This window comes from Ranitomeya variabilis, chromosome 4 (genome assembly GCF_051348905.1).
Source record: "Ranitomeya variabilis isolate aRanVar5 chromosome 4, aRanVar5.hap1, whole genome shotgun sequence".
Classification (NCBI taxonomy): domain Eukaryota; kingdom Metazoa; phylum Chordata; class Amphibia; order Anura; family Dendrobatidae; genus Ranitomeya; species Ranitomeya variabilis.
In genome coordinates, this window is record NC_135235.1 from 705,711,418 (window position 1) to 705,783,506 (window position 72,089).

General features: G+C 45.8%; 1 protein-coding gene across 1 annotated transcript; it reads right to left on the reverse strand.

Annotated features, from left to right (window-relative positions):
- Nucleotides 1–6,082: 6,082 nt before the first annotated feature.
- On the reverse strand, nucleotides 6,083–52,561 carry LOC143766511 (uncharacterized). Its single transcript, XM_077254255.1, has 7 exons — nucleotides 52,340–52,561; nucleotides 50,682–50,831; nucleotides 50,373–50,552; nucleotides 50,167–50,290; nucleotides 49,986–50,083; nucleotides 33,117–33,207; nucleotides 6,083–11,662 (listed from the first exon to the last, which is right to left on the reverse strand). Exons 2-7 carry the CDS (start codon nucleotides 50,757–50,759, stop codon nucleotides 10,221–10,223), a joined length of 2,013 nt encoding a protein of 670 aa, XP_077110370.1. The 5' UTR covers nucleotides 50,760–50,831; nucleotides 52,340–52,561; the 3' UTR covers nucleotides 6,083–10,220.
- Nucleotides 52,562–72,089: the final 19,528 nt, after the last annotated feature.

Sequence of the window (72,089 nt, forward strand, 5' to 3'; positions counted from 1 at the left end):
AGTGACCCGGCTCACCAAATCGGACCCAGAGTGACCCGGGCCACCAAATCGGACCCAGAGTGGCCTCAACCCTGAGGGGCTACAACTACCAAACCAGCGCCTGAGGGGCATCCAAGTGTGAAAGTCTTGCAGGGGCAGCCCGGGCACCATTCCAAAGCACTATCTGTAGTTCCTTCAGGAAATACCCATCTAGTTATATTTATTATTGTTCATATATTATAGCCTATATACACTTATATATCAATATATGTTGGTGTTTCTTGTTATATATTTGTAATATAAAAGGGGTTCGGGGCTTTATTATTTAAGTAGATTGGTTTGCTGATGTGACGTGTATAAGTGCATTTTTTGTGAGCGTCTTCCTATGCCCTATTTTCTGCCCTTATCTCCAATGGCCGCTCCGGTGTTGTGCGCTTGGTCTGCCTTCCCTGCACGTTTGCCTGGTCACATGCTTCGCCTCTGACATTGCGGATGGTGCGACAGCGCCCTCTGGTGACGTCACCGCGAGGCCGGTGACATGGCTGCGTTGTCTGTGGCGGTGAATCAAGCGCCGTATTAAGCACACGTGGGTGAGAATAACGCTATTGGTTATATTTAATTATGTGGATGTATATTTATCCGGCTATTGCCCTCATTTTCCGTCACTCCCTGACAAAGCAATGTGTGAAACGCGCGTTGGAGTGTGGGGTAGCAGCAGCACCACGTGGGAAATGAATCCTGGTCAGTATATGGGTGTTTGTATTATGGCTTAGTAACTCCCCTATTGGAAATCATTGTATATAATTTACACTTATGCATTTATTATGGTTTGGTAAACCCTCTATTGGGAATTATTGTATGTAATTCACACCTATGCACTTTATATGATATATTTTAGGGCTATATGCACCTTATTATTTATGTACTTTATATTATACTACCTAGATTCGATTATATACCTGTAGCACCTTATTACTTATTATACATGTAAATTATGGGTATGAAATATGTGTTTCCCTATTCATGGTTAGTTGGATATATATAACACCGTATGCTATATTGGTAACTGTATTGGATTACGGGTGCTGTTCTGCTCCCTTTGTGTTTTAGACTTCTTGTATGTATTTTTAATTGTGTTTGATTAGATTGGTGTCTTCGATAAATCTATTTATATTTGGAATATAACATGATTGTGGATGTGATTATTTTGGTTTTATGTATTTTTTCAAGTGTTTTTTTTTGGTATAAGATTTTGTTGTCTGCTTGAATTTAACTTCAATTACATACATGATAGGTTCTTTTTGTACTCCTATAAATTTTGTGCCCTGCTTACGCGGGGCCTGGTTAGCGGTGCGGTCCTTGCGGGCCTGGGCTTTAACCTGTAGATCTCGCTTGTCAAAGGCTCTGCACTGGGCCTAGTGTTTTTCCTCCTTCTCCTCCCATTCGCGGGCTAGCTGGGACTGGTAGTCCTCCCAACTTAGAACCTCTACAGTCTCTCCCTTCTGTTTGGTGGTCCCGGGGAACCCCATAAGGTCAGGGCCTGGGTTAACCCATCGGTACACAGTTCGCTCTGCCTATAACTCACCTGGCAGGGTGGTGGGCGCAATGGGGGCCTTCATAAATTGCTCCATTCCCGTGTCCTGGTCCCATGGCGCGAGGTGTTGGAGCCGGATGGTACCGTGGGGAGGTGGCACCGCTACAGGGCCTATCATCAGTCCCTCGGTCACCGGGGCAGGGTCAGCGTCCTAATCTGCGACAGCGGTGTCTTCGGTGCCGGTCGGTTCCACTGGCGGCGGCGTCTGCAGCGGTGCTGGCAGCGGCTCTGGAAGTGATGCAGGGAGCAGTGTTGGAGGTGGTGCTGGTGGATCCTCCGCAGGCGTCGTCCGGCATGGGGCCTTGGTGCTTAGCCGCAGCTGCAGGAGCTGGTCGATTAGCTCCTCCACGCCGGCCTTCAGGAAGTCAGGGCCAACGGGTGACGCTTGGCTACGGTGTCCCTCCAGGTGGCTGGGGGAGTCCTCGGCCTCTACCCGACGGTCTGATTCCGGACGACTGGCCATGACGTCTTCCACGTGGCTGGCTCCTTCCTTGTCCTTTTCCCACTCCCTTCTCTGGGGGCGGTTTCTTTTTCTTTGTCTCCACCTGCCATTGAGGATCAGGAGGCGGATCTCTGCTGCTGACGGACACGTCCTCAAGGTACAGAGAAATTTGGACTGGACGGCCATTATTTTTGGCACTCAGTCAGTTCACGCCCAAGATGGCACGCCCTTCTTCTCCTGTGCTCCTCGTGGCACTGTAATGGCGGCGGTTTTGGCGGCAAATGGCAATACACAGTCTTTTAGCACAAAACAGTTCAAGCACAATTCTGGCACAGTTCTTAGGCGCACATGACCCGATTTTCAGGCTTAAGTAGATCCTGTTTGTGACGCCAAAAGGATTGGAGCACCCCAAGTAGCGCAGTGCGGTACTTGGTACCGGGTCCTTCGGTTCTCAAGGGGGATGTCACAGTGGCTGACCCGGTCCGTGGCCCTAGGGACGTCCGTGTATAATGGGAAAAAGGTCTTTAAAATGGAAGTGTTCGTGATGCCACCTGTGGTATTCAGTCAGGGTGACCGACGCTGCTTTAAGGGGTCCGCTGGGGTGATGTTATGGCAGCTAGATGGTATACCTTCCCACAGGTGAAGTGTATCCCCAGGGCTTCCCAGTGTTTAGATGGTGGATGGTGAAAGGCGCAGTGAAGAATGAGGACACAAGGTTGCAGTCTCTTTACCTTTTTACTGCTTGCATGCTTGATGATGGTACTACTTGACTGTGTGCAATGACAGGTGCTGGGTTGGAGGCATCTTCGCAGGCACCATGGACAGGGGATTGGCTTTAACGCGCAACAGCAGAAGAAGCAGTGGTGTCACCAGCAGACACTGTTCCTGGACGATGGGGTTCGGCCCACAAAGTCGGGTGCTTTGCTGCCATGTGCCGAATCATGCTGGTGGTGGTCAGGCTGGTAGTTTTGCTACCCCTGCTTATGCCGGCATTGCAGGTGGTGTAAATAACATTTTTGGGGTTATTAGCAGAGTCTTTAAAAAAACAACCAGACTCGAGAAGATCTAACAGTTGGACTGGCAACTTCCATCGTGTTGGTGTTATGGGGAACGGTTGCCTGCCTTCTGTTTGCGGCCACTACACTGCTTCTTCTTGCCTGTTGTGGTGCTATGCTTCCCTCCCCCTGTGCGCTGCTGTCCTCACTTTGCATATCCTCTTGCCAGGTTGGATCAGTTACTAGATCATCCACCACCTCATCAACTACCACACCCTGGTCCTCCTCTTGACTTTTTGGAAATTGTGTCTCATCATCTTCCACCTCTTGTGACACGTTCTCACCGTCACCTTCACGTGACCGTGGCTGCTCAAATATTTGACCATCGCTACATCCGATCTCATCTTGCCCCGCTTCAAGTGGACTGGGCGAAAGGCCCAAATCTATAAATGGAAAAGCGAACAGCTCTTTGGAGTGTCCAAGTGTATGATCAGTTGTCTCCGGGCACTTGGCATGGTGGGAAGGACGATCAGGGTGAGGAATATGCAGTCCAGACTCACGGCTACTCAGACTTGACCGTTTGGAAGACAGGGTGGTGGCAAAGTGACTGGAAGCATTATCTGCTATCCAACCAACAACATTTTGACGCTGCTCTGGGTTCAATAGTGTTGTGCTGCTGCGGTCCCCTAGTAATTGTGACAGGAAGGTCAAGAGAGAAGATGAGGGTGTTTGTTTTTCACCTTGCCCACGGCCTCTGCATGCACCATCACCATCACGTCTAATTCCCTGTCCCTTGGCACGTGCCTTGCCCATTTTAAATGGACTGCAATATTTTATACGTTAACTACAAATGCCAGACTTTGGAGCAAACTTATATGTGATCCGTGTGCAGGAAAAACACAGTTTAAAATATCTGGGCTGTAAGTAACACAGTTTTTTAAGCAAACTGGTGTCAATAACTAGGTTAAGACACAAAAAAAATTCAATGGAGGCTTGACATACCACAATTTTTAGCACAATGATAGGCGATCCATGTGGTGGACAAAACACAGTGTAAAATATTTCCCCTGTAGTTTAATTTATTTTATTAAACTGGTGTCAAGAACTTGTATAAGCCACTCCCAAAAAATTTTACACTACCACAAAAATGGCAGAATTTTATGCGCACTCAGATGTGATCGGTGTGACGGCTAGACCCCTGTTTAAAATAGCTGGATTCTAACGCTGTATTATGGAAAGGATCTGGCTGTGTTCTCCAGTTCAAACAAGCAAATTGAGAAAAAAAATAAAGGTGTGCTCTGGATTGCTTTTGAATATAATAATCAGGATTAAGATGCAAAAAACAAATTACTCCTGGCTACTGATACCTAAGGCTATGTATATACGGTCAATATCTGTAATAGGCAGCAGCAGACAGTAATGGAATGGACCATTTTGCTGTATGCAATAAAGTATGCCACATAGACCGCCTGCCTACCCATCACTTACATCTATATACCCTGTAATTAGTCCTTTGAAGGACTGACCACCACCAGCATGTTCAGGCACATGGCAGCAAAGCACGCAACTTTGTGGGCCAAACCCCAGGGTCCAGGCACAGTGTCTGACGGTGACACCACTGCTTCTTCCGCTGCTGTGCGTGGAAGCCAATCCCCTGTCCATGGTGCCTGCAATGATGCCTCACAACTAGCACCATCATCAAGCACGTCCTTGTCTCAGTGCAGCATTCAGTTGAACATACCCCAGTCCTTAGAACGCAAGCGTAAATACGCAGCCAACACCCCACAGGCAACAGTACTAAGTTCACACAGTTCTCATCTGCTTGTGCTCAAAATGTTGCCTTTTAGGCTCATGGAAACAGAAGCTTTCCGCAACCTTATGGCAGTGTCCATCCCAAGGTACTCAGTCCCCAGCCACCACTATTTCTCCCGGTGTGCCATCCCAGCATTACACAAGCACGTCTTCCACAACATTAGCCGTGACCTCAACAATGCTGTTAATTGAAAAGTCCACATAACCACGGACACATGAACAAGTGCTTGTGGGCAGGGACGGTACATCTCGCACACTGGGTTAACATAGCGGAAGCCGGGACCCAGTTGGACATTGGGATGGAACACATCCTCACGACGCCAAGGATTGTGGGCCCTACGTCAATCAGGGTTGCCCCCACAGTTTACAGCTCCTGCAACTCTTCCTCTTCAGCCTCCATCTCTGAAATGACCACATCAGTCACAAGCTAGAAGCACTGTAGCTCTGCCTTGGCAAAGTAGCAACAGGCTGTGCTGAAGCTAATATGCTTAGGTGATAAACCGCACAATGCTTAAGAGTTGTGGACTGCTCTGAAAGACCAGGCAGATGTGGTGGAAACCTCTGAACCTACAGCCAGGCATGGTCGTGTGTGACAATGGCCAGAACCTGGTGGCGGCTCTGAGGCGAGCTCTCACACATACCATGCCTGGCCCATGTGCTTAACCTCATTGTTCAACGCTTTCTGAAAAGCTACCCGGAGCTGCTTTATCTGCTTGTGAAAATAGGCCTCCTGTGTGCCCTTGCCATGCTTCAGGAGTGTTTGCAGCTTCAGGAGTGTTTGCAGCTTCCGGATCACCGACTGGTGTGTGATGTCCCACCTCGGAACTCTACACTGCATATGTTGGAAAGGATTTGTGAGCAGAAGAGGGCAGTTGTTGACTACCAGCATCAACAAGGCCGTCGGTATTCAGTTCAGACTCCACACATAAGACCTCAGGAGTGGACATGGATGTCAGACATATGTACAATCCTAAAAAACTTTGATGAGTCCACCAAGATGGTGAGCGGCGATGACGCCACAATTAGCGTCACCATCAAGCTTCTCTTTCTGGAAATCTCTCTACTCACAATGAAAGAGGATGCATTGCAGGTGGAGCACGATGAGATGGAGCAAGGAACGATACATGGTGATTACACACAGCCCAGCATCATGTCATCCCAATGTGGACGAATGACGAAGAGGAAGAACAGGAGCTACTTTCATGAGCTATAGCCAGTACTACAAGCACAACTGTCAGACAGCCTGTTCAGCGTGGATGGCCTGAGGACAGGAAGGAGGAGACCATGGTCAGTTATCCTCTTGGTGAGGACACGGAAGTCTTGCCTGTTAGCAGTCTGGCACGCATGGCTGACTTTATGTTGAGCTGCCTTTCCCATGTCCCTCGTATTCTCAAAATTTTGGGTGGGACATTACTGGTTAGTGACACTTCTAGACCCTCGCTACAAGGAGAATTTTCAATCTCTTCTTCCAGAGGCAGACAGATGTACTAAAATGGTGCAGTACCAGAAGGCTCTTGTTGCGGATTTATTTAAAAAAATCCCATCTGAAAACGCTGGCAGCAGAGGTCACAGTCCATTGGACAACCAAGGAATACAGGTGAGAGACACAACTTCAATCCAGCAGAGGCAGGGGAACACTGGGAGTTTTCTCAGATCCTCCAATCGCACTGGCCCTGAGGCACAGAGTACTCTCACAAGGAGTGCAAAGTTATGGAAGATGCTGAGGGAGTACTTTGCTGACCGTACCAACATCCTCCGTGATTCCTCTGTGCCTTTTAATTATTGGGTATCTAAGCTGGACACGTGGCATGAACTGGCTCTCTACGCCTTGGAAGTCGTGGCCTGCCCTGATGGTAGCGATTTGTCAGAGCAAATTTTTTAGTGCCACTGGTGGAATTATAATTGATAAGCGCATTCGCCTGTCAACTGAAAATGCTGACAGGCTGACTCTTATATAAATGATCAAGGGCTGGATTGGGCCAGACTTCTCTACACCACCGAATGATAACAGGGAATCAACTTCAAATCCAGTGTCATTTTTTGGGGAGGTCTATTTCCATGCACCTCTTCATACCCACATATGGGTTTACGCTTCCTGATTTTGCCTATTTGCTGTTATCCTGCTCCTTCCCCTCATCCTCTCATCAGCCACCACCACTAGATCACCATGGTGACCGTGATGCAACAGCCACATTATTATGTTAAAGGGTGTTTATGATGACTGTACAAACATTTTTTACACAGTATGTTGATGTGTACCCCCAGGGGAAAATATTTGTCAGCCCATACACTTAGTGTATGGGAATTCCAAGTATAGGAGACCAGCGCTCCTTTAAATTGGGAAAATAATTTTTAGGAGGCTATCCTCCACGTCTCTTCAGACACCAACACTAGATCACCAGTGTGAATGTGTTCCGTGATGCAACGGCCAAATTATTTTTTTTCAAGGGTGTTTATGATGACCGTACAAAAAATGTTTACACAGCATGTTGATGTGTACCCCCCCAGGGGAAAATGTTTGTCAGCCCATACACTTACTGCATGGGCATTACAAGTATAGGAGACCTGCTCCTTTAAACTGGGAAAACATTTTTCAAAAGCCATAGTCCACATTTATTCCAAGGGGGATTGGGGTGCATGCAAATTTGGAACTGGCCTTGCATTCACTTCATGGGCAAACTTTATGGGAGTACCAAATGCATAATAATTGGAAATTTGTTTTCATGTGGCCATTCAAAACATCGGTTCAATAGCTTATTGGGGTGCGTGTAACTTTGGGGCAGGGCAGGCATTGCATTCAATGCTTAAGCAAACAGTATGGGAGTACCAAATGAATAATGGAAACTTTGGTTGCATGTGGTCATCCATTACGTCTATTCAATGGGTTGTGTCCAAATTTTGGGCAGCCCTGACATTCCCGGAATAACAGTATAAGGGACCCACTGTTTAATAATGGGAACAACAAGCATAGCCAGCTGATGGATTTCTAAGAATAGTGAGGGCCAACTGCTGACCCTATAAAAATAGACTTTGTGACTTCCAGAGTCCCTCCTTCATAAATGAAACAGGATGTGTCTGATGATGTGTCACACACCACATCGCCAATTAAGGTTGTAAAATGTTAAAATTACATTTCCCAGTGAATGCATTTGTTTTGTTTGAAAGCAATGCTAAAGTTGAAAAACGCATCAGAAACGCTACGTGTGAACATAGCCCAAGTGGTGGAGGAACATTTTTGTTTTGGGTTATTTTGTCTTACATACTAATCAAAAGGATGTTCCTTAACAAATTTCCCAGGAAAATCCATTTTGGTTTCCTTATTGTATGTTTTACTGTGCGCCTGTAAAAGTGGTGTAAGACTCTGACAACATTGTTCACAGCTGTGACCTGGAGTCAAAAATGCTTCCAGGGGTATTCCCCATGATGTTCCCTTGTCATTTAAGCACTGTTCTCATCCATTTAAGACGTTTTTAGACCTCAAAAGACCCCCGGGGGGGGGGGGGGGGGGTGTCGTGGCAAGAATGCTCGGTTTTCCCATAGACTTACATTGGGGACATTGCTCGGGTCGAGCAACCAAGCATTCCAATTTGCTTGACCCGAGCAACGAGCACCCAAGCATTGTAGTGCTCACCCAGCACTAATATAGACGTGATGACGCTCCGCAGCCAGCCAATCACTGTAATGCCACAACCAACATGGTGCAGCATTACAGTGCGTGGCAGACAATACCTGCATGGTGATTAGCGCTCTTTAGAGTGTTAACCATGCAGGGTGGGGAAGAGAGCTCATGCCCAACAAACCCGGAAATGCTCGGCACTCGCCGAGTATCACGAGCACTGCGATGCTTGGGCGAGTACTGAGGATGCTCATTCAGCACTAATTATATAGTCAATACAGAGTGAATTATCTCAAGTGTTTATTTATGTTAATGTTGATGATTATGACTTACAGCCAATAAAAACCCAAAAGTCATTATCTCAGTAAATTAGAATACTTTATAACACCAGCTTGAAAAATGATTTTAAAATCCAAAATGTTGGCCTACAAAAATTGATATTCAGGAAATGTACTCAATACCCGGTTGAGGCTCCTTTTGCATCAATTACTGCATCAATGTGGACTGGCATGGAGGCGATCAGCCTGTTGCACTGCTGAGGTGTTATGGAAGCCCAGGTTGATTTGCAGCCTTCAGCTCGTCTGCATTATTGGGTCTGGTGTCTCATCTTACTCTTGACAATACCCCATAGATTCTCTATGGGGTTAAGCTCAGGTTGAGTTTGCTGGCAAATCAAGCACAGTGATAATGTTTTTAAACCAGGTATTCGTACTTGTGGCAGTGTGGATAGGTGCCATGTCCTGCTGGAGAATTAAATTTCCATCTCCAAAAAGCTTGTCGGCAGAGGGAAGCATGAAGAGCTCTAAAATGTCCTGGTAGATGGCTGTGCTGACTGTGGTCCTGATAAAACACAGTGGACATACAGGAGCAGATGACATAGCTCCCCAAACCATCACCGATTGTGGAAACTTCACACTAGACCTCAAACAGCTTGGATTGTGGCCTCTACACTCTTCTTCAGACTCTGAGACCTCAATTTCCAAATGAAATGCAAAATTTACTTTCATCTGAAAACAACACCTTGGACCACTTAGCTTCTGTCCAGTTCTTTTTCTCCTTGGCCCAGGTTAGACGCTTCTGACGTAGTCTATTGGTCATGAGTGGCTTCTTACAAGGAATGCGACACTTGTTGTCCATGTCCATGATACGTCTGTGTGTGGTGGTTCTTGAAGCAATGACTATAGCAACAGTCCACTCCTTGTGAATCTCCCCCAAATTTTTGAATGGCCTTTTCTTAACAATACTTTCAAGGCTGAGGTTATCCTGGTTGCTTCTAGCACATTTTTTCCTTCCACTTAACCTTCCATTAATATGCTTGGATACAGCACTCTGAACAGCCAGCTTCTTTAGTAATGACCTTTTGTGGCTTACCATCCTTCTGGAGTGTGTCAATGACTGCCTTCTAGACATCTGTCCAGTCAGCAATCTTCCTCATGATTGTGGAGCCTACTGAAACAGACTAGGGGACCTTTTTTAAATGCTTAGGAAGCCATTGCAGGTGTTTTTATTCTAATTTACTGACATAATGACTTTTGGGTTTTCATTGGCTGTAGGATATAGTCATCAACAGAAATAAACAAGAGATATATCACTCTAATGGCTCTATATAATACATTTTGCATTGAAGAACTGAAATAAATTAACTTTTTGATGATATTCTAATTTAGTGAGAAGCACTTGTATATGACTATGTAAAAACAACTAAGAACATAAAGCTTCTACCCTGTGTGAATTCTTTGGTGGCTAAAAATAGATGGTTTCTTCACAAAACATTTTTCCACATTATGAACATGAAAATGGCTTCTCCCCTATGTGGGTTTTCTGGTGGCTAACAAGATTCGCTTTGTGGGTAAAACATTTCCCACATTCTGAACAGGAAAAATGCTTCTTCCCTGTGTAAGATCTATGATGTCTGACAAGAGCTGATTTATGTAGAAAACATTTCCCACATTCTGAACAGGAAAAAGGCTTCTCTCCTGTGTGAGTTCTTTGGTGGCTAACAAGATGAGCTTTCCTGTTAAAACATTTATCACATTCTGAACATGAATAAGGTTTCTCCCCTGTGTGGATTTTCTGGTGGCTAACAAGATTCGTTTTGCGTTTAAAACATTTCCCACATTCTGAACAGGAAAAAGGCTTCTCCCCTGTGTGGGTTTTCTGGTGGTTAACAAGATTCGCCTTTTGGTTAAAACATTTCCCACATTCTGAACAGGAAAAAGGCTTCTCCCCTGTGTGGGTTTTCTGGTGGCTAACAAGATGCACTTTTTGGTTAAAACATTTCCCACATTCTGAACAGGAAAAAGGCTTCTCCCCTGTGTGAGTTCTTCTGTGGGTAAAAAGATGCGCTTTGTGGTTAAAACATTTCCCACATTCTGGACAGGAAAAAGGCTTCTCCCCTGTGTGAGATCTATGATGTCTGATAAGAACGTTTTTATCTGCAAAACATTTCCCACATACTGAACAGGAAAAGGGCTTCTCCCCTGTGTGTGATCTATGATGTTTGACAAGATCTGATTTATGTACAAAACATTTCCCACATTCTGAACAGAAAAAAGGCTTCTCCCCTGTGTGGGTTTTCTGGTGGCCAACAAGACTCGCTTTCTGGTTAAAACATTTCCCACATTCTGAACAGGAAAAATGCTTCTCCCCTGTGTGAGCTCTATGATGTCTGACAAGAACTGATTTATCTAGAAAATATTTTCCACATTCTGAACAGGAAAATGGCTTCTCTCCTGTGTGAGTTCTTTGGTGGGTAACAAGATGCGCTTTCCGAATAAAACTTTTTCCACATTCTGAACATGAAAAAGGCTTCTCCCCTGTGTGAATTCTCTGGTGACTAAGAAGATATGATTTCTGGGTAAAACATCTCCCACACTTGGAACAAGAAAATCTACTGTCTGTTTTGTGAAGGTTTTGTTGTTTAAGAAAGGACTTTTCTAGGGGAAAACTATTTCCATATTCTGAAAATGAAAATGTCTTCATTGCTTTAGGAGCTGTTCGTTTTTGTATGGTTAATTTGTGACTTTGATTTTCCTTAGTAGTCGTTAATGAATCAGAAGACAGGACCTGTTCCAAAGGATCAGATGACAGATCTTTGCTGTGAAGGGATGATGGTATATTTGGAGTAATGGTATTCACTTCAATTGTATCCTGTGGGATCTCATGATCATCTGATTTAAACACTGAAGATGTCAGCTGTCCTGCTGGTCTCCTGGTATGGTCATCTGCCAAGAATAAAACTAAGTATTATTTTGGAATAAAATATCCTTGAATTCTATACTTAACATTTCTACTTTAACGGTCTCTAAAAATAGCAAGTTATGCAAAATTATTGAATTATTCACCAAGACAATGACAGTTTACAATTTACTAGACTGGGCTCAAACCAAATTAGGGATCCAAGTTTTTGGCATTACTATAGTGAGAAGAAACCACTTACTTAATGGCATGTGTATCTACTGGAGCAACATCTGGGCATGATGTGTTGGGTAATATCTTGGGATATTTGCAATTTTCACTTTCCAATATCCACTGCGCTAATATCTGGAAACTGCCAGTGGAGTCAAAATAGTCACTATTCCTATAGATTAATTCATTGAGGGTTATAATTTACAAAATGGAGTCACTTTATAGGGATTTCATCCTCTCTGGTTTTCTGCAATTTTATCATATTAGGGATTCTGCAAATGGTGTGTCCACCTCCTTTGGGATCTGCTCCTGCAATGTCTACTTCGGACACCAGACGTGGGCCTTACTCATTGTGCAGGCGATGCTGGTAACAGAGGTGGTGTTGGAACCAGAAGCTCTTGGCGGTGCACGCTCTGCCCAGCCACTAAGATTAGGGTGCCTGGCATCTATAGTACCATCCAGTCTGGCCGTATGGGTATGTGTGCAGTCAGCTGCAGTAATCTGCTCCCTGTTTTAGCCAATCGGAATGCACCACATCTTTTTTAATTAGATACATTTTTATTAACCGTAACAAGATTTACAACAGATCACATGTTCGTACTCATTTTGTGTTTTACAGTAAATTAACCCCCCCATGGAGACCATATCAGGAGCAAACAATAATTTGTCCATAGTTGACAATATCAAACAGAGTTCCAGTTTTCCATAAGTTGTACTCTATAATACTATATTCTGGTATAACATAAATTAATCCTATCCAACCACAGCTGCAACAATTTATGGAAGAAATCCAGCTTGTTTCTCATGGTGTAAATATTTTTCTCAAGTTGAATTATGTTGTTCGTTTGAGCAATGAATTCGCGTCTGGCCGGAGGCTCCTCTCTAATCCAATATTTTGCTATCAGTTTCCTTGCAATAAATAATCTTGCAATTACAATTTTAGTCAAATTGTCAGATAATATTTCCTCCACATACCCTAACATACATATTAACGGATCTCTAGGGATAACACACCCGTACACCACTCCAATGCAGTTCAACACTACAATCCAATAGGAGGACAATCTGGGACCATGCCAAAGCATATGCAATATGTCCGCCTGAGATTGCGAACACCTTGGACAATCAGATTTGGACTTTGAAAGCACCACACCTTACTAAAGCTTAAGGCTGCTGTCACACTAGCAGTATTTGGTCAGTATTTTACATCAGTATTTATAAGCCAAAACCAGGAGTGGGTGATAAATACATAAGTGGTGCATATGTTTCTATTATACTTTTCCTCTAAGGGCTCATTTCCACATGCGAGGCACACGTCCGTATCTCGCATGTGGAAACCAAGCTCTGACGCCGGCACTTGGGAGCGGAGCTGTGCAGCTCCATTTGTTCCTATGCGGCCGCACGCTCCGCTCTGGAGTGCCGGCTCCCCAGCTTGGTTTTCACATGCGAGATATGGACGTGTGCCTCGCATGTGGAAATGAGCCCTAATTGTTCCTCTCCTGGTTTTGGCCTACAAATACTGATGGAAAATACTGACCAAATACTGCTACTGTGACGGCAGCCTGAAGCATATTGCCGGAATCTGCCAGATACAGCCTTGATCTCTTCTAGTTCAGTCCTTTGTGCTCAGCTCCCGGCTTGTATATTTTTTTTCCTGGTTTTGACCTTGGCCTGTTTACTGACTACTCTTATGTCTCCTGAGTTAGTATTTTCTTTGGCCTTGTGGTTCTGACATGGTTATCTGTCTATTCTTCTTCCCACCTTATTGAACAGAACAGCTGGTAACACTGTGGCCCAAGCCTAGGGCTCTCTGTGTAAGTCCAAATCCATGTAGAGGTTAAAGAAGTTAAAAGATAATGGGCAAAACTGACTATAGACAATAACACATCTACTGAAATGATCACGCAATCATCCTCAGGAAAAAAAAAATGAGTAGTGGTGAAACTTCCCTGGAATAATTGGAGTATGGGACTCGGTGGCTCTAAGCAATATAAACTATCGTAAGGACCCATATTTTCTGTCAGATGAATGTCAAGAAGAAATATTAGACATTTAAATAGAACTTTTTATAACAGTGCAGAGCTGAGGTGTCTTAAATTTAGATCTCAGGCATTTGGTAATTGAAACCTTTTTTATAAACACTCCCAGGGAGTTACAGACTCGGGTAAGTGAGACAGGCCGATCCCACCACAATCAAACTATCATAAATAATGAATTTGTAAAAAAAAAAAAAAGTTATATCCTCAACAACATATGTATGAGGGGCGAACTCCAACACTAAACTGGAGTTGCACCCATTTATGGTGGACCATTGGAGATACTATGAGTCCAGACCAGAAGAATTGGTGAAAGTATTAGTGCCCCCATTTCAGGAGAAATTACTGTTCAATCTGAATTACTGTATTTAGGATTGAAAACATAATGTAATTTATGATGTGGAGTGAATCCATGAAACCAGGGCTCGAGCCATGCCAACACATCTCCTGCAGGCAAGCATAAATTTACAATGGGTACGGGAAGTATTCCTACCCCTTTAAATTTTTCACTTTGTTTCTTTGCAGCCATTTGGTAAATTAAAAAAAAAAAAATTTCTCATTAACCCCTTCATGACCGTGGGATTTTTCGTTTTTACGTTTTCGTTTTTCGCTCCCCACCTTCCCAGAGCTATAACTTCTTTATTTTTCCATCAATTTGGCCATGTGAGGGCTTATTTTTTGCGGGACAAGTTGTACTTTTGAACGTCATCATTGGTTTTACTAGAAAACGGGAAAAAAAGTGCGGTGAAATTGCAAAAAAAGTGCAATCCCACACTTGTTTTTTGCTTGGCTTTTTTGCTAGGTTCACTAAATGCTAAAACTGACCTGCCATTATGATTCTCCAGGTCATTACGAGTTCATAGACCCCTAACATGACTAGGTTATTTTTCACCTAAGTGGTGAAAAAAAATTCCAAACTTTGCAAAAAAAAATAAAAAAATTGCGCCATATTCCGATACTCGTAGCGTCTCCATTTTTCGTGATCTGGGGTCAGGTGAGGGCTTATTTTTTGCGTGCCGAGCTGGCGTTTTTAATGATAGCATTTTGGTGCAGATACGTTCTTTTGATCGCCCCTTATTGCATTTTAATGCAATATCGCGGCGACCAAAAAAACGTAATTCTGGCGTTTCGATTTTTTTCTCATTACGCCATTTAGCGATCAGGTTAATGCTTTTTTTATTGATAGATCGGGCGATTCTGATCGCGGCGATACAAAATATGTGTAGGTTTGATTTTTTTTTTATTGATTTATTTTGATTGGGGCGAAAGGGGGGTGATTTAAACTTTTATGTTTTTTTTATTTTTTTCGCATTTTTTTTAACTTTTTTTTTTACTTTTGCCATGGTTCTATAGCCTCCATGGGAGGCTAGAAGCAGGCACAACCCGATCGGCTCTGCTACATATCAGCGATCATCAGATCGCTGCTATGCAGCAGAAATACAGGTGTGCTGTGAGCGCCGACCACAGGGTGGCGCTCACAGCCACCGGCGATCAGTAACCATAGAGGTCTCATGTGACCTGTCCCGGCTTTGATGCGGGCTCACCGCGGAGCCCTGCATCAAAGCGGGGGAGCCGACATCGGACGGTATAGTACGTCCGATGTCGGTAAGGGGTTAATGTACACTCCAAGTGCGGTGAAATTGCAAAAAAAAAGTGCAATCCCATACTTGTTTTTTGTTTGGCTTTTTTGCTATCTTCACTAAATGCTAAAACTGACCTGCAATTATGAATCTCCAGATCATTACGAGTTCATAGACATCAAACATGTTTAGGTTCTTTTTTATCTAAATGGTGCAAAAAAAATCCAAACTTTGTTAAAAAATAAAAAAATTACACCATTTTCTGATACCCGTAGCGTCTCATTTTTCGCGATCTCGGGTTGTGTGTGGGCTTATTTTTTGCGCGCTGAGCTGACGCTTTTAAATATACCATGTTGGTGCAGATACGATCTTTTGATTGCCCATTTTTGCATTTTAATGCAATGTCGTGGCGACCAAAAAAACATTTCTAGAGTTTTGACATTTTTTTCTCGCTACGATGTTTAGCGATCAGGCAAATCCTTTTTTTTATTGATAGATCGGGCAATTCTGAAAGCGACAATACCAAATATGTGTAGGTTTGATTTTATTTTTGTTTTATTTTAAATGGGGCGAAAGGGGTGTGAGTTGAAATTTTATATTTTTACATTTTTAAAACTTTTTTTATTAAACTTTTGGCATGTTTCAATACACTGTGTTCCAAATTATTATGCAAATTGGATTTAAGTGTGATAAAGATTTAATTGTTTTGTTTTTCAAATAAACTCGTGGATGGTATTGTGTTTCAGGACTCAATGGATCACTGAAATCAATCTTACACAACATAGGATAATTAGTTTTCCAGGTGATTCTAATTAAAGGAAAACTACTTAAAAATGATGTTCCACATTATTAAGCAGGTCACAGTTTTCAAGTAACATGGGAAAGAAAAAGGATCTCTCTGCTGCTGAAAAGCATCAAATAGTGCAATGCCTTGGTGAAGGGATGAAAACATTAGATATTTCTCGAAAACTTAAGCGTGATCATCGTACTGTTAAGAGATTTGTGGCTGTATCTGAGCACAGATGTGTTTGTGCTGATAAAGGCATAATGAGGAAGATTTCTGCCAGGCAAGTTCATCGGATTAAGAGAGCAGCTGCTAAAAAGCCATTACAAATCAGCAAACAGATATTTGAAGCTACTGGTGCCTCTGGAGTCCCTCGAACCTCAAGGTGTAGGCTCCTTCAAAGGCTTGCTGTGGTGCATAAACCTACTACTCCGCCACCCTTAAACAGTGTTCACAAGCAGAAATGGTTGTATTGGGCCCACACATACATGAAGACTAATTTCCAAACAGTCTTGTTTACTGATAAGTGTTGAGCAACCCTGGATGATCCAGATGGATGGAGTAGTGGATGGTTGGTGTATGGCCACCATGTCCTAACAAGGCTGCAACAACAGCAAGGAGATGGAGGAGTCATGTTTTGGGCCAGAATCATGGAGAAACAGCTGGTAGGGCCCTTTAAGGTTCCTGAAGGTGTGAAATGACCTCTGCAAAGTATATAGAGTTTCTGACTGACAACTTTCCTCCATGGTATAAAAAGCAGAAATGTGCCTTCAGGAGCAAAATCATCTTCATGCATGACAATGCACCATCTCATGCTGCAAAGAATACCTCTGAGTCATTGGCTGCTATGGGCATAAAAGGAGATAAACTCATTGTGTGGCCACCATCTTCCCTTGACCTCAACCCTATAGAGAACCTTTGGAGTATCATCAAGCAAAAGATCTATGAGGGTGGAAGGCAGTTCACATCAAAACAGCAGCTCTGGGAGGCTATTCTGACTTTATGCAAAGAAATACAAGCAGAAACTCAATGGATGCAGGAATTGTGAAGGTGATATCAAAGAAGGGTTCCTATGTTAACATGTAACTTGGCCTGTTAGGATGTTTTGGAGTTAAATAGCTTTTTGTTCAGTGAATGTGACCTCCTAATGCTGCAAATTCCACAAATGAGCATTTTCAGTTCTTTAAAACATATCAAATGTTTAGAAATTCTACTGTGCCTAATAATTTGGAACAGTGCATTTTAAGTTTTTATTCATTTTGGAGATTATACTGTTATCATTGGGAGGTTTATTCAATAAAATTCGATGTATACTCTAACGGGTGATGACTTTTATTAGACTGACTGTCATTTACACCAACCATTCAGGAAAATCAGATAAAAATGTAATTTGCATAATAATTTGGAACATAGTGTAGTCTCCATAAGAGACTACAAGCTGCCACAACTCGATTGGCTCTGCTACATAGAGGCGATGTTCAGGTCGCCTCTATATAACAGATTTATTCACTTGCAATAAGCGTCGACCACTGGGTGGCGCTCACAGAAAGCTGGCACTGACAACCATAGAGGTTTCCAGGAGACCTCAGATTGTCATGCCAACACACTGGTGACCCGCGATCAAGTGACGGGTTGTCACCGGTGTGTGTATTTCCGGCACGATTGCCAGAAGCAAAATTTAAATGCAGTTGTCAGAGTTTGATAGCGGCATTTAACTGGTTAATAGCCACGGGTGGATCTCGATTCCACCCATGGCATTGCGAGCACATGCCAGCTGTTCAAAGATGTGGGCTCACCGCCGTAGCCCACATCAAAGGGAGGGAGTCAGACATCGGCGTACTATTACACCCGATGTAAGGGGTTAAACCGATAAGACTTGATTTGGAAAGGCACACACCTGTCTATATAAGACCTCATAGCTCACAGTGCATGTCAGACCAAATGAGAATCATGAGGTCAAAAGGAACTGGACAAGGATCTCAGAGACAGAATTGTGGCAAGGCACAGATCTGGCCAAGGTTACAACAGAATTTCTGCAGTACTCAAGGTTCTTAAGAGCACCGTGGCCTCCATAATCCTTAAAAGGAAGAAGTTTGGGACCACCAGAAGTCTTCATAGACCTGGTCGTCCAGCCAAACTGAGCAATCGTGGGAGAAGAGCCTTGGTGAGAGAAGTAAAGAAGAAAACCAAGATCACTGTAGCTAAGCTCCAGAGATGCAGTAGGGAGATGGGAGAAAGTCAACTATCACTACAGCCCTCCACCCGTTGGGCCTTTATGGCAGAGTGGCCCGACGGAAGCCTTTCCTCAGTGCAAGACATATGAAAGCCCACATAGAGTTTACTAAAAAACACATGAATGACTCCCAGACTATGAGAAATAAGATTCTCTGGTCTGATGAGATGAAGATAGACCTTTTTGGCGATAATTCTACATGATATGTGTGGAGGAAAACAGGCACTACTCATCACCTGCCCAATACAATCCCATCAGTGAAACATGGTGGTGGCAGCATCATGTTATGGGAGTGTTATTCAGCTGCAGGGGCAGGGCAACTGGTTGCTATTGAAGGAAACATGAATGCGGCCAAGTACAGAGATTTCCTGGATGAAAACTACTTCGAGAGTGCTTTGGACCTCAGAATTGGCCGAAGACTCACCTTCCAACAAGACAATGACCCTAAGCACACAGCTAAAATAACAAAGTAGTGGCTTCAGAACAACTCTGTGACCATTCTTGACTGTCCCAGCCAGAGCCCTGACCTAGCCCCAATTGAGCATCTCTGGAGAGACCTGAAAATTGCTGTCCACCAACGTTCACCATCCCACCTGACCAAACTGGAGAGGATCAGCAAGGAAGAATGGCAGAAGATCCCCAAATCCAGGTGTGAAAAACTTGTTGCATCATTCCTAACTAGCTCAACAGGGTGTTTCTACTCAATACTGAGCAAAGGGTCTGCATACTTATGACCATGTGATATTTCAGTTTTTCTTTTTTAATAAATTTGCAAAAATTACTACATTTCTGTTTTTTTTCAGTCAAGATGGGGTGCAGTGTACATTAATGAGAAAAAAATTAACTTTTTTGAATTAACCCAATGGCTGCAATGAAACAAAGAGTGAAAAATTTAAAGGGGTCTGAATACTTTCCGTACCCAGTGTATATTACAGCCATCAGACATGCACAACTTAGAACCATATCACGGCACAGGTGTACTCTTTATTATGCAGTTTATCACAATCTTGTATGAACTTAGTCAGTTTTATAAGAAATTGTAAAATCAGGATAAAGGGAAACTCTGCTGTTTTTGTACATAAATTCATACTTGGCCCTCACTGCACATTTAATGTTGTCAATTATGAGGCCAGTCTCACACGTCCAGATAATTCCGGTACCAGAAAAATCGGTACCGGAGTTATCCGTGTCCGTGTGCTCACGTGGCACATCAGTGTGGCAGCCATGTGCCGACTGGGTACTACACGGACCGTGCAGGAGACAGCACTAGAGATAAGCGCTGTCCCCTGCATCTGTTGCTGAAGCCGGAATTCATTCCTTCTTCCCAGCAGCATTTGCTGGAGAGAAGGAATGAAAAATCAATGTTTTTTTTATTGTTTTTGTCTTTAAAGGGAACCTGTCACCTGAATTTGGCGGGACCAGTTTTGGGTCATATGGGCGGGGTTTTCAGGTGTTTGATTCACCCTTTCCTTACCCGCTGGCTGCATGCTGGCCGCAATATTGGATTGAAGTTCATTCTCTGTCCTCCGGAGTACACGACTGCGCAAGGTAATATTGCCTTGCGCTGGCGTGTACTTCGGAGAACAGAGAATGAACTTGTGCAGAGACACATTGATTTTAATGTGTCTACGTGAGTCAGTGTCTCCGGTCCGTGAGGAAACTTTCACCACACATACCGGAGCCACTGACGTGTGAAACAGGCCTAAAAGTGAGGTTTTGCCAGAAAGACTAGACCTGGTCTTGTAGGGACCATATGAGCACATTCAGCAGCACAGAAGGCAGAGAAGGTAGATTTATCCAATATCAGGGATCTAAAAATGACCCAAGCGATCCATAATAGGATGACCAGCCTTAGGCATAATGTTAGGAAAGGTGAAATCTGTCACAGTCTGTTTCGGCATTTCATTTTAGAATATAAACGAGATCCCACCAGTTTAAGACTCAATATATTAGAACAAATATCAGAACGTGTGTCTAATGGGTCTCAAAGACTTGTGAATAGGGAATCCTATTGGATTTTTAAACTATACACACTTAAACCAGAGGATTTTCCATCTACATATATTTTTCTTTATATGGATTTTATTGTGCATCCAATATGCATTTTACATCTATTTGTATTGTTTTGTATACGAAGAAAGGTTTTAACACAAAAAACAGCTCCATAGGCGCACCATAGGCGCGGTTTAATTAATGAATTAAGCAACTGGAATAGTGATGCCGTTCTGGAGGATATAGAACATCCACAATATATCATTTGTCTATGCCTGAGGAAGGAGCTGGTGCACATCGGAAATGGGTAGAATATTAAAATGAAAAGTTTGGGGTTTTTTAACGTTCATTTGTTTTGATGCCCAACTTTATGGCTCAGCACTTCGCAGCGCTTTTCAAAGCCCTGATTTTTTCCTTCTTCCCGCATCAGGGATTTTGGAAGCCAACAGCATAGTTACCCTCCGTTTTCTCTAAAAGGCTCATCATAATATTTTTCTAACTTGTCAGCACATTCTACGTACGCTGTCATTTGGCTTTGTAGTTTACGGATATGGGCAGGTAACGGTCTGAGTCTTCTAATCTTAGGGGGTAGTTGGATCCTCCAGGATGTAAGTTCTATAGAAAAGAGGGATTTTTGGTACTTACCGTAAAATCTCTTTCTTGGAGCCTTCATTGGGGGACACAGGACAACCATGGGTGTATGCTGCTGCTGCTAGGAGGCTGACACTATGCAAAAAAAGGAAAAGGCGTAGCTCCTCCCTGGCAGTATACACCCGACAGGCACCAAGCAACTCAGTTAGTGCAAAAAGCAGTAGGAGAAGCGACAGAACTCATAATAGTAAAAGTACCTACTAAACTAGGGCCTCCAGGCCCCAAACACGGTGCCAGAACAAACAAGTAGGGAGGGTGCTGTGTCCCCCAATGAAGGCTCCAAGAAAGAGATTTTACGGTAAGTACCAAAAATCCCTCTTTCTTTATCGCTTCATTGGGGGACACAGGACAACCATGGGACGTCCAAAAGCAGTCCCTGAAAAGGGTGGGTAGAAAGGAAATGAGAAAAGGTCTCAGGTCGGCCGGTGTGCGACCGCCGCCTGCAGTACCTTCCCACAAAGGCCTGCATCGGACGAGGCTTGCATATGAACCCGATAGAACCTCGTAAACGTGTGCAAAGACGACCAGGTTGCGGCCTTGCAAACTTGCAAGGCGGAAGCCTGGTGGCAAACAGCCCGGTGGCGAACAGCCCAAGAAGCTCCGACAGCTCTGGTGGAGTGAGCTCGCACCCCAAGAGGAGGACATGCCTCAAGAAGACGTACGATTCTAAAATTGCCGAGCGAATCCAGCGGAAGATAGTGGATTTAGACGCTTGAAGGCCCTTCCGATGACCCTCGGAAACAACAAAGAGAGAATCGGATTGACGGAAGGGAGCGGTTCTAGAAAGATAGACCCGAATGGCCCTGACCACGTCAAGCTTGTGAAGGGACTTCTCCAAAGGATGAGCCGGAGAAGGGCAAAATGATGGAAGGACTATGTCCTCATTGATGTGGAAAGCCGAGACCACCTTGGGAAGGAATTCGGGAACCGGTCTAAGAACAACCTTATCCTGATGAAGATCAGGAAGGGGGAACAGCATGAAAGGGCTGCCAACTCGGAGACCCTCCTAATAGATGTAATGGCAATGAGGAAGGCGACCTTTCAAGAGAGAAGGCAAAAGGGCACGTCCTGAAGAGGCTCAAAGGGAAGTCCTGAAGAGTACCAAGGACCAGGTTAAGGTCCCAAGGATCCAAAGGAGGACGGAAGGAAGGGGCGATATGCGCAACTCCCTGTAGAAATGTCCTAACCTGGTGAATGGAGGAAAGGTCACTCTGGAAGAGGATCGACAGAGCGGACACTTGTCCCTTGAGTGTGCTTAGGGATAGGCCCAAATCATGACCAGACTGGAGGAAACCGAGAAGATCCGGAAGAGAAAGGGACATTGGAAAAACTTCATTAGTTTCACACCAACGGAAGAACGCTTTCCAGTACCTATGGTAGATACGGGAAGACGCCGGTTTTCTGGCTCTGATCATGATCTGTATGACCTGGGGAGAGAGACCAGAGATCTTCAAGACTGCGGCCTCAACGGCCATGCCATTAAACTCAGCGACTGAGAACTCTGGTGGTAGAGAGGTCCCTGCGAGAAAAGGTCTGGCCAATCCGGGAGTCTCCAAGGAGTATCGGCGAGCATATTTACGAGCTCGGCGTACCACGGCCGACTTGGCCAGTCCGGCGCTATCAGTATGACTGGAATCTCTTCCAACTTGATCTTCTTTACCACCCTTGGAATCAAGGGGAGGGGAGGGAACAGGTAGGGAAACTGAAACTGGGACCATGGAATTACCAGAGCGTCGTGGCCGACGGCAAGGGGGTCCCGGGATCTGACGACAAACTGAGGGACCGTGTGGTTCATCCAGGACGCCATAAGGTCGACGTCTGGTGTACCCCAGCGGAGGCAAATTTGATCGAAGACTGCAGGTTGAAGAGACCACTCGCCCGCTGCTAGGCCCTGGCGACTGAGAAAGTCGGCTGCCCAGTTTTCGACCCCGGGGATATGAACAGCTGATATGGCCGGAACGTGGCGTTCCGCCCACCGAAGAATCTTTGCCACTTCTGCCATTACTTGGCCGCTACAAGTCCCGCCCTGGTGGTTTAAGTACGCCACGGTCGTGGCGTTGTCCGACTGGATGCGGACAGGAAGATTCATCAGAAGAGACTGCCAGTGGATTAGCGCAAGGAAGATTGCCCTGATCTCCAGAAGGTTGATGGGAAGGAGAGCTTCCTGGGTGGTCCAACGGCCCTGAGCCGTGTGCTGTCGGAAGACTGCTCCCCACCCAAGAAGGCTGGCATCGGTGGTGATGATCTGCCACTGAAGGGGAAGAAATGATCTTCCTCTCAGGAGAGAGGAGGACAGCGTCCACCAGCTTAGAGACTGACGGACCAGGAGAGGAATGTGGACGGGACGGTCCAGGGAGTCCAAGGACCTGTTCCAGGTGGATAGGAGGAATAGCTGGAGGGGGCGGGTGTGGAAGTGGGCGAAAGAAACAGCCTCCATGGAGGCCACCATCTTTCCCAGGACTCCCATGCAGAACCGAAGACTGGGGAGCTGGACGTTTGAGAAGGCGGACCACCTTGAGGAGTACTGAGAACTTATCCTCTGGGAAGAAGGCCCGAGCTAAGTTCGTGTCGAACACTATGCCCAGGAAGGACAGTCGTTGAGACGGAATCAGAGAGGACTTGGTCCGGTTGATAATCCAGCCGAGACGGGTGAGGGTGTCTAGGGAGACCTGAAGACTGTGGGCACAGTCTAGACGAGAGGACCCCTTGATTAACAGATTGTCCAGGTAGGGGATAACGAGGATCCCCCTGGAACGAAGGAGGGCCATGACCGCAGGGATTCCTGTTATGATCCGGTGGCTTTGGAGCTGCATGAAACTTTCTCAGAAGAAGTGGAATCTGTACTGACCGCAAACCCTGAACTAACACCGCAACTAGAAGTAGCCGTGGGGTGTGCCTAACAAAACCCTAGACACCTCGACACAGCCAGAGGACTAAATACCCCTATAGATGGAAATAGGAATACTCACTTGCCTCAGAGCAGAACCCCAAAGGATAGGCAGCCCCCCACAAGTATTGACTGTGAATAGGAGAGGAAAGACACACACAGGCAGAAAACAGATTTCAGCAAAAGAGGCCACTCTAGCTAAACAGGGAAAGATAGGACAGAATACTAAGCGGTCAGTATTAAAACTCTAAAAATATCCACAGCAGAAAATACAAAAAGTTCCACTATCTAACTAAAGATATGGAATGTATATCTGCAACTCCTGAGAATCCAACAAGACTGAGAAAATACTGATACAATCTAAGCTGGTCAAAAAAAACATTGAATAGCACTAAATCATAAGCACACAGCATGTGTGCCACAAAAACCAGACACTTATCTTTGCAGATTTGGCAGCAAGGCATAAGGAACCAGGCAAGGAGAAAACCTCCAAAAACAATGGACAACTGGCAAGGACTAATGAATCCTGCACGCCTAAATACCCCAGTCAGAACTGCAATCATCCGATACACCTGACCAGGGCTGAAACTCAGAGACAACTGCATTATCACCTACAACCAACGGAGGGAGCCCAAAAGCAGAATTCACAACAGTACCCCTACCATGAGGAGGGGTCACCGAACCCTCACCAGAGCCCCCAGGCCGATCAGGACGAGCCAGATGAAAAGCATGAAACAAATCAGCAGCATGGACATCGGAGACAAAAACCCAAGAATTATCCTCCTGGCCATAACCCTTCCATTTGACAAGATACTGAAGCCTCCGCCTCGAAAAACGAGAATCCAAAATCTTCTCAACCACATACTCCAACTCCCCATCAACCAACACAGGGGCCGGAGGATCAACAGAGGGAACAACGGGTACCACATATTTCCGCAATAAAGATCTATGGAAGACATTATGGATAGCAAAAGAGGCCGGAAGCAACAATCGAAAAGACACCGGATTAATAATCTCAGAAATCCTATAAGGACCAATAAACCGAGGCTTAAACTTAGGAGAAGAAACCTTCATAGGAACATGACGGGAAGATAACCAGACCAGATCCCCAACTCGAAGCCGGGAACCAACACCCCGACGACGGTTAGCAAAACGTTGAGCTTTCTCTTGAGACAACACCAAATTGTCCACCACCTGAGTCCAAATCTGCTGCAACCTGTCAACCACAGAATCCACACCAGGACAGTCAGAAGGCTCAACCTGCCCAGAAGAAAAACGAGGATGAAAACCAAAATTATAAAAAAAAGGCGAAACCAAAGTAGCCGAACTAGCCCGATTATTAAGGGCAAACAAGGCCAATGGCAAAAAGGCCACCCAATCATCCTGATCAGCAGACACAAAGCATCTCAAATAAGTCTCCAAGGTCTGATTAGTTCGCTCGGTTTGGCCATTTGTCTGAGGATGAAATGCAGAGGAAAAAGATAAATCAATGCCCAGCCTAGCACAAAAGGCTCGCCAAAACCTAGAAACAAACTGGGAACCTCTGTCAGACACAATATTCTCCGGAATACCATGCAAACGAACCACATGCTGAAAAAACAACGAAACCAAATCTGAGGAGGAAGGCAATTTAGGCAAAGGCACCAAATGAACCATCTTAGAGAACCGGTCACAAACAACCCAGATAACCGACATCTTCTGAGAAACCGGAAGATCAGAAATAAAATCCATAGAAATATGCGTCCAAGGCCTCTCAGGAACCGGCAATGGCAAAAGCAACCCACTAGCACGGGAACAACAAGGCTTGGCCCGCGCACAAGTCCCACAGGACTGCACAAAAGAACGCACATCACGTGACAAAGAAGGCCACCAAAAGGACCTACCAACCAAGTGTCTGGTACCGAAAATACCAGGATGACCAGCCAACACAGAACAGTGAACCTCAGAAATCACTCTACTAGTCCATCTGTCAGGAACAAACAGTTTCCCCACTGGACAGCGATCAGGTCTGTCAGCTTGAAATTCCTGAAGAACCCGTCGTAAATCAGGAGAAATGGCAGAAAGAACCACCCCTTCTTTCAGAATGCCGACCGGTTCCAGGACCTCAGGAGAATCAGGCAAAAAACTCCTAGAAAGTCCATCAGGCTTAATATTCTTAGAACCCGGAAGATACGAGACCACAAAATCAAAATGGGAGAAAAACAGGGACCATCGAGCCTGTCTAGGATTCAGCCGTTTGGCAGACTCGAGGTAAATCAGATTCTTATGATCGGTCAAGACCACAATACGGTGCTTAGCTCCCTCAAGCCAATGTCGCCACTCCTCAAATGCCCACTTCATAGCCAACAACTCCTGATTGCCGACATCATAATTACGTTCAGCAGGTGAAAATTTACGGGAAAAGAAGGCACACGGTTTCATCAAGGAACCAGCAGGATCCCTCTGAGACAAAACGGCCCCTGCCCCAATCTCAGAAGCGTCAACCTCAACCTGAAACGGAAGAGAAACATCAGGTTGACGCAACACCGGAGCAGAAGTAAATCGACGTTTAAGCTCCTGAAAGGCAGAGACAGCCGCAGAGGACCAATTCGCCACATCAGCGCCTTTCTTTGTCAAATTGGTCAAGGGTTTAACCACGCTGGAAAAGTTAGCAACGAAACGCTGATAAAAATTTGCAAAACCCAAAAATTTCTGAAGGCTCTTTACGGACGTGGGTTGAATCCAATCATGAATGGCCTTAACCTTGACCGAGTCCATCTCAATAGATGAGGGAGAAAAAATAAAACCCAAAAAAGAAACCTTTTGCACCCCAAAGAGACACTTAGACCCCTTCACAAACAAAGCATTGTCACGAAGGATCTGAAACACCATCCTGACCTGCTCCACATGAGACTCCCAATCATCAGAAAAAATCAAAATATCGTCCAGATATACAATCAAGAATTTATCAATATAAGTCCGGAAGATATCATGCATGAAAGATTGAAAAACAGATGGAGCATTAGTGAGCCCGAACGACATCACAAGGTATTCAAAATGACCTTCGGGCGTATTGAACGCAGTTTTCCATTCATCACCCTGCTTAAAACGAACAAGATTATACGCCCCCCGAAGGTCAATCCTTGTAAACCAACTAGCCCCCTTAATCCTAGCAAACAAATCGGAAAGCAAGGGTAAAGGGTATTGAAACTTGACCGTGATCTTATTCAAGAGGCGATAATCAATACAGGGTCTCAAGGAGCCATCCTTCTTAGCAACAAAAAAAAAACCTGCTCCCATCGGCGAAGAAGATGGCCGAATATGCCCTTTCTCCAAAGACTCCTTAATATAACTCCGCATAGCGGTATGTTCAGGCACAGACAGGTTGAAAAGTCGGCCCTTAGGAAACTTACAGCCTGGAATCAAATCAATAGCACAACCACAGTCCCTGTGCGGTGGAAGAGAACTGGACTTGGGCTCATCGAATACATCCTGAAAATCAGACAAAAATTCTGGAATTTCAGAAGAGGAGATGGACATTAAAGGAACCTCATTATGAACCCCCTGACAACCCCAACTAGTCTGTTGTGAATTCTGCTCTTGGGCTCCCTCAGGTGGTTATAAGTGGTAGCGCTGCTGTCTTTGGATCGCAGCATTCATCAGGTGTGTCCACTTAGTGCTTTTCTGACTGGGCTATTTAGTCTTGCTTGACCCTTTAGTCAGTGCCAGTTGTCCATTGTTCCTGGAGGATTCACATCCTTGCCTGGTCTCTCCTGCTTTGCTGCTCATATCAACAAAGATAAGTTCTGGCTTGGTTTTTGCAGTCCACATGCTGTGGGCCTTATAGTTCAGTGCATTTCCATGTTTTGTCTTGTCCAGCTTTGTCTGTGTAAGGATTTATTCAGCCAAGCTGGTATCTCTGGAGATGCAGATATACCCTCCATATCTTTAGTTAGATATGGAGATTTTGTATTTTCTGTGGTGGATATTTTCTAGTGTTTTAATACTGACCGCATAGTACTCTGTCCTATCCTTTCTATTTAGCTAGAGTGGCCTCCTGTGCTAAATCCTGATTTCAGTCTGCGTATGTTATTTCCCTCTCCTCTCACAGTCAATATTTGTGGGGGGCTGTCTATCCTTTGGGGATTTTCTCTGCGGCAAGATAGAAACGGGAAAACTATCTCTAGGGGTAATTAGTCCTCCGGCTGTGTCGAGGTGTCTAGGGAGTGTCAGGTACATCCCACGGCTACTTCTAGTTGCGGTGTTAAGTTCAGGGTCTGCGGTCAGTACAGGTACCACCTTCTCCAGAGTACGTCCCATGCTGCTCCTAGGCCACCAGATCATAACACTAGTCACAGACATAGACTTCCAAACTAACACAGGATTATGTACCTGCAACCACGGAAAACCCAGCACGATAGCATCATGCAAATTATGTAACACCAGAAATCGACAATCTTCCTGATGGGCTGGCACCATGCGCATGGTCACCCGAGTCCAAAATTGGGGCTTATTTTTAGCCAAAGGTGTAGCATCAATGCCCCTTAAAGGAATAAGGTTCTGCAAAGGCTGCAAGGGAAAACCACAACGCCTGGCAAACTCAAAGTCCATTAAGTTCAAAGCGGCGCCTGAATCCACAAACGCCATGACAGAAAATGATGACAATGAGCAGATCAAGGACACAGATAACAGAAATTTAGGTTGTACAGTACTGATGGTAAATGAACTAGCGATCCTCTTTGTCCGCTTAGGGCAGACTGAAATGACATGAGAAGCGTCGCCACAATAATAACACAACTTATTCTGACGTCTGAATCCTTGTCGTTCTGTTCTAGACAGAATCCTATCACACTGCATTGGCTCAGGACTCTGCTCTGAGGACAACGCCACAGTACGCATAGTTCTGCGCTCCCGCAAGCGCCGATCAATCTGAATAGCCAGAGACATAGAATCACTCAGACCGACAGGCGTGGGAAACCCCAGCATAACATCTTTAACGGATTCAGAAAGACCCTTTCTGAAAATTGCCGCCAAAGCATCATCATTCCATTTAGTCAACACAGACCATTTTCTAAATTTCTGACAATATAATTCTGCCGCCTCTTGGCCCTGAGACAGAACCAACAAGGTCTTCTCCGCTTGATCCATAGAATTAGGTTCATCATACAATAGTCCTAAAGCCTGCAAAAAAGAATCTACATTAAGCAAAGCAGGACTCCCAGATTCGAGGGAAAATGCCCAATCCTGTGGATCGCCACGCAGAAGGGAAATAATGATTTTAACCTGCTGAATGGAATCACCAGAGGATCGAGGTCTCAAAGCAAAAAACAGTTTACAGTTGTTTTTAAAACTCAGAAATTTAGACCTGTCACCAAAAAACAAATCAGGAGTAGGAATCTTCGGTTCCAAAACAGGAGTCTGAACAATATAATCAGAAATTCCCTGAACCCTGGCAGCAAGCTGGTCCACACGAGAAGCTAATTCATGAACATCCATGCTAACACAAGACTCCTCAGCTACCCAGGGAAAAAGAGGGAGGAACAGGCAAAACAGACTACAGAAAAAAAAATGGCTCAACACCTTTCTTCCCTTCTTCTGAGATGCATTTAACTCATTGTTGGCCAGTTGTACTGTTATGATCCGGTGGCTTTGGAGCTGCATGAAACTTTCTCAGGAGAAGTGGAATCTGTACTGACCGCAAACCCTGAACTAACACCGCAACTAGAAGTAGCCGTGGGGTATGCCTAACAAAACCCTAGACACCTCGACACAGCCGGAGGACTAAATACCCCTATAGATGGAAATAGGAATACTCACTTGCCTCAGAGCAGAACCCCAAAGGATAGGCAGCCCCCCACAAATATTGACTGTGAATAGGAGAGGAAAGACACACACAGGCAGAAAACAGATTTCAGCAAAAGAGGCCACTCTAGCTAAACAGGGAAAGATAGGACAGAATACTAAGCGGTCAGTATTAAAACTCTAAAAATATCCACAGCAGAAAATACAAAAAGTTCCACTATCTAACTAAAGATATGGAATGTATATCTGCAACTCCTGAGAATCCAACAAGACTGAGAAAATACTGATACAATCTAAGCTGGACAAAAAAAACACTGAATGGCACTAAATCATAAGCACACAGCATGTGTGCCACAAAAACCAGACACTTATCTTTGCAGATTTGGCAGCAAGGCATAAGGAACCAGGCAAGGAGAAAACCTCCAAAAACAATGGACAACTGGCAAGGACTAATGAATCCTGCACGCCTAAATACCCCAGTCAGAACTCTGCAATCATCCGATACACCTGACCAGGGCTGCAACTCAGAGACAACTGCATTACCACCTACAACCACCGGAGGGAGCCCAAAAGCAGAATTCACAACAGATTCCATTCTGAAGTGGCGAGGTCAGACGTGGCAGTTCAGAAGCTTCAAATCCAGGAAAGAGACACCCGTCCTTCTTTGGGACTATAAAAAAAAAAAAAAGGTTCGAGTAGAACCCGGAAAAACGTTCTTCGGAAGGAACGGGAACTACGACCCCGGCGGTGACCAGAGACGTTTCGGCTTGAAGCAAGCCGGGTAAATGGAACGGTTGCTTTGGGGGATGAGAGAGAAAGAAGCGATTTTCCGGGAGGGTAGAAAATTCGATCTTGTACCCGGAGGTAATAATCTCTCTGACCCAGGCGTCGCTGATCACTGACAGCCGACAGCCAGGTGTCTTTGAAGAGAAGAAGCCTGCCTCCCACCCTGGAAAGACTCCCAGGTGGGGGCGACCCGTCACTTGGAACGGTATCCGTTGGAACTAGGTCCGGAAGACCTGGGAGGTGGAGCGCTGGATCTCCACATGGGAGTTGGCTTGTAAGAGGGTTTTCTACGTTCACCCGTGGTAGCGGGTCGCTCTTGTTGCGATGAGGAATCTGAAGCTGCAAACAGACGAAAGGGGCGAAATGTTCGAGGACCCTTTGGGTTTAAGAAGCATTTTGGCTTGGACTGAGGGAGAGGTACTCTTGCCCCCAGTCGCGTCTGAGATAATTTGATCCAGACGAGCACCAAAAAGCCTGGAACCTTGAAACGCCAAGTTGGTGAGAGACTGTTTGGAAGTAGCATCTGCATTCCATGCTTTGAGCCAAAGAATGCGGCGAATATCGACAATGTTGCTGCTTGCCCTGGCCGAACAGGCTGCTGCATCTAGGGAGGCAGTGAGAAGGTATTTCCCTGCGTGGTTAATCTGGTTTGCGAGGTCAGCCAGCTCGGTAGGGGAGGCCGAAGCAAAAATGCCCCGACGGAGAATCTTGGCCCAGGCAGAGATGGCCTAAGCCACCCAGGTGGAAGCAAAGCTGGGGCCGAGGGAAGCACCCGTTGCCTCGAAAGCTGACTTGGCTAGTGCTTCAATTTGTCTGTCCGATGCGTCCTTAAGCGACGCACCGTCCGGTAAGGAGAGAACAGTCTTGGAGGAAAGACGGGAGATCGGTGGATCGACCTTGGGAGATTCAGCCCACTTGGAGAGAAGATCGGCGCTAAAGGGATAGAGCAAGTCCAGATGTTTTCTACCCGAAAAACATTTTTCAGGATGTTCCCAGTGTTTAGACAGGGTAGACTCAAACTCCTCATGGATAGGAAAGGAGCGAGAGGGACGCTTCACCCGCTTAAAAGAGACAGAGGAATCCTGGGGGGAAACCTTGTCTTGTTTTAGTTTGAGGGTTTGCGATATAGCCGAAATAAGACTATCTACGACAGCCTGCATGCTAGAAGCCTGGTCTGAATCGGAGTCAGAACCGGACTGGGAATCCACATCAGACCCAATGTCCTCCTCCGAAGAGGGGAATTGGGAGGAGGAGAGCAGTTTGAGCGCTGCGGAGGGACCCGGAGAACCAGACGAAGAGCCAGACAGAGTCCTCTTTCTAGAGCGGATGGCTGATTTGTCTCCCTGTGGTTCAGGGTCAGGTGCGGCCGACTCGCCATGGGAGACGGTCGGAGCGCTGGTGGCTGAAGGAAGCTGTGGCAGACGTTCAAGCGCCTGGACCAGGGAACTGAGATACCTTAGTCAAATCAGAGACCGACTGCGAGATAGCAACGGCCCACTCAGGGGGAGGGGGCACCCCCTTCCCCAGAGCTGGAAGCTTCCTGCGGGGCAGACATGGCAGGAGGACTGCAGGACTGGCAGAGAGGCGACGATTGGCGTACTGACCACTTTATCTTACGACGAGCACAGGCGTAGTGAGTTATGGTAGGTTTGGTAAGGAAGGCTCCAAAAGAGTTGGACATAAGGATATTCTGCAGCACTATACTACAGAAAAGGCTAAAGGGCCTACAGTGGTATGGATAATACCAGGGAGGGGCCAATATAGCGTCGCAATCCTACTGCACCGCAGAGGAGAGTTGTCCGTGTCCCCCAACACACGATGTCTCCTGTGCACGGAGCTGCTGAACCAGGAAGTGCCAGGGGTGAAGAAGCGGCGGTGCTGTGCTGTGAGGAATAAGCCAAGGCTCCTGATAGGGCCGCACCGAAAGGGAAGGGCGTGCCCGAGATGTAAGAGCCATCCTGAGTGGGGGGGCGTGGCCGGCCGCAGCATGAAAGTGAAAGTAAAATGGCCGTGACTGAGCGCTGTACATCTAGACAGGGAGATACTGCTGCGGGGGAGCGGCTGCTGAAGCGCTGGTACCTGCATGTTCCGGTTCCACAGGTAGAGGGAGAGAGGATCGACCAGGGGCCCGATGAGAGAGGGGTCGCTGGAAACAGAATCCTTCATCCAGAAGACGGCCTCGACCCCAAAGACAAGGGGGAGGGTCACCGCTGGTGACCACCGTCTTCCTCTCAGCCCTCTCCGAGGAGAGGGGTGAGGGGGACTGTTTGGCAAGGACCGCTACCATAAAGACCCTGGAGCACCTGGGAGGGTGATATACACCCATGGTTGTCCTGTGTCCCCCAATGAAGCGATAAAGAAAGGGCTTTTAATGCCCAAAGTCATTTGAACAGTTTTGGATGGAGGAGGATGTTGTGGTCCAGAGACAAAATGCTGATCACACGATTGTGATACAGTCGGACTACACCACCGATAAAGCAGCCACAGCCGGAGACTGAGAAGAATCTGTGATTTCTCTGCATTTAGTGGTCACTACTCACCTGGGTAGTCATATGTAGGAATCTCCTCTTTACACCAGTCATCACCCCTCACATATGTCTCTGTAGTATTAATATGGGTCAGATCTTCACCCTGAAACAAATATTGTAAAGGTCACAGACAGATGGAGAAGACACATCTATGATCAGCTCTAATCCTGACACAGTCACTGGTAAGGTGATAGAGGGGAGATATGTGTCACTGCGCTTAACGGCGTCAGTGATGTGAAACCAGAGCATTTTTCTCCAGCACACTACGTGTTGTGAGGGTTAAGTTGCATAAACAGGGCTGGTTTTATGTGGACCTTCACAGAGCGGGTGGGAGAAGGTCCACTTTATCTCCCCTGGCAGACCTGCCAGGACCTGCATGAGGATATGATCATGTGATCAATCACATGATGAGGAAGTTACAGGTTGGAGTTGAAATAACCGAGCTCTGCAGGCAGTCTGGGCTCAGCTAGCCTGGAGAGGGGACTCTACAGAGGCTTTGTGGCTCGTCGAGTACAGACTGAACCTGTCCTGCTCCAGAGCGGGGGGCCACCGGCAACATACAGACTGTGCTGCAGCATTTTGTTTTCTTTTTTCGTTTTGTTCCTGTTTTAGCCAAGGCTGAGTTTGTTTTCCCCACAAGTTGGTTTATGCTGCCTTTTACATTAAAGAGGTGGTGTTCCCATTTTTCGTACCTCTGTGTGCCGCGACGTGAGTGAACTACCACAACATCATAAAGCCCCTTTCACACGTCCGTGTCTCCGGTATGTGTGGTGACAGTTTTCACACGTACCGGAGACACGTACACATGTACACCCATTCAAATGAATGGGTCTGTGCTCATGTCAGTGTGTTTCCATGGACCATGTGCCCCACACGTAGACATGTCCGTTTTTTTTACTGTCAGCATGGACGGCAAAACGTACTGCACACGTGCACATGGAGAACACACATTGATGTCCTCCGTGTGACACGCATCAGCACCGGAGAAGAAGCGCTACAGTAAGCGGTGTTCCCCGGCGGCAGTTGCTGAAGACAGCTCTCATCATTCATCCCTGCTCTGCCGGTGAGCAGAGGAGAATAATGAGAGTTATATTAAAGTCCGAATGATGACAGCAGGTGGGGGGACTATTCCTCCCATCATCTGACAACTGCTTTCGCTAATAACAGCAGGAGCGGATGATCAGGGTATTCCTCACCCCCGCCTGCAATATATCCAAATAAATGAATGAAAAACCCCGGTGTGGGTTCCCCCCTATTTTCTTGAACCAACCAGGAAAACCTCACAGCTGGGGGCTGCAACCCCCAACTGTCAGCTTCAGCAAGGTTGGCTATCAAGAATAGAGGGGTACCCACGCTATTTTTTTAAATTATTTAAATAAATATTTTTAAAAAATCATGTGGGTCCCCCCATTTTTGACAACCAGCCTTGCTAAAGCTCACAGATGGGGGATGGTATTCTCAGGCCATGGATATTGACCCAATCAGCCTAAACACAGCAGCCTGCAGTTGCCTAGAAAAGGCGCATCTATTAGATGCGCCAATTTTGGTGCTTTGCAAGACTCTTCCCACTTGCCCTGTAGCGGTGGCAAGAGGGGTTAATATTTTTGGGGTTGATTTCATCTTTGTATTGTCAGGTGACATCAAGCCCACAGTTTAGTAATGGAGAGGTGTCTTTAAGACAACTAACCTATAAAACCTATAGTTATATGGTAAATAAAGACACAGCCAGAATAAAGTCCTTTAATTAAAAAAATTAATAATTGATGCCTCTCCATTATTAATCTGGCTTAAATGTCACCTTACAATAGCAAGGTGGCATTAACCCTTCATTACCCCATATCCCACCGCTACACGGGAGTGGGAAGAGAGTGGCCAAGTGCCAGAATAGGCGCATCTTCCAGATGTGCCTTTTCTGGGGTGGCTGGGGGCAGATGTTTGTAGCCAGGGGGGGCCAATAACCATGGACCCTCTCCTGGCTATTAATATCTGCCCTCAGTCACTGGCTTTACCACTCTGGCGGAGAAAATTGCGCGGGAGCCCACGCCAATTTTTTCCGCGATTTAACCCTCTAATTTAGCAGCTACAGCGCCCAAATTTTGCACATACACACTACTAACATTAGTAGTGTGGAATATGCAAAAAAAAAGGGGATATGAGATGGTTTACTGTATGTAAACCATGTCTCATATCATGTCGGGTTTGTGAAGGAGAAATGAAAAGCCGGCAATTGAATTACCGGCTTTTCACTAACAACGCTGCGTATTTCTCGCAAGTCACACTGCTGGTCCGTGTGGAATCTGTATTTTTCTCGCCCCCATAGACTTTCATTGGCGTTTTGTTTGCGCAGTACGCTGACAAACGCAGCATGCTGCGATTTTCTACGGCCGTACAAGACCGTATACTACGGATGCGTAATATACGGCAGATAGGAGCTGGGCCATAGAGAATCATTGGGCCGTGTGTAATGCGTTTTTTACGGACGTATTTTCGGCGCTCATATGTCCGTAAAACTCGCTAGTGTGACGCCGGCCTTAGGTGTCTATGAACTCGTACTGACCTGGAGAATCATAATGGCAGGTCAGTTTTAGCATTTAGTGAACCTAGCAAAAAAGCCAAGCAAAAAACAAGTGTGGGATTGCACTTTTTTTGCAATTTCACCGCACTTGGAATTTTTTTCCCATTTTCTAGTACACGACATGGTAAAACCAATGGTGTCGTTCAAAAGTACAACTCGTCCCACAAAAAATAAGCCCTCACATGGCCAAATTGATGGAAAAATAAAAAAGTTATGGCTCTGTGAAGGAGGGGGGTGAAAAACGAACACGGAAAAACGAAAAATCCCAAGGTCATGAAGGGGTTAATAGTTAATTTGCTTGATGTGTTTTATTAGTGATTTTCTTGCTCATCAGTTCATGCTCAGGAATCAATGTTTCTATTCAATGGCAGTCAGCAGAGGAAGACGAGCAGGCTAGAGCTTATGTAAACCTAAAGGTACCTTCACACTCAGCAACGAGAACGACAACGATCCGTGACGTTGCAGCGTCCTGGATAGCGATCTCGTTGTGTTTGACACGCAGCAGCGATCTGGATCCCGCTGTGATATCGCTGGTCGGAGCTAGAAGTCCAGAACTTTATTTCGTCGCTGATCACCCGCTGTCATCGCTGGATCGGCGTGTGTAACGCCGATCCAGCGACGTGTTCACTTGTAACCAGGGTAAATATCGGGTTACTAAGCGCAGGGCCGTGCTTAGTAACCCGATATTTACCCTGGTTACCATTGTAAAAGTTAAAAAAAAAAAAAACAGTACATACTCACCTTCTGATGTCTGTCACGTCCCCCGGCGTCCACAGAGTTACGCGCTGCTGCCGAGAGCTTCCTGCACTGACTGACTGTGTCAGCGCCGGCCAGCCGTAAAGCAGAGCACAGCGGTTACGTCACTGCTGTTACTGCCGGCGCTGACACATTCAGTGCAGGGAAGCTCTCGGCAGATCGGCATTAGCAGCGCTCCTGCCGAAAGCAGTTTTAACCCTGTGGACGCCGGCAGGGGACATGACAGACATCAGAATGTGAGTATGTAGTTTTTTTTGTTTTTTTTTACTTTTACAATGGTAACCAGGGTAAATATCGGGTTACTAAGCGCGGCCCTGCACTTAATAACCCGATGTTTACCCTGGTTACCCGGGTGCTGCAGGGGGACTTCGGCATCGTTGAAGACAGTTTCAATGATGCCGAAGTAGTTCCCCTGATCGTTGGTCACTGGAGAGAGCTGTCTGTGTGACAGCTCCCCAGCGACCACACAATGACTTACCAACGATCACGGCCAGGTCGTATCGCTGGTCGTGATCGTTGGTAAATCGTTTAGTGTGAAGGTACCTTAAAGGTAAATCGTTTAGTGTGAAGGTACCTTAAAAGGTACCGTTACACTAAACGACTTACCAACGATCACGACCAGCGATACGACCTGGCCGTGATCGTTGGTAAGTCGTTGTGTGGTAGCTGGGGAGCTGTCACACAGACAGCTCTCTCCAGCGACCAACGATCAGGGGAACGACTTCGGCATCGTTGAAACTGTCTTCAACGATGCCGAAGTCCCCCTGCAGCACCCGGGTAACCAGGGTAAACATTGGGTTACTAAGTGCAGGGCCGCGCTTAGTAACCCAATATTTACCCTGGTTACCATTGTAAAAGTTAAAAAAACCCAAAACACTACATACTCCCCTTCTGATGTCTGTCACGTCCCCCGGCGTCCACAGGGTTAGGCGCTGGTGCCGAGAGCTTCCTGCACTGACTGAATGTGTCAGCGCCAGCAGCAGCAGTGACGTCACCGCTGTGCTCTGCTTTACGGCCGGCTGGCGCTGACACAGTTAGTCAGTGCAGGAAGCTCTCGGCAGCAGCGCGTAACCTGTGGACGCCGGGGGACGTGACAGACATCAGAAGGTGAGTATGTAGTGTTTTTTTTTTTTTTTTAACTTTTACAATGGTAACCAGGGTAAATATCGGGTTACTAAGCGCGGCCCTGCGCTTAGTAACCCGATATTTACCCTGGTTACAAGTGAACACATCGCTGGATCGGCGTCACACATGCCGATCCAGCGATGACAGCGGGTGATCAGCGACGAAATAAATTTCTGGACTTCTAGCTCCAACCAGCGATATCACAGCGGGATCCTGATCGCTGCTGCGTGTCAAACACAACGAGATCGCTATCCAGGACACTGCAACGTCACAGATCGTCGTCGTTCTCGCTGCAAAATCGCTTAGTGTGAGGCCATGTGCACACGTTCAGGATTTTTCGCGTTTTTTTGCTTTTTTTCACTATAAAAACGTGAAAAAAATGCGAAAAAAACGCTAACATATGCTTCCTATTATTTACAGGGTATTCCGCATTTTTTGTGCAAATGTTGCATTTTGTTCCGCGAAAAAAAAATCGCATAGCGGAAAAAAAAGCAACATATTCATTAAATTTGCGGAATTGCGGGGATTCCGCACACCTAGGAGTGCATTGATCTGCTTACTTCCCACACGGGGCTGTGCACACCATGCGGGAAGTAAGCAGATTATGTGCGGTTGGTACCCAGGGTGGAGGAGAGAAGACTCTCCTCCACGGACTGAGCACCATATAATTGGTAAAAAAAAAAAAAATTAAATAAAAAATAGTCATATACTCACCCTTTGATGGCCCCGCAGTGTTCCCGCCTCTCTGGTGCATGCTGCCGCTTCCGTTCCTTTAGATGGTCTGTGTGAAGGACCTGCGATGACGTCACAGTCTTGTGATTGGTCGCGTGACCGCTCACGCGACCAATCACAAGCCGCGACGTCATCTAAGGTCCTTCACACACACACCATCTATAGGAACAGACGCCGCTGAGGAGATCGGCTGTCTGCAGGTGAGTATAACCGTTTTTTTTATTTTTTTTATTATTTTTAAACATTCTATCTTTTACTATTGATGCTGCATAGGCAGCATCTATAGTAAAAAGTTGGTCACACTATGTTTGACAAGTGTGACCAACCTGTCAATCAGTTTTCCAAGCGATGCTACAGATCGCTTGGAAAACTTAAGCATTCTGCAAGCTAATTACGCTTGCAAAATGCTAAAAAAAATGCAAAAAAAACGGGAAAAAGACGCAAAAAAAAAAAAAGCGGATTACTTGCAGAAAATTTACGGTTTTCTTCAGGAAATTTCTGCAAGAAATCCTGACGTGTGCACATACCCTCAAGGTACCTTAAAAGGTACCGTCACACTAAGCGACGCTGCAGCGATATAGACAACGAGCCGATCACTGCAGCGTCGCTGTTTAGGTCGCTGGGGAGCTGTCACACAGACAGCTCTCTCCAGCGACCAACGATCAGGGGAACGACTTCGGCATCGTTGAAACGGTCTTCAACGATGCCGAAGTCCCCCTGCAGCTCCCGGGTAACCAGGGTAAACATCAGGTTACTAAGCGCAGGGCCGCGCTTAGCAACCCGATATTTACCCTGGTTACCATTGTAAAAGTAAAAAAAAAAAACAGTACATACTCACCTTCTGATGTCTGTTACGCGCTGCTGCTCAGAGCTTCCTGCACTGAATGTGTCAGTGCCGGCAAAAGCTGAGCACAGCGGTGACGTCACCTGTTATGAACTGGTGGTTTAGGCATACCTCCCAACTTTTGAAGATGGGAAAGAGGGACAAAGTTAGCGGCGCGCAACGCGTGCCGCAGCAAATTTTAGGCCACGCCTCTTACCACACCCATTCATAACTAGTGACACCCATATCCACGTCCCAACCACACCCATTTAGCACTGCTGATCACACTGTTTCATATACAATAATTATAAACAAAAAAATATGGCCACACAGTGCTCCATACTGTATAATGGCCACACATGATGCTCCATACTGTATAATGACCGCACATGATGCTCCATACTGTATAATGACCCCAAATGATGCTCCATACTGTAAAATGACCGCACATAATGCTCCATACTATATAATGACCCCACATGATGCTCCATACTGTATAATGACCGCACATGATGCTCCATACTGTATAATGACCGCACATGATGCTCCATATTGTATAATGACCGCACATGATGCTCCATACTGTATAACGACCCCAAATGATGCTCCATACTGTAAAATGACCGCACATAATGCTCCATACTGTATAATGACCCCACATGATGCTCCATACTGTATAATGACTGCACATGATGCTCCATACTGTAAAATGACCGCACATGATGCTCCATACTGTATATTGGCCGCACATGATGCTCCATACTGTAAAATGACCGCACATGATGCTCCATACTGTATATTGGCCGCACATGATGCTCCATACTGTAAAATGACCGCACATGATGCTCCATACTGTATATTGGCCGCACATGATGCTCCATACTGTATATTGGCTGCACATGATGCTCCATACTGTATATTGGCTGCACATGATGCTCCATACTGTATATTGGGTGCACATGATGCTCCATACTGTATATTGGCTGCACATGATACTTCGTACCATATAATGGCCACACATAGCTACTCCTACACACGCGGCTGCGCTCCTTACACCTCGCACAGACACGGCTCCACTCCATACACCTCGCACACACACGGCTCCGCTAAATACACCTCGTACACACACGGCTCCGCTCCATACACCTCGTACACACACGGCTCCACACCGTACACCTCGTACACACACGGCTCCGCTTCGTACACCTCGTACACACACGGCTCCACACCGTACACCTCGTACACACATGGCTGCACACCGTACACCTCGTACACACACGGCTGCACACCGTACACCTCGTACACACACGGCTCCGCTCCGTACACCTCGTACACACACGGCTCCGCTCCATACACCTCGTACACACACGGCTCCTCTCCGTACACCTCGTACACACATGGCTCCACTCCGTACACCTCGTACACACGGCTCCGCTCCGTACACCTCATACACACACGGCTCCACTCCGTACACCTCACACACACACGGCTCCGCTAAATACACCTCGCACACACACCTTAATTGTGCCATGATTTGCTGTCTCATTATAGCACATGATGATAGTGTCAGACTGTCACAGGGGCTTTGGCTTTGCCCTTTTTTGCGTGGGGAAAAAAAGCAGCCACAATAGCGTCGTCACCCTCTCCTCCTCTGAAATGCACTGACTGGAGTGTCAGTGAGTCATCGATCTGTGAGCTCTGAGCAGCCGAGGCAAACAGGGAGGCTGTGAGTGTGTCCTCCATCCCTCCCTGCTCAGCCCCAGACTCATTCCACGCACGATTTATACTAGCAGGCATTATCAGCAGTCCACACTGGTCTGCTGGCAGCTGCTTACATTGCCGCTGGCACCCAGGCTCTGCTGTTACATACCTCAAACTAGTCAGTGTCCCCTCTCTCTCCCTCTCTGAACAGTGACGCTGGGAGACTCAGGAACATGGGGAAGGGGCGTGGCCTAACAAAAGAGGGCGTGGCGGAGTTTCTCCTGCTCTGTGTCCGGGACCACAGCGTCCTGCGCTGGACAGCGGGGCACAGCATGAAATCCGGGACAATCCTGCACAATGAGGGACGGTTGGGAGCTATGGGTTTAGGAGCGACATGCGACTAGCTCTGAGCAGGTGGTAACTATAATGACCGCAGTTCCTGAGCTTAACACAACACTAGAAGTAGCCGTGGGATGTTCCTGTCACTCCCTAGACACCTCGTCACAGCCGGAGAACTAACTACCCCTAAAGGTAGAAACAGGAAAGCTATCTTGCCTCAGAGAAAATCCCCAAAGGATAGGCAGCCCCCCACAAATATTGACTGTGAGTGGAGAGGGAAATGACATACGTAGAATGAAACCAAGATGTAGCAAAGGAGGCCACTTCTAGCTAGATAGTACAGGACAGAATAATGTGCGGTCAGTAATAAAAACTAGAAAAAGTCCACCGCAGAGAATGCAAAAATCTCCACACCTGACTAAAGGTGTGGAGGGCAAATCTGCTGCCCAGAGCTTCCAGCTTAGCTGAATAGATCCATACTGATAAGCTGGACTAGAAAGAAAAACATAGAATGTGCTGAACAATTAAGTCCACTACAAGTGGACAGCAAAAGAACAAAGCAAGGACTTATCTTTGCTGAACTGGTCAGAATATCAGGGAAATCCAAAAGAGATGTGACTCCAAGCAGGAACCATTGACAACTGGCACTGACTGAGGGATAAGGCCAGACTAAAATAGCCGACCCTATAAGACAATCAGTGGAAGCAGCTGCTGATGCTAAATCCAAGGAGCAGCCATTCCACTTACAACCACCGGAGGGAGCCCAAGAGCGGAATTCACAACAGTACCCCCCCCTTGAGGAGGGGTCACCGAACCCTCACCAGAGCCCCCAGGCCGATCAGGACGAGCCAAGTGAAAAGCACGAACCAAATCGGCGGCATGGACATCGGAGGCAACAACCCAAGAATTATCCTCCTGGCCAAAACCCTTCCACTTGACAAGATACTGAAGCCTCCGCCTCGAAAAACGAGAATCCAAAATTTTCTCAACCACATATTCCAACTCCCCCTCAACCAACACCGGGGCAGGAGGATCAACAGAGGGAACAACGTGTACCACATATCTCCGCAACAAAGATCTATGGAAAACATTATGGATGGCAAAAGAGGCTGGAAGGGCCAAACGAAAAGACACCGGATTGATAATCTCAGAAATCTTATAAGGACCAATAAACCGAGGCTTGAACTTAGGGGAAGAAACCTTCATAGGAACATGACGAGAAGATAACCAGACTAAATCACCAACCCGAAGCCGGGGACCAACACACCGACGGCGGTTAGCAAAACGTTGAGCCTTTTCCTGAGACAACGTCAAATTTTCTACCACATGAGTCCAAATCTGCTGTAACCTGTGTTGTGAACTCTGTTCTTGGGCTCCCTCTTGTGGTCACAAGTGGTACTGTGTGAGTGCTATCTTTGGGCTCCCTCTGGTGGCTCTTTTTGTCTTTCTGCGGGTCTGTGGCTGGGATCAGCTGTCTCGTCATCTGTTAGTTGGTTTCCTATTTAGCTCACCTGGACCTTGATTTGTTGCCTGCTGTCGATGTATTCAGTGCTATTCTGATTCCTCCTGACTACATTCGTTATCAGTCTCTCCAAGAGAAGCTAAGTTTCTGTTTGGTTATTTTTTGCTCATCAGTGTTCAATATGTTTCTTGGTTATTTATTTGTTCTTGTCCAGCTTGCTAATATGTGATTTCCTCGCTTGCTGGTAGCTCTAGGGGGCTGAGTTTCTCCCCTCACACCGTTAGTTGGTGTGGGGGTTCTTGAACTCTCAGCATGGTTATTTTGTATAGGGTTTTTTACTGACCGCACAGTTTCCTATCTATCTTCTGCTATCTAGTGATTAGCGGGCCTCATTTGCTAAATCTGTTTCATTTCTACGTTTGTATTTTCCCCTTAACTCACCGTTATTATTTGTGGGGGGCTTTCTATATCTTTGGGGTATTTTCTCTTATCCCACTTCGGCGATGCATTAAACACTTTTGGGCCTGCTGTACTGTTATGATCCTTAGTGGCTGAGGATCACAGATCTGACCAGTTAAGTTACTGAACATAGGACGAGCTCTAGGGAGGTGGTAACTGGACTGACTGCAATCCTGATCCTATCCAATACACACTAAAGGTAGCCGGTGAACGTGCCTAGAATTCCTAGACGTCTCGACACAGCCTGAGAAACTAGCTACCCCTAAAGAGAGAAAGCAAAGACCTCACTTGCCTCAGAGAAAATACCCCAAAGATATAGAAAGCCCCCCACAAATAATAACGGTGAGTTAAGGGGAAAATACAAACGTAGAAATGAAACAGATTTAGCAAATGAGGCCCGCTAATCACTAGATAGCAGAAGATAGATAGGAAACTGTGCGGTCAGTAAAAAACCCTATACAAAATAACCACACTGAGAGTTCAAGAACCCCCACACCAACTAACGGTGTGAGGTGAGAAACTCAGCCCCCTAGAGCTACCAGCAAGCGAGGAAATCACATATTAGCAAGCTGGACAGAACTCATCATAAACAAAGAAACATATTGAACACTGATGAGCAAAAAATGAACAAACAGAAACTTAGCTTCTCTTGGAGAGACTGATAACGAGTGTAGTCAGGAGGAATCAGAATAGCACTGAATACATCGACAGCAGGCAACAAATCAAGGTCCAGGTGAGCTAAATAGGAAACCAACTAACAGATGACGAGACAGCTGATCCCAGTCACAGACCCACAGAAAGATAAAAAGAGCCACCAGAGGGAGCCCAAAGATAGCACTCACACAGTACCACTTGTGACCACAAGAGGGAGCCCAAGAACAGAGTTCACAACAAACCTGTCCATCACAGAATCCACACCAGGACAATCAGAAGGCTCAACCTGCCCCGAAGAAAAACGAGGATGGAAACCAAAATTACAAAAGAAAGGCGAAACCAAAGTAGCCGAACTGGCCCGATTATTAAGGGCAAACTCGGCCAACGGCAAGAAAGCCACCCAATCATCCTGATCAGCAGACACAAAGCATCTCAAATAGGTTTCCAAGGTTTGATTAGTTCGCTCAGTTGGGCCATTTGTCTGAGGATGGAACGCCGAAGAAAAAGACAAATGAATGCCCATCCTAGCACAAAAGGCCCGCCAAAACCTAGAAACAAACTGGGAACCTCTGTCAGACACAATATTCTCCGGAATGCCATGCAAACGAACCACATGCTGAAAAAAAAATGGAACCAAATCAGAGGAGGAAGGCAATTTAGGCAAAGGCACCAAATGGACCATTTTAGAGAACCGGTCACAACCCACCCAGATAACAGACATCTTCTGGGAAACAGGAAGATCCGAAATAAAATCCATGGAAATATGCGTCCAGGGCCTCTCAGGGACCGGCAAAGGCGAAAGCAACTCACTAGCGCGGGAACAGCAGGGCTTAGCCCGGGCACAAGTCCCACAGGACTGCACAAAAGAACGCACATCCCGCGACAAGGAAGGCCACCAAAAGGACCTAGCAACCAAATCTCTGGTACCAAAAATCCCAGGATGACCGGCCAACACCGAACAATGAACCTCAGAAATTACCTTACTTGTCCATCTATCAGGAACAAACAGCTTCCTCATTGGACAGCGGTCAGGTTTATCAGCCTGAAATTCCTGAAGCACCCGCCGTAAATCAGGGGAGATGGCAGAAAGAATCACCCCTTCCTTAAGAATGCCAACCGGCTCAAGGACTCCAGGAGAATCAGGCAAAAAACTCCTAGAGAGGGCATCCGCCTTAACATTCTTAGATCCCGGAAGATACGAGACCACAAAATCGAAACGGGAGAAAAACAGGGACCATCGAGCCTGTCTAGGGTTCAGCCGCTTGGCCGACTCGAGGTAAATCAGATTCTTATGGTCGGTCAAGACCACAACGCGGTGCTTGGCTCCCTCAAGCCAAATGTCGCCACTCCTCAAATGCCCACTTCATAGCCAACAATTCCCGATTGCCGACATCATAATTGCGTTCCGCAGGCGAAAACTTTCGAGAAAAGAAGGCACACGGTTTCATCAAGGAACCATCAGAATTCCTCTGTGACAAAACGGCCCCTGCCCCAATCTCAGAAGCGTCAACCTCAACCTGAAAAGGAAGAGAAACATCCGGCTGACGCAACACAGGGGCAGAAGTAAATCGGCGTTTAAGCTCCTGAAAGGCCTCAACAGCCGCTGAGGACCAAGTCGTCACATCAGCGCCTTTCTTCGTCAAATCGGTCAGGGGCTTAACCACACTGGAAAAGTTGGCAATGAAACGGCGATAAAAATTAGCAAAGCCCAAAAATTTCTGAAGGCTCTTCACAGATGTGGGTTGAATCCAGTCATGAATAGCTTGGACCTTAACAGGATCCATTTCTATAGACGAGGGAGAAAAAATAAAACCCAAAAAAGAGACCTTCTGAACTCCAAATAGGCACTTAGACCCCTTCACAAATAAAGCATTATCACGAAGGATCTGGAATACCATCCTGACCTGTTTCACATGAGACTCCCAATCATCGGAAAAAATCAAAATATCATCCAAATACACAATCAAGAATTTATCAAGATAATTGCGGAAAATATCATGCATGAAGGACTGAAATACAGAAGGAGCATTAGAGAGCCCGAAAGGCATCACAAGGTATTCAAAATGGCCTTCGGGCGTATTAAATGCAGTTTTCCATTCGTCACCCTGTTTAATACGAACAAGATTATATGCCCCTCGAAGGTCAATCTTACTAAACCAACTAGCCCCCTTAATCCGAGCAAACAAATCAGAAAGCAAAGGTAAAGGGTATTGGAATTTGACCGTGATCTTATTAAGAAGGCGATAATCAATACAGGGTCTCAAGGAGCCATCCTTCTTGGCAACAAAAAAAGAATCCCGCTCCCAATGGTGATGAAGACGGCCGAATATGCCACTTCTCCAAAGACTCCTTAACATAACTCCGCATGGCGGCATGCTCTGGCACAGACAGATTGAAAAGTCGGCCCTTAGGGAACTTACAGCCAGGAATCAAGTCAATAGCACAATCACAGTCCCTATGTGGAGGAAGGGAACTGGACTTGGGCTCATCAAATACATCCTGGAAATCCGACAAAAACTCAGGAACATCAGAAGAGGGGGAAGAGGAAATTGACATCAAAGGAACGTCACTATGTACCCCTTGACAACCCCAACTAGTCACAGACATAGATTTCCAATCCAGCACTGGATTATGTACTTGTATCCATGGAAAACCCAGTACAACAACATCATGTAAATTATGCAACACCAGAAAACGGCAATCTTCCTGATGTGCTGGAGCCATGCACATGGTCAGCTGAGTCCAATACTGAGGTTTATCCTTGGCCAACGGTGTAGCATCAATGCCCCTCAAAGGAATAGGGCTCTGCAAAGGCTGCAAAGAAAAACCACAGCGCCTGGCGAATTCCAAGTCCATTAAGTTCAGGGCAGCGCCTGAGTCCACAAATGCCATGACAGAAAAGGACGATAATGAGCAAATCAGGGTCACAGATAGGAGAAATTTAGGCTGTACAGTACTGATGGTAACAGACCTAGCGACCCTCTTAGTACGTTTAGGGCAATCAGAAATAGCATGAGCAGAATCACCACAGTAAAAACACAGCCCATTCTGACGTCTGAATCCCTGCCGTTCTGCTCTAGTCAAAATCCTATCACATTGCATAGGCTCAGGACTCTGTTCAGAGGACACTGCCATATGGTGCACAACTTTGCGCTCGCGCAGGCGCCGATCAATCTGAATGGCTAAAGACATAGATTCGCTCAAACCAACAGGCGTGGGGAACCCCACCATAACATCTTTAAGGGCTTCAGAAAGACCCTTTCTGAAAATTGCTGCCAGAGCATCCTCATTCCATTTAGTGAGCACAGACCATTTTCTAAATTTCTGGCAGTATAATTCTGCCGCTTCCAGACCCTGACACAGGGCCAACAGGGTTTTTTCTGCATGATCCACAGAATTAGGTTCGTCATACAATAATCCGAGCGATTGAAAAAATGTATCTACATTAAGCAATGCCGGATCCCCTGACTTAAGGGAGAATGCCCAGTCCTGAGGGTCACCCCGCAGAAGAGAAATGACAATTTTAACCTGCTGAATGGGATCACCAGAGGAACGGGGTTTCAGAGCAAAAAACAATTTGCAGTTATTTTTAAAGTTCAAAAACTTGGATCTGTCCCCATAAAACAAATCTGGAGTAGGAATTCTAGGCTCTAAAGCCAGAGTCTGGACAACATAATCTTGGATACTCTGTACTCTTGCAGCAAGTTGATCCACACGAGAAAACAAACCCTGAACATCCATGCCCGCGCCAAAATCCTGAACCACCCAGAGATTAAGAGGAAAAAAAAAGACAAAACAGACTACAGAGAAAAAAAAATGGCTCAGAACCCTTTTTTTTCCTTCTTTTGAGATGCATTTAACTCATTTGTGTCCAGTTGTACTGTTATGAACTGGTGGTTTAGGAGCGACATGCGACTAGCTCTGAGCAGGTGGTAACTATACTGACCGCAGTTCCTGAGCTTAACACAACACTAGAAGTAGCTGTGGGATGTTCCTGTCACTCCGTAGACACCTCGTCACAGCCGGAGAACTAACTACCCCTAAAGGTAGAAACAGGAAAGCTATCTTGCCTCAGAGAAAATCCCCAAAGGATAGGCAGCCCCCACAAATATTGACTGAGTGGAGAGGGAAATGACATACGTAGAATGAAACCAAGATGTAGCAAAGGAGGCCACTTCTAGCTAGATAGATAGTACAGGACAGAATACTGTGCGGTCAGTAATAAAAACTAGAAAAAGTCCACCGCAGAGAATGCAAAAATCTCCACACCTGACTAAAGGTGTGGAGGGCAAATCTGCTGCCCAGAGCTTCCAGCTTAGCTGAATAGATCCATACTGATAAGCTGGACTAGAAAGAAAAACATAGGATGTGCTGAACAATTAAGTCCACTACAAGTGGACAGCAAAAGAACAAAGCAAGGACTTATCATTGCTGAACTGGTCAGAATATCAGGGAAATCCAAAAGAGATGTGACTCCAAGCAGGAACCATTGACAACTGGCACTGACTGAGGGATAAGGCCAGACTAAAATAGCCGAGCCAGAAAGACAATCAGTGGAAGCAGCTGCTGATGCTAAATCCAAGGAGCAGCCATTCCACTTAAAACCACCGGAGGGACCCCAAGAGCAGAACTCACAAAAGTGCCACTTACAACCACCGGAGGGAGCCCAAGAGCGGAATTCACAACAGTCACCGCTGTGCTCTGCTTTATGGCCGGCCGGCGCTGACACATTCAGTGCAGGAAGCTCTGAGCAGCAGCGCATAACAGACATCAGAAGGTGAGTATGTAGTGTTTTTTTTTACTTTTACAATGGTAACCAGGGTAAATATCGGGTTACTAAGCGCGGCCCTGCGCTTAGTAACCCGATGTTTACCCTGGTTACAAGTGAACACATCGCTGTATCGGCATCACACATGCCGATACAGTGATGACAGCGGGTGACCAAGCGACGAAATAATGTTCTGGACTTCTAGCTCCGACCAGCGATATCACAGCGGGATCCAGATCGCTGCTGCGTGTCAAACACAACGAGATCGCTATCCAGGACGCTGCAACGTCACGGATCGTCGTCGTTCTCGCTGCAAAGTCGCTTAGTGTGAAGGTACCTTAAGGCCAGACTCTATCAATCTCATTTGTATCAAGGTCTCACTCCCACTGTACTCCCAAACCTAGGCCATTGTGTGGGTGGGGATAGTAGACTCAGGGGAGCCATCACCACGGGAGGTCTCCCATACAGTCCCACCTGATGGAATATGCCTTGTTCTGGGAGCTAAAGGAAAATGTTTAAGGGGCGGTAGAAAAAGACATAGGGTTGAATTAGGCAGTTGATGGAGGGATTTCGATGGAAGAGGATCCAAGCTGGAATGGATGGATGATCTATGGAGCTTTGGAGATTGTTGGCTGGAGGGGTATCCATGAGCTATGGTCAGGATAGCCATCGTCTGGAGGACATAGGCTGTGACTGCACACTATAGCAGCTGGAGATACAAAATCTGTGGGCCAACCAAAAGTTGGGAGGCAGGGGGCATCGCCTGGTATGGGGCCAGTGGAACTACTGATCTCAGATTGGGAACTTGTGGACTGAGGGCATTGTATGTTGGCCATCTACCTGGATTTGTTGTACAACCATGGATGTATGGAATAAAAATATTAGTTGCATCATTAACCTGCCTAGGTGATTTTTATAACCCACAACCTCAGATCTTCACACCCTCTATTCTTGATTACCAACCTTGCTGAAGCTGACAGCTGAGGGTTGCAGCCCCCAGCTGTGAGTTTTGCCTGGTTGGTTCAAGAAAATAGGGGGGAACCCACACCGGGTTTTTCAATAATTTATTTCATTATATCGCAAGTGGCGGCTGAGGAATACCCCGATCATCCGCTCCTGCTGTTACTGTTATTAGCGGCAGCAAGTGTCGGATGATGGGAGTAAGAGCCCCAAAAGCCCCCACCTGCTGTCATCGTTCAGACTTTAATATAACTCATCATTCTGTTCTGATCGTGCCGATCGCCGGCAGAGCAGGGGAGAACCATGAGAGCCGTCTTCAGCACCCGCCACCGAGGAAATAGCGCTTACAGTAGTGCTTCTTCTCAGGTGGCAGTCTGTGTGGCAGTGAGGCAGCACACGGTTGCCACACATGTGCCGCAAGTATTACAGACACGGATATCTCCGGTATTGGTTTTTCCGGGACCGAAAATAAACAGTCGTGTGAAATTGGCCTAAGGGAGATCTCATGACACCTTCTCTCCACCTACCTGATGATCCTGAGGAACATTGGGATCTTCCTGTTTACAGTCCTGTGGAAGAAGAGGATGGGGACATCTCTCTGGTGTTGTCCTCTTACTGGACAGATCTGAAGGAAACACATAAAGGGACTGAAGTCATTCTTCACATACAGATAATTATAGGCCGTGTGTATTTAGTCCTGTCTATTACCTGGTGATGTGAGGGGCTGGGGAACCTCCATCATGACGTCCTTGTACAGATCTTTGTGTCCTTCTAAATACTCCCACTCCCCCATGGAGAAATAGACGGCGACATCCTGACACCTTATAGGAACCTGACACATACAATGATACCGTCATCCCCCGATCCCTTCATAGCGTTACCGTATAATGTCCCAGCATTCCCAGCAGTGTCACCTCTCCAGTCAGCAGCTCAATCATCTTGTAGGTGAGTTCTAGGATCTTCTGGTCATTGATGTCCTCATGTATCAGGGGGTGAGGTTGAGGTCCTGTGATTGGGCTCAGGGGTCTTCCCCATCCCTCAGACACAGGGTCCTGACAGTGCTCACTAGAGGTCTTCTTCACCACTGTGTAATCCTGGTTATGGAGAGACACATTAATAACTCTCACTACAGACATTTCCAGAGTTCTCACCTCTCCAGTTCTGTCCATCTATTATTCCCATAGATAAGAATGATGTAATGTGACGTCATCAGAATCTCTCACCTCTCCAGTAAGCCGGAAGAGGATCTCTAGGGTGAGGTGTAATATCCTCTCCGCCATCTTGTCTCTGTCCATATCCATCCTTGATGGGTAAATTAGGAAAATTCTCTTATATGGAAGATCTTCACTGAGAGGATCCGATATTGTAGAGACCTGAATGAGAAGAAGATGAGCCGATGTAACATCATAAGAATCCTGTGTAATAATACAATTACTGGAGATAATAAGGGAAACATATGAGGAGATTTATTATTTTACACTCTTTAGTTTCCTTCTTTACATCTACTAATAAAACCTATATATTTAGGCCACAGACAACAAGCAGTTTCTCCCTCAGAGTCGGCAGCTGAATACGTTTCTCATAGACTCATCTTCCATAACGCTAATTCTCGCCTCATTTCCCGACCCTGGAATCGGCATTAGCAATACTGCAGGAGATATTCATTAGGCCTCTTTCACACTTCCGTCTTTTAGCTCCCGTCAAAATCCGTCGATTTTTGAAAAAACAGGATCCAGCTAATTTTTCCACTGGATCTTGTTTTTTCTCATAGATTTGTATTAGCGACGGATTGTGAAGGATAGCCATCCGTTTCATCTGTCGGAAAATTGCTGTCCATCGGGCGGGGACAAAGTACAGATGAATGTTTTTTTTGTACGTCGGAAAATCGCTCAGCGACGGATCCTGCGCTGCCCGTCGTTGGCTATAATGGAAGCCTATGGACGCAGGATCCGTCGCTGACTGTCAAAAGCAGGAATCCAGCGACGGATGGCATCTTTTGAAATTGAGCATGTGAGGAAGAATTTCCAGTCAGGGAAATTCTCTCTCACTCGCACTCTCTGTCGTTTTATTATTGATGCAGCATCAATAGTAACAAGATATAATGTTAAAAATAATAAAAAAAAATTAAAAAAAAAAAATCACAATATTCGAACCTTCCGGCGTCCCCCGTAGCGTTACCGATGCGAGACCGCAACGTCATCAGAGGTCATTGCACGCAAGGCATTACTGGGAACACCAGCTGCCGCGAGCATTGGTAACACTGCGCAGGACGTCGGAAGGTACGAATATTGTGATTTTTAATTTTTTTTATTATTTTTAAGCTGGGTTGTGTTGTGTGTGCGTTTTCGCTGTGGACAGTGGAAAACCGCTGCGAAGACGCATACACAACAGGTGCACATAGCCTCAACGGGTCCGTCAGAAAAACAAGCCCAGTGCACCCATGTTTTACAATCTGCACAGGATCCGTCATTTCAATATTTTGACGGATCCTGTACAGATTGCAAAAAACGGAAGTGTGAAAAAAGCCTAACACGTGACAGGAGAAATAACTACTTCATGGTGAGGACGACATCTCCATCTTCTACTACGGCTCTAGGAACAGATCTGTCCAGAGTCGGTCACTGACTCCATCCCCACCGGCCTCTATATGGAGGTTTCCCGTCTTCCCCGCACTGGAATCTTCTATCACGTTAGATCTCAGGTCTGAGTCACACACAGAAGTTTGAGGCTTTTATAAGAGATTGTCGGTAAGAACAACAAGACCGGAGATATCTGAGGCCAATGTCTCCATGTACGGGGTTTCTCTTTCTCTGGATATGATGGTTTTCTTTGGTACTTTCCCCCCATTAGAAGGGACACCGGTGGATATTGGGGTCTTTACCTGCTACAGTCCTGGTGGGATTTACTCGGTACAGTGGCCGCTGGACAAATATCACCATCAATTCCCCTCAGACTGAAGGAACATCGCTCCTCTACTCGGCTCTATGGATCCAGGATGAAATCCACTGCGGCCTCTGCAAGAAAAGAAGGAGAAAGAGCAGAAGTTGGGGGAGACCACCGAGGCCTGAGATTTCTACGGCTGCTCTGTGCGCACAGGACCTGTGATGAGGTCACAGGAGGGGAGGAGTCAGGGGTCACATGATCAGGGGCCTCAGTGTATGCAGGAGTCTGCTGTGCTGGTTGTCATGGTGCTGGATGAGGGGAAGTTTATGTGTGGGGTCAGGAGGGGTTTACAGTGTGGATGTAGCAGAGCCGTGTGTGTACGAGGTGTACGGAGCAGAGCCGTGTGTGTACGAGGTGTACGAAGCAGAGCCGTGTGTGTACGAGGTGTACGAAGCAGAGCCGTGTGTGTACGAGGTGTACGAAGCAGAGCCGTGTGTGTAGGAGGTGTACGGAGCGGAGCCGTGTGTGTAGGAGGTGTACGAAGCGGAGCCGTGTGTGTACGAGGTGTACGAAGCGGAGCCGTGTGTGTACGAGGTGTACGAAGCGGAGCCGTGTGTACGAGGTGTACAGAGCGGTGTTGTGTGTGTACGAGGTGGATGGAGCAAAGCCCTGTTTGTATGGGGTCCTGTGTACTGACCAACCGTATACCCCCAGCTTCGGTCACAGACCCCCCCTGTGTACTCTATATACACCCGTATACCCCCAGCTTCGGTCACAGACCCCTCTGTGTACTCTGTATACACCCGTATACCCACAGCTTCGGTCACAGACCACCCTGTGTAGGCTGTATACACCTCATACCCCCAGCTTCAGTCGCAGACCCCTCTGTGTACGCTGTATACACCCGTATACCCCCAGCTTTGGTTGCAGACCCCTCTGTGTGCACTGTATGCACCCGTATACCTCCAGCTTTGGTCACAGACCCCCCTGTGTATGCTGTATACACCTGTATAACCCCAGCTTCAGTCGCAGACCCCTCTGTGTATGCTGTATACACCCGTATGCCTGCAGTTTCGGCCACAGACCCCTCTGTGTATGCTGTATACACCCATATACCCCCAGCTTCGGCCGCACACCCCTCTGTTTACACTGTATATAGAGGGCCCACCAATCCTAGGAGTAAGAAGCACTGAACATGAACTCCTGAATTTCCATCACTTTATACCTTATAATGAGGCAACTGTAAGATAAAACCTGGAAAAACTGAAGCCCGGGGAACATAAAAGTGATCTGGACTGAACTGGACTTTAAATTTTATGAAAAAAGGAAGAATTGGAGGATTTAAAGGACAAAACAAGAATCTCCTGGAGGATACAGACTGGAAACAGCTGGCATCATACATCTGACATCCTGATACCTGGACCTATAAAAGGTAGGAGAATTCCTTAACTACAACACAACCTAGAGACTTGTTACAAATTAATCTTCTTAGAAATAAGGATTATAATTAACATATAACTACAAAATGGAAAACACAAATTTGGAACAAGTAAAGGAACAAAGCCCAGAGGCAGAGACACAGGAATGCTGGGGGTCAGATTTGGAGATAACACAGGGGCAGTGGAGCAATAAGCCCAAGAAGGACTATATTAGAGAGAATCCAGAGACTCTTTATGCAGATTTCACAAAGGAAGAACCAAAAAGAAAAAACAATTTATTATTCTATACAGACCAACTCTCAGCCTGGCACACTGCCCTGTGCAATCGATATAAACATGTATCTAAAAGCAACACTAATAATGGCCAGCGGATTAAAATTAACAGCCAAGCAGATGATAACACCAATGTGCTCACCATAAGCCTATACAACAGTGGCACAGTCATGGTGCAGGGGACTGAGGAGATTCTGCAGCAATTTGAAAATTGTTTTTCTTATATCAAAGAGCAGGCATAAACCTATAAAGGACTACAAGCCCCAGCTGCTACCTCTAATGCTCACATAGCGATTCCCAGACAGAGCCGCCTTACCCCCGATACTTCACACCTCTCACCTGATAACATCAGAGACTTCTTATCTCAATTAGAAAGAGACTTGGTCCAACTGAAATTAGAATGTGAAAGAAACTCACAAAAGAATGCAAATTACCAAGCAACAAATGAACTCAATAAATAGGAATACTACACAGCCCTACAGAAAATAAGGGAAGAAATGTGCGAACTGAAAAGTCAACACAAGTTAGCTCTACAGGAAATGGGTGACTGAAAAAAGACAATGATAAACTCAGAAAGGAGATTACAGAATTTTAAAGCCCATAGCCCTGGACATCCAGACCAGCAGGGGGCAATGGAAACAAGCCAGAGAGCAGACAACATGGCCACCACTGAACAGAATGTAGAGACGCCAAATAGCATTAAAATAATAACCAACAATATCCTGAAACCAGAGAGATGGAAGAGAGATGAGAACCAGCCACCAGCAAAGCCAGCATCACAGACCCCCGTCAGCAGCACCGTAGCCCACCCAAGACATCACAAAGTCCTGATATTGTCCTAATAATGGACTCAAATGGGAAGTACCTAAATACACAGTGGCTATTCCGAGGAAAAAAGATCCGTACAATCTACTGTGCAAATATTGAACAGGTGACAGAGGTCATCAGTAAACCACGGTTTACCAACCCAGAGCATATTATTATACACACGGGTACAAACAATCTGCCAGACCAGCACCAGCAGATTGCAGAACAACTGATCAAACTGGCAAAGATGGCAAAACTAAAATTCCCGGACAGTAAAATCATGTCATCGCTGCTCCAAAGAAAGGACACATCCAGGCAAACCACCCAAACCATCAATACAGAACTGACTGAAAGGATCAAGACCGTGCCAAACGTGACCCTGGCACAACACCTCTCCATAAACAGCAGTCACCTGCACGATAATAAACATCTCAACAAACAAGGGGTCAGCCTCCTGGCCAAAGAACTGAAGGACATCGTGCTAAACAGAGACCCCAGGCCTGGATTCAACAGTGGCCATAATCACACTGAAAGACCCCCGAGAACGAAAGAGCAGAAAACCCCAATGCTATCTCCTGAAGCTGGAAACAAAGCTCTTCACCCAGCGTCAGACCATCAGAGGTGGAGACCTCCACGGAGGGGACCACCGAGCCTGCACAGACACATGCAGAGCAGAGATATTGATGAGATAAAGAACCTGCTCAATGCACTGTGCAGCAGACTAATGTAACTGAATGGAACCAAGCACTTCTATAAAACAGTCAGAAATCCAGTTTGTCCCACACAGCCATACTCATTACAAGGTATATACACACAAAATACACTGAAGAATGTCTTCACTTACAATCAGCAGCTGGAATATTCAGAATCTCAACGCCTCAACCTTTGGATCTAAAACAAAGGACCCTGATTTTATACAAAGACTGAAAAATATACACATTCAGATCCTCCTGGAAACATGGAACAGAACCGAAAATGAATTCCTGGTGCCTATTGGATACAAGGAATTCTCGGTCCTTGCCCAGGAGCTCCACCAGTACATCAAACCGGTGAAGAAAGGAGGCAGTCACATATGGATCAGAATCAGCAGCTCCATCCTCACCTGTCAGTCTGATGTCCACCTCTGTGCCACCTATATACCACCGCCAGAGCCCCCTACTTCAATGCAGACTGCTTCAAGATCTTACAAAGAGAAGCCGCCCATTATCAGGCCCTGGGCAAAGTTCTCATCTTTGGAGACCTCAATGCAAGAACAGGGAGAGAGAGAGAGACTTCCTGACCACGGATGGAAACATCTACATACTTGGAGCAGAGAATGACGGCCAAGACCCTGTACACACTGAGAGAAACAGCTATGACAGTACAGTCAACAAAAGTGGCAGAAAGCTCCTGAACGTATGTAGAAGTTTAGGACTTCGTATCCTTAATGGACGAAGCAAGGGTGACTCCTTAGGAAGGTATACACTAAACTCCCATGTAGGGAGGAGTGTAGTAGATTACGCCATTACAGATCTGAACCTGGCAGATGTCAGCGCCCTCATAGTCACCCCACAACTGCACCTGTCAGACCACAGCCAACTTCTGTACATGAAATCTACAGAGAAACCATCCACTCAGAAGCCACAGCAGAGCGGCCTCTTCATCCGGCCTCCATCCTATAAATGGTCCAAAATGTCGGTACTAAAGTATAAAGAAGCTTCCAGCAGACCTGAAATACAGCGGATGCTCCACCACTTCTACAACCTCGAGTACAAGCCAAACCCAGAGGGAGTAGAGAAATGCGGAAATAATTAAACTATCAGACCAAATTCATAAACTAGAAACACAACATAAAAGAGATCTTAATGATGTTACATTTGCACACCTATCTACAACAAGGCAAAAGTTGCTTGCCATATTGGATCAAAAATCACGATGCCTCAGTGAAAGGCTCAGAAATCGCTTTTATCAATTTGGAAATAAAAGCGGCAAGCTTTTGGCCAGATATATTAACCCACGTGGTCCAAACACATTTATTCCCTTTATTAAAAATAGGAGAGGGGGGAGGGTACACAATACCAGGGACATTCTTTGGGGCTTCCGTGACTACTATAAAGATCTATATAACATAGCTTGACATTTCAAAGATATGTCTACATCTTTACTCCATAACAAAATCAACACATATCTACAACAGAACAATATACCCCTCCTATCGGAAGATAAGGTGCTGGATCTAGAAAGGGAATTTACGTTAGAGGAGGTGTCAAAAACTATTAAAGACCTGAAGCAGGGGAAAAGTCCAGGACCGGATGGATATTCAGCTGGTTTTTATAAGTTATTCTCCACATCATTGAGCCCAATCTTTCTTATGGTGTGCAATTCTATTTCCTCTGGTGGTTCCTTCCCTCCTCAGGCTCTAACCGCCCACATCACGGTATTACCAAAACCGGATAAGGATCCCTCGTTGTGTAATAACTACCGCCCAATATCCCTGATAAATTTAGACGTTAAAATTTATGCAAAAATGATTGCAAATAGATTGGGTCCTCTTCTTCCAGGCTTAATAAATCAGGATCAGGTGGGCTTTGTCCCGGGTAGGGAGGCACGGGATAACACCATACGGATCATCTCATTGATAGACCGGGCGGGGCGGGGGGGGGATCCCATGTGCATCCTGTCGATTGATGCTGAAAAAGCCTTCGACAGGGTGCACTGGGAGTTTTTGTTTCAGGCCCGAGAGGGATTGGATTGGGAGAAAATATGCTACATAGAATTAAGGCCCTATATGCCTCTCCTAGCGCCCAGGTAAAGGTAAACAGCGCCCTCTTGGATACGTTTGCTATCACGAATGGCACGAGGCAGGGGTGCCCGCTTTCCCCTCTCTTGTACATCCTGTCGATGGAATATCTGGCCACCGCTATACGTAATAATCCCTCTATTAGGGGAGTTAAACTAAGATCGGAGGAGCATAAGCTGGCACTTTTTGCCGACTTCATTCTTTTATATGTTACTTCCCCTATAATCAGTATACCAAATATTATCTCAGAATTACAAAAGTTTGGACTCCTAAGCAATTTTAAAATTAACTCACATAAATCTGAGATTTTAAATATATCATTACCACTACCCGAGGTGGACCAGTTGCGTCCCTCCTTTCCCTTTGGGTGGCGCTTTGACTCCCTTACATATCTAGGGGTCAAAATAACAGCTAAAATCTCTGGATTATATGACGCAAATTTTAAAATGGTTTAACAAAAAGCGGAATTGGACCTGGAAAGGTGGCACAAACTTCAGTTGTCCTGGTTTGGTAGAGTTAATGTAATTAAGATGGACTTATTGCCACGTCTTTTATATTATTTCCAGACAATCCCATTATATCTACCTGATTCCTTTTTCTCGCGTCTTAAGAAGGCAGTCACTCGATTCGTTTGGTCTCATACTAGATCACGAATATCATACTTTGTTTTAAGCAGATCCAAGAAAACAGGGGGAATTGGACTACTGGATTTCTAGTCTATAGTCGTGCATCAATGGGAACTTGCATTTTAGATCTATACCACAGCAGAAATAATAAGAAGTGGGTTGACCTGGAGGGTGATCTTATCGGAGGTGATCCTCAGATAACACTATGGAACACTATCACTTTCCTGCAGGATTTCATAGGGAGACCTACTTGAATAAGGACAGAGGCTCAAGACCCATCATATATGATTTCATAAATCAAACTGGTATCAAGCCCGTACATGAAATATACCAGGGGGAGGAGCCTCCTGTGGGCTCTTCTTTTTCCTAGGAACAGTTAAAAAGTTTTATAAACGCGACATTTAAACATAACAAATTTACGGGAGCACTAACCCCTTTTGAGAGAATGTGCCTTGCTGGGGAGCCCCCGGTCCGCACGGTCTTCCTGCTATGTAATCTTTTCCAAGAGGGTCAAACCCCAACACACAATTTTCCAATATTTTCTTCGAGATGGGAGAGTGACTTGGGGAAATCCTTGTCTCCGGAGGAGAGGGACAAGATTCTATTATTTACCTTTAGGACCTCGTTGTCCTCTGTGTCACAGGAGAGGAGCTATAAGATTTTGTCGAGGTGGTATAGATGCCCTTACCAGGTACATGCTATGTTCCCGGTGATCCCAGATACATGTTGGAGATGCGTAATAGAAAAGGGGACATATGTCCATATCTGGTGGGAATGCCCGCCCATAAAGAAACTGTGGATGTCAGTCTTTGATCTTTATAATAAATTACACTGGTCAACAGCATTTTTGGTGCCAAAGATATTTCATCGAATTTAGGGTATTTTTGGGGTGCTGATTCTGAATATGTCATCAGTTTTGCCAGATTGGCTCAAGTTTTTGAGATTTTTGGTATCTTATTTATAGCACTTGTTGGTAAATGCAACGCATCATCTCATTAATTTCTTTGGATTAGTACTTGAACTGAGCAGTTCTCAATATAGTTTTGTGTTAATTAGTGTTCTAAAAGTTTGTTCATAGCTTGATTTTTGCACTAACTTTATGTTGTTGTCTGTTTTCCAGTGAAAAGCATGAACTCATCAAGAAGAAGTTGTCTTAACGATCCAGACTCATTCTGTTACATTTGTGGTGAATACACACTGCCAAAACATAGAAGAAACATAACAGACTTCATAAAAAAAGTGTATTTTGCCTATTTTGGGGTTATGCTTGGGGACCAAGACAAGTTTTGGGCACCACACATAGTGTGCAAAGCATGTATCGAATTATTACGAAAATGGAGCAAAGGACAAAGAAAAAGCTTCAAATTTGGTGTTCCAATGGTGTGGAGAGAGCCAAAAAATCATCATGATGACTGTTATTTCTGTGCAGTGCAAGTGCAAGGATTCAATAAGCATAAGAAACAAAAATGGGAGTAACATGGAATCTGCAAGAAGGCCTGTCCCTCATTGTGAAGATGTGCCTGTACCTGTGTTTACCATAAATAACAGTCATCATGATGATTTTTTGGCTCTCTCCACACCATTGGAACACCAAATTTGAAGCTTTTTCTTTGTCCTTTGCTCCATTTTCGTAATAATTCGATACATGCTTTGCACACTATGTGTGGTGCCCAAAACTTGTCTTGGTCCCCAAGCATAACCCCAAAATAGGCAAAATACACTTTTTTTTACGAAGTCTGTTATGTTTCTTCTATGTTTTGGCAGTGTGTATTCACCACAAATGTAACAGAATGAGTCTGGATCGTTAAGACAACTTCTTCTTGATGAGTTCATGCTTTTCACTGGAAAACAGACAACAACATAAAGTTAGTGCAAAAATCAAGCTATGAACAAACTTTTAGAACACTAATTAACACAAAACTATATTGAGAACTGCTCAGTTCAAGTACTAATCCAAAGAAATTAATGAGATGATGCGTTGCATTTACCAACAAGTGCTATAAATAAGATACCAAAAATCTCAAAAACTTGAGCCAATCTGGCAAAACTGATAGCATATTCAGAATCAGCACCCCAAAAATACCCTAAATTCATTAAAATATTTTGGACACCAGAAAAAAAATTTTTTTTTGTTGACCTGTGTTATCTATTTGCAAAATACAACCCACAGTAGAATTAGCCCTTTTGTCCTTGTGTGACCTGTCGATCTCTGGGTTCAAGAGGAGTCTACTCAGACATTTCCTCACGGCCGCTAGGAATTTGATCCCCCGATATTGGAAGCAGGACTGTTCCCCCTCTTGTTCCGAATTTGTTGTGGAACTTAACGATATTTATAGAATGGAACAACTGATAAACCAGTCCACTGGGGACCCCGAAAAATTTTATAATACTTTGGCTCCCTGGATTGTATTCAGAGAAACCCCACAACTGGACTCGTGGCTATCTAGATCCTAACTCGCATTTGAAACCATTCCAAATGCTTCCACATTGTGAACACTGCCCCTCTATTTCAACCTGCTTTCATGGTATGAAATTAATATTAACAATTTATTATCTTCTCCACTGCTGGATGGGGATTGGGGCCCGCCCGAGGGGGGAGACCACATCTCCCGTACTTATCACACCCTTCTACTCTTACCCTCATTCCTTTCTCTCTCCCCTCTTTCTTTTCATTATCTTTCCTTCTTTCTAACTACCTTTTCTTTTTAGTGACGTTTTCTATTAAAATAAGTAACTTAGTATTTTGAGGTATGAATAGTTTTTTTTTGTTACAATAACAAAAGTTATCATTATTACACCAAAAAGTGATAACATTGGCATTGGCCAATAAAACTCGGAAATCGTTGGGACATTACCTTCATGCCAGAAATGTAGGATGTGTCCTATTGTTTTGATAAATTATGTTTCAAGGTTATTCCATCCTTGTATTGTTTATTTGCTTTAATAAACTTGATTTATACAAACCCAGAGGGAGTGAGCCAAGCCGCAAAGGACCTCAACAATATATTCTACGCAATGGCCAGACTGTCCAACCTTAAAAAAGTCAAAAGTCGACTACAAGAGACCAAAAGAAACACAGGTCAATGGCTGGTTTGACAAAGAAAGTAAAGCTGTACGGAAGACGCTGAGAACAGCCTCCAACAAGAAACACAGAGACCCCAACCACCTGGGTCTGAGGGAAGCCTATGACTCCATACAAAGGCAGTACAAAACCATCCTCAGGAGGAAGAAGCAGAGTTACATCTCTATCAAGCTTAACCAACTCCAAGATGCCCTCCAAGACAACTCCTTCTGGGAACTATGGAACCACATGGGCACTAAAGACAAGAAAAACAACACCCATATCCAAAATAGCAACCTCTGGCTCCAATACTTCAGAGACCTCTATAAAGACATTCCAAAGGAAGAACTAAGCCAAGAACAGGAAAACATAATGGCGAAACTAAAAGCAATGGAGGAAAAAATCAAAAACTTCCAAAACCCGGTGGATACACCTATAACAATACAGGAAGTAGCCGAGAGACTCTCCTCTATAAGATGTAGAAAAGCCGGTGGCCTGGATGGAATCCTACCAGAAATGCTGAAGTACAGCCCACCAGAAATACAGGCTGCAATGGTTAAACTCTTCAATATTGTGCTGAGTGCCGGCTACTTCCCTCGCATCTGGAACCAAGGCCTCATCACACCCATCCACAAGAGTGGGGACAGGTATGACCCAGCCAACTACAGAGGCATATGTGTCAGCAGCAACCTGGGAAATCTGTTCAACAGTATCCTGAACAAGAGGATCCTCACCGAGCACAACGTCCTCAGCAAGAGCCAAGCAGGGTTCATGCCGAACCACCGCACCACTGACCACATCTATACTCTGCACAGCCTCATTCAGAGACACGTCTACAATACAAAGAATGGGAAGATATACGCCTGCTTTGTGGACTTTAAAAAGGCCTTTGATTCAGTGTGGCACCCGGGCTTATTCCTGAAACTGCTGGAGAGCGGAATAGGAGGAAAGACCTACGATGTCATCGGCAGAAGAACGGCTTATTTCCAGCAGAACCGCGGGGTCAGACAAGGCTGCAGCCTAAGTCCAACGCTCTTCAACATTTACATCAACGAGCTGGCTACCGCCCTGGAATCCTCCTCAGCACCAGGTCTCACCCTCCAAGAAGCTCAGGTGAAATTCCTGCTGTATGCAGATGACCTGCTGCTGTCACCAACCGAGAAAGGTCTCCAGGACAACCTGAAAATCCTAGAGAAATTTAGCTCCACCTGGGCTCTACCGGTCAACCTAAAGAAAACCAACACCATGGTGTTCCAGAGGAGAAAGAGAGGAAAGAGAAGATCAGACCAGCACCCATCATTTGTCCTCAACAACTGTGACCTCACAGGAACGGACAAATATACCTACCTGGGCCTAGAGATTCACCGGTCAGGGAGCTTCAAACAAGCCATAGAGACCTTGAAAGACAAGGCCTGCAAAACCTTCTATGCCATCCAAAGGAAACTCTACCATCTGAAGCCACCAGTGAGGGTCTGGCTAAAAATCTTCGACTCCATCATCGCCCCAATCCTCCTGTATGGCAGCGAAGTCTGGGGTCCTCACACCTACCCAGACTGGTCAAGGTGGTATTCCAGTCCAACAGAAATATTCCACCTGGAATTCTGCATGCACCTTCTCCAGGTCCATCGGAGCACCTCCAACAGTGCTTGTCGGGCCGAGCTGGGCAGATTCCCTCTACACCTAACAGTTCTAAAGAGGGCGCTGTCAATCCGGGCTCACCTGCATAGGAGCAATCCAAGCTCCCACCACCATAAAGCCCTGATACATGTAGGTGAAACAGAAAAACCAGAACCCTCGGAACAGCCCAGCCAAACCCAACCGGACCAGAACACCAATCACAACAACCTGACAAAAGCCGGAATCAGGAAGATGGCAGACGAAGTTCCAGGAGAAGCATGTCAGTGACTGGAAGAATGATATCATCAGCTCACAGAAACTGATCATGTACCGGAGCCTACAGAGAGAAGACAGACTGGCCCCATATCTGGAGAAACTCCCGGACCCCAGAGATCGCAAGATCCTGAGCCGATATAGACTCAGTGCCCACAGTCAGGCCATCAAATGTGGCCGACAAAAGGCAGAACTACAAGCCCAAGGAGGAAAGACTGTGCCAACACTGTGATCAGGAGGCCATAGAGGACGAAACTCACTTCCTGCTACACTGCTTCAAATACTCAGCAGTGAGGGACACTCACTTCAGGAGACTCTCACATCTCTTCCTGGACTTCATCACCATGAAGGAGGAAAAGAAGACATATATCCTGCTGGGAGAAGAAGAGAGAGCAGTGGAGATAGCAGCGCGGTACGTGAGCGAATGTCATAGACTGCGAGAAAGAGAACTATGATGCCATGGACTATAGCCCCCACAATGGATCTGCCCCCATCCACCTTCCCTATGCCATGGACTATAGCCCCCACCCTGGATCTGCCCCCATCCACCTCCCCTATGCCATGGACTATAGCCCCTACCCTGGATCTGCCCCCATCCACCTCACCTACAGCTCCTACCCAACATCCCCACAGTCCCCATCCCTATTGCCTTTATACACTTGCTTTGGCAAAACTGATGTGTATTTGGTCCTGCCAATAAAGCTTCTTTGAATCTTGAATCTTTTAACATATACCCCCATGTTCGGTCACAGATCCCTTGTGTACATTGTATACACCCGTATACACCCAGATTAGGTCAAAGACCCCTCTGAGTACACTGTATACACCCGTATACCCCCAGCTTCGGTCACAGACTGCCCTGTGTATGCTCTATACACCCAGCTTCGGTCACAGACCCCCTGTGTGCTCTGTATACACCCGTATACCCCCAGCTTCAGCCGAACACCCCTCTGTGTACGCTGTATACCCCCAACTTCGATCGTAGACCCCCCTGTGTACAATGTATACACCCGTATACCCCCAGCTTCGGTCGCACACCCCTCTGTGTATGCTGTATACACCCGTATACCCCCAGATTAGGTCAAAGACCCCTCTGAGTACACTGTATACACCCGTATACCCCCAGCTTCGGTCACAGACTGCCCTGTGTATGCTCTATACACCCAGCTTCGGTCACAGACCCCCTGTGTGCTCTGTATACACCCGTATACCCCCAGCTTCAGCCGAACACCCCTCTGTGTACGCTGTATACCCCCGGCTTCGATCGTAGACCCCCCTGTGTACAATGTATACACCCACATACCCCCAGCTTTGGTCGCACACCCCTCTGTGTACACTGTATACACCCGTATACCCCCAGCTTTGGTCACAGACCCCCCTGTGTACGCTATATACACCTGTATACCCCCAGCTTTGGTCACAGACCCCCCTGTGTATGCTATATACACCTGTATACCCCCAGCTTTGGTCACAGACCCCCCTGTGTATGCTGTATACACCTGTATAGGGTGTTTCATTTTTCCAAAGTTATGATTTTCACATGACATTGCTTGAATCCTTGGTCTAAGTCATCTAAAAGATCCATGTAAAAAAGTTTAGCGAAATCGATTAATATTTAAGGGTTGCACACTTTGATCACTTTTATCTGAAAGTACTGAAATTCATGAAAATGTATCATCAACATCACACTAATGCGTATGTTGTGTTTCTATTATGTTTTGCAGTAAGTCAAACTGAAAATGAGTACTAGAAAGGGAATTTGGTTACTTGAACAGGTGCCTGGTGGTGAATTTTTGGGAGCTCGACTCCCTTCCAAGGAACAAGTGCTTTTAGTTTTTGTTTACCATCACAAGGAAATGGAAGAAACACTCTCGTGTGCTGCTAAATCCACAAGTATTAAGCTACAGGAAGTGTGGAAGAAAGCAAGTATCCCTGTTATGACAGAGGAGAATATCCGAACTCGTATACACAAGTTATACAAGGAATATCAACATCTGGGTAAAGAGAAATCAAGAAACACTGACAAAGCAAATATGAAGCGGCAGATTTGGAAAGGAGATCTTGTTGAGCTATTTGATATTGCCAGGCAAAATGTGATCTCCATGAATAGCGTACTAGAAGATGATAAAGCATTCCTTATGTCACAAAGAGAGGATCGTATGAGTTCATCAATGAGTGGTGTAGATAAGGTTCTTGCCTCACAACTTAAAATGAAGAAAATAAATACAGAAAAAAAGGAGGCATACAAGATGAAACATTATAAAGAAATCGCCAAAATACACAAGACAGTTATAGTGGAACACTCAGTCTCATCTCCATCATCATCAATCCATGAAGAGGACGAATTTTCTGCACCACCAGTGAAAAAATCTTATTCAGGTCGTAGATTAAAACCTCTTGATCACACACTCACGGCTACATGGGATCGAGAACAACTCTCCATTCGACAAGCAAGTACTTCATTTATTGCAACTGCAAAAAGTCTTGGTCACAATGTTTCATGCATTTCCATATCTCCATCTACCGTTTTCCGAGCTCGGGCAATTAACAGAAGACAAATGGCTGAGAACATGGAAAAGTCACTGTTTGAAAATCCTCCTCATTTAGTCTTACATTGGGATAGTAAATTGTTGCCCTCGGTTGCCTGTGGGAGTGTCAAAACTCTAGAAGAGAGAGTTGCTGTTCTTGTAACTGGAAAAGATTTTGAGCATTTGCTTGGCATACCTGTTGCCCATAAAGGTACTGGTGAGCTAATAGCTGAAGTTGTTATTCAGGAGGTGGACCGATTCGCGCTACATGACCATATCATTGGTATATCTTTCGATACAACTGCATCTAATACAGGAATGATCCAAGGAGCATGTATCAGAATTGAAATTGAATTTGGGCGTCCATTGTTGTGGTTGGCTTGCCGCCACCACACCCACAAATTAATCTTGAAAGGAGTGTTTGGTAACTGTTGTAAGATGCCTCCATCACACCTATCCTCAAAAAGCCCTCTCTTGACCCATCCTCTATCTAGCTATCGCCCTATATCACTTCTTCCTTATGCCTCCAAACTACTGGAACAACACGTCTACCTTGAACTGTCCTCCCATCTCTCTTCTTGCTCCCTCTTTGACCGCTTACAATCTGGCTTCCGGTCAGACCATTCCACTGAAACTGCCCTAACTAAGGTCACCAACGACCTCTTAACCGCCAAGAGCAAGCGACACTACTCTGTTCTCCTCCTCCTCGACCTGTCGGCTGCCTTTGACACAGTGGACCATTCCCTATTATTACAGATCCTCTCATCCCTTGGCATCACAGACTTGGCCCTATCCTGGATCTCATCATACCTAACAGACCGGACATTCAGCGTCTCCCACTCACACACCACCTCCTCACCTCGCCCCCTATCTGTCGGAGTCCCACAAGGTTCAGTCCTTGGGCCCCTGCTCTTCTCCATTTACACCTTTGGCCTGGGACAGCTCATAGAATCTCATGGCTTCCAGTATCACCTCTATGCTGATGACACACAGATCTACATCTCTGGACCAGATATCACCTCCCTACTAACCAGAATCCCTCAATGTCTGTCCACTATTTCATCCTTCTTCTCCGCTAGATTTCTGAAACTTAACATGGACAAAACAGAACTCATCATCTTTCCCCCATCTCACGCGACCCCCCCAACGAACCTAACCATTACAGTAAATGGCTGCCCACTCTCCCCAGTCCCACAAGCTCGCTGCCTCGGGGTAATCCTTGATACTGATCTCTCTTTCAAACCACATATCCAAGCCCTTTCCACTTCCTGCCGACTTCAACTCAAAAATATTTCACGAATCCGTTCATTCCTCAACCAAGAATCTGCAAAAACCCTAGTCCATGCCCTCATCATCTCTCGCCTTGACTACTGCAACCTCCTGCTCTGTGGCCTCCCCTCGAACACTCTCGCACCCCTCCAATCTATTCTAAACTCTGCTGCCCGACTAATCCACCTGTCCCCCCGCTATTCCCCTGCCTCTCCCCTCTGTCAATCCCTTCACTGGCTCCCCATTGCCCAGAGACTCCAGTACAAAACCCTAACCATGACGTACAAAGCCATCCACAACCTGTCTCCTCCATACATCTGTGACCTCGTCTCCCGGTACTTACCTACACGCAACCTCCAATCCTCACAAGATCTCCTTCTCTACTCCCCTCTTATCTCCTCTTCCCACAATCGCATACAAGATTTCTCTCGCGTATCACCCCTACACTGGAACCCTCTACCACAACACATCAGACTCTCGCCTACCATCGAAATCTTCAAAAAGAACCTGAAGACCCACCTCTTCCGACAAGCCTACAACCTGCAGTAACCACCGATCAACCAAACCGCTGCATGACCAGCTCTATCCTCACCTACTGTATTCTCACCCATCCCTTGTAGATTGTGAGCCTTCGCGGGCAGGGTCCTCACTCCTCCTGTACCAGTTATGACTTGTATTGTTTAAGATTATTGTACTTGTTTTTATTATGTATACCCCTCCTCACATGTAAAGCGCCATGGAATAAATGGCGCTATAACAATAAATAATAATAATAATAATAATAACATACCATCAAGTGGTCCTGACATCCAGATTTTCCGAAAGTTCCAAAATCAGTGGAATTCAGTTGATAAGAAGTCCTATTCCACGATGTTAGATGAAGAAAATCCCATTCAAGGTTTTCTAGAAGAACAACGTGTGAAAATGGTGGACTACCTCAACAATGTCTTGAAATATGGTAGTCATCCAAGAGAAGATTACAAAGAGCTATTACAACTATCACTTCTATATCTTGGAGGTTGGGATGAAAACAATTTCGAATTCAGGGTTCCAGGGGCTCTGACTGAAGCAAGGTGAATGGCAAAGGCCATATATGTACTCAAAATTGTGCTATTCACTAAACAATTGCATATTTCTAATATCGAATTGAAAGGAATAAGAAAAGTAGCGCGTTTTGTCTGTCTCATATATGTCCGCTTTTGGCACGAGGCAGTTGTAAGTCGATGGGCTCCAAAGAATGATTTGGAGATGCTACAGCTTTTGCAATATTATCCAGATAAAGATGTCAGAGAAAGTGCCCTCACAGTGGCTAAGAGTCACGTTTGGTATCTGTCAGAAACTAACATAGGATTGGCATTTTTGGATGAACGTATCGGTCAGGCTGAGAAGGATAAGATGTTTGAAAATTTAAGAATGAAACCTGCAAAGAAAAAGGAACTGAAACGGTTGCAAGTGGAAGGTAAAAACCTAGTTTTTGAAGGAAAAGACCTCAGCGATTTTGTTACAAGTAAAACAAAGACATTCTTTGAATTGTTTGGGATCCATGACGTAGAAGAATATTGCAGTGATACACTAAGAAGCTCCATCAATGCTCTTGAGGTGGTGAATGACACCGCTGAAAGGGGCATTGCTCTGATAAAGAAGGTTAATAATTCAATCAGAGATGAACAACAGAAACAGTTCTTGTTAAGAGTTGTCGAGTATCATAGAAAAGCCGTCACCAAGCTAACAAAAGGAGTTGCATCTTTCACAGCACATTAGTGTAAATAATTTAATACGTATGATACTGCCTATCAATGTTACTGTTTATTGTCACTGTTATTCTAAGTTTTTAATTGTTTGAATTTCTAATAAAAAAATACTTAACATTGAAAATCTGTTTTTTGCGTACTTTTATTAAACTGATAAAAGTGTGCAACCTCTAAATATTGTTCGATCGACTTAAAATTTGGCACATATACTTTTTACATTAGTGAGACTCGGGGCGTAAGCAAAGTCTGCAAAAATTTGACATTTTTATTTTTACCATACAAAATGAAACACCCTACACCTGTATACCCCCAGCTTCAGTCGCAGACCCTGCTTGAGTATACTGTATATACCCGTATACCCCCTTCTTTGGTCACAGACTCCTCTGTGCACGCTTTATACACCCATATACCCCCTTCTTCGGTCGCAGACCCCTCTGTGTACGCTGCATACACCCATGTACCACCAGCTTCGGTCGCAGACCCCTGTGTACGCTGAATACACCCTTTTACCTCCAGCTTCGGTCACAGACCCCCCTGTGTAGGCTGTATACACCCGTATACCCCCAGCTTCGGTCACAGACCCCTCTGTGTACTCTGTATACACCCGTATACCCCAGCTTCGCTCACAGACCCCTCTGTGTAGGCTGTATACACCCGTATACCCCCAGCTTCGGTCACAGACCCCTCTGTGTACTCGGTATACACCCTTATACCCCCAGCTTCGGTCGCAGACCCCTCTGTGTACGCTGTATACACCCGTATACCTCCAGCTTCGGTCACACACCCCTCTGTGTATGCTGTATACACCTGTATAACCCCAGCTTCGGTCACAGACCCCTCTGTGTATGCTGTATACACCTGTATAACCCTAGCTTCGGTCACAGACCCCTCTGTGTACACTGTATACACCTGTATACCCCCAGCTTCGGTCACAGACCCCCTCTGTGTACGCTGTATACACCCGTATACCCCCAGCTTCAGTCGCAGACCCCCTCTGTGTACGCTGTATACACCCGTATACCCCCTGATTCGCTGACAGACACCCGGCTCTCTATCCCCCTGTAGAACTGACCCCGGACACACACGGTAACACTGCGGTCGTCGGCCTCTCGTCTCTCGCACATCTACTGGTAACATAAGATTAACAGAATCCAGCCCTACTCACTGAATTCTGCTCATCAGCGGAGCTCGACATCCTATTAATTCGACATTGGCGCCCCCACTGCTCGGCCGCTGTCCCTCTAATATCCTATAAATATAATAAAGCCCAACACTTTCCCAGCTCAAAAAGTTTAAAAATATAATAAACCGACTTCCGGGGGTGGAGCCATTTAAGATGGCCGCATTTTAGTAGTGCTCCCTATCATCCAGAAACCTAATCGGGAACCATCCTTGATTTCAACCCTCTAATATTGGCAGATCATACTGGATGTGATTTGCAATGAAAAGAGGATTATAGGGGTACATGTATTATTGTACCCGGGAGTCCCTGCCGTCTACTATTCTTCCTGGAGAAAGGGACCTGACCTGAGGCCTGAGAGTGAGACACGTGCAGGCGAGAAAGTCCCCTGAGATACCTGGCTGAGAAACGGGATCCGCGGCTCCTGAGGATTCGGACTTCAGCTGTGACCGGAGAACGACTGGGAGAGACGTGGAGAAGTTGCGGTCTCACAGAGGAACGAACGGGGGTTGGAGGACGCATAGGCGCTACGTCTGATCGTCGCACCTGCCGGTTGGTCCTGGTGAGCCCTGGATGAGATCGCTGGAACGGAGTGAGGCACCTGTGAAGCGGAGAGGCGGTGAGAGGCTCTGTATAAGCTGAAGGCAGGAAGACACCGCGGTTGCGATGTGAAGATGCCTTCCCGCCATATTGCGCTCTAGATTGGGGCTGGTCATTTGGTCTTCTGGTGCAGCGGCTGATCTTGGAGTCTGGAGTCTGCCTGGAGCTGGGGGGCGCCATTGGAAGTGTAATACCGGACAGGGCGGAGGTGAGCGGAGCGGTCTTGCTCAGTTCCTTACATCCCGGGGTGCCAGAAGATAGGGGGCTCTCCGGACTTATTAAGCCCTTACTGGCCTGTTAGATCCCTGAAACAGCCTATAAGCCCTATCACTTCAGCCAGGATCTTGTTTCAACCCTAAGTGAAAGCTCATGGGACTTAACCTGCAGGAAGAATAAGGACTCCCTTACCGTTGGGGAGCATAGGCAGAGTTAATTTTATTTTCTACTGAACTTTTTCTTTTTGTTTTAAGTTTCTTTCTTTTTTCTTTCTTCGTTTCTTTTTACTTTTTTGCAGTTCTGGTTCCTTCCCTCATAATTTTATTCTCCCTTTTGAGTGTGTGACGGAGGACTCTGTGGAGGAGGGAGAGGGGAAGGAAGTTTTATCATAATCTGCATTGTGGCGGGAAAATAGGGGAGACAGAGAATTAATAGCTCTTGGATTGCGTTGGTTCTGTCCTCTCCTTTTCCTGCCTTTAGTGGACAGCTCTTGAAGTCGTTATTTAGGTTTGCTGCCCAACAACGCCATCTAGTGGCCCTTTCCTTTTAACATTATAGATTCTTGTCACTGCATTGTAAAAACCTATTGTATCTATTGTATTTTTTTCCTTTTTTATATGTATATGGCTGGTTACAGTATTCAAGTTCAATAACGTCTTATATACTGCCTGTATTAACAGGGGGTTCATATTTACTAGACCTTTCTGACAGCTATTTTGTTATATAAGTAATTACGTTATTCTTGGTGTAATCCCTCTCCACTGAGTGGATCGGATTCTTTGTCTCCGCTATCGCTATTTTAAGAATTTTAGTATAGTCGGTGGAATAGCAGGTGTAGTTACATCTAATTGGTCCATAACCAAAGCTTATCATTGAAGCCCCTAGTGTTGAGAGAGTCTTAGGGTTATTGCTTTATGGAAAAATACCTGGAAAAAACGCAAACACCTGCACAGAAAGGGGCTATGACTAGACGGACTAAAACTAAAAATAAAAATGGACAGGAGGGGGAGCTTTTGGTAGAGGGGTCTTTAGATCAGATGTTAATGGAGGAGGGGTCACAGGACGCTTCTGATCCGCAGCTCCCACCCGGGCCTCACACTGCTACGGCTCAGGCAGTTTCGAATATTCTTCTTCCATATTTTGACAAAAAATTTGAAGCCTGGAATAAGGCCCTTGAAACAACAGTAACGGCTGTATCGGCTAATACCTCTCGGATTACAGTAGCTGAGCAGCGGATTAGTGATGTGGAGGACACAGTGGTGAATACTCAGACCACAGTGGAGGCACAAAAGATTCTTATTGGTTCCTTGTTGGACAAAGTTGAGGATC

Coding starts and splice junctions, on each gene's coding strand:
- LOC143766511 (XM_077254255.1), bottom strand. CDS start 50,759: ATGGATATGGACAGAGACAAGATGGCGGAGAGGATATTACACCTCACC. Junction 50,553..50,681: donor TCTTCCGGCTTACTGGAGAG/GTGAGAGATTCT, acceptor CTCCATAACCAG/GATTACACAGTGGTGAAGAA. Junction 50,084..50,166: donor CCAGCCCCTCACATCACCAG/GTAATAGACAGG, acceptor TGTTTCCTTCAG/ATCTGTCCAGTAAGAGGACA.